General features: G+C 35.5%; 1 protein-coding gene across 5 annotated transcripts; it reads right to left on the bottom strand.

Annotated features, from left to right (window-relative positions):
- Positions 1–2,452: 2,452 nt before the first annotated feature.
- Positions 2,453–30,521, bottom strand: LOC141563335 (interleukin-18-like). Of its 5 annotated transcripts, none has more exons than XM_074304262.1 (6): positions 30,408–30,509; positions 11,937–11,989; positions 11,325–11,455; positions 10,607–10,732; positions 7,728–7,864; positions 2,453–4,893 (listed from the first exon to the last, which is right to left on the bottom strand). In XM_074304262.1, exons 3-6 carry the CDS (start codon positions 11,434–11,436, stop codon positions 4,633–4,635), a joined length of 636 nt encoding a protein of 211 aa, XP_074160363.1. In that variant the 5' UTR covers positions 11,437–11,455; positions 11,937–11,989; positions 30,408–30,509; the 3' UTR covers positions 2,453–4,632. The 5 variants fall into 5 exon arrangements, with proteins under 5 accessions (XP_074160363.1, XP_074160364.1, XP_074160362.1 ...); XM_074304263.1 differs by having other exon boundaries at positions 11,325–11,444; positions 30,408–30,480; XM_074304261.1 differs by lacking the exon at positions 30,408–30,509 and adding an exon at positions 21,742–21,804.
- Between the last annotated feature and the right edge of the window lie 30,427 nt (positions 30,522–60,948).

Here is a 60,948-nt window from a genome sequence, read left to right as displayed (position 1 = left end):
GGAAAAAATTAAGGATTTGAAAAAAGGTTGCACTCTTTATGGGGGTCCATCATCTTATGTTAAGCCATCATTTGGCTTATGAAATCTTAACCCCTGGTGATTGGAAATCCATAGCAAGGACATGTTTAGAACCTGGACAAAACTTGTATGGTTTTCAGAGTATCATGGATTATGTAGGATTCAAGCCAGACGCAATAGGCAAACAGGAGTTAACACACAAGTGACTTTTGACCAACTAGCAGGTGAAGGTCAGTATGGAAAGAATTCAGAACAGATTAATAACCCACAACAGTTTATGAACAAATTGCTACTGGTGCAACAAAAGCTTGGGGTTCCCTCCCCGGACAAAAAGATCAAGGGGAAGCCTTCACAAAAATAGAGGAAGGTCCTAATGAACCTTTTGTGGATTTTGTGGGACATCTGCAAACTGCTGTCATAAGAACCATTGGAGAGAATACAGCTGCAGAAATGGTGATCAGACAACTGACTATGGAAAAATTCCAATAAGGTTTGCAAGAGAATTATACTAGGACTATACAAAGATGCTTCTTTAGAGGAGATCATAAGATTCTGTGCTACAGTAGGCACAAATGCTTATTATACTCAGGCGATGATGAACATGGAAAGTCTTTCTTGGCAAAGGACTTCTAGAGAAACTTGTTGAAGTTGGACATCTGAGAGCCCAATGTAGATGTAGAGATAGAGTGAGAAGACAGGCTGAGGGAAGACCTAAAACCCCATGTCCGAAATGCCACGAGGGCTTCCGCTGGCCACAGAATGTAGATTGACCCAGGGAAATAAGAGGTGAGGCCCAGCTCCAAGATATCAATCAAAAGTTAGGTGGGGCATGGGGCAGCTAGGTGGCGCAGTGGATAGAGCATCAGCCTTGAATTCAGGAGAACCTGAGTTCAAATCTGGTCTCAGACACTTCACACTTCCTAGCTGTGTGACCCTGAGCAAGTCACTTAACCTCAGCCTCAGAAAAAGAAGAAAAAAAAAGATAGGTGAGGCATGATAGTAGTGAACGTTACACCCAGAGAAGTTCAGGACTCTGATATCATCAATCAGGAAAAAAGCAATCAAATAGCAGAAAGGGATTATAATTGAGGAGAATACAGATTTTTTTAAACCAACAGGGCAGTGTCCAGGACAAACAGCTCCAATGTAATTGCCAGATGATGAGGAGAGCTCCAGAAAGTGGTAAATAGAAGGAACTAGATAGGTTAACTGCTTGGGAGAAAGGGTTTGTATTTCTACAGATGGAGAAGGAAACAGATGGGTGGCAATGAGCACCTGGAGAAAGACAGAAAAGGAGAAAAACCTCAAAACAAAGAAGATCTAAGAAACATCTGACACTGAAAGAGCATGGCTGATAATGAGACTGTTAAAGGACTTGAAAACCAGCAGGAATCATTGGATTCTTTGAGATGAAGAATTGTTGATGAAATTATTGCAGGACTTCAAAGCTTGCAGGAATTATTGGATTCCTGGCACATGAACTAATGGACAATAGATTCCTTTTGGACTATTTCTAGGACTTATGGGCATGTATAAATTCCTCATGTTGATTCGTGTTATTTGTTACATCACTTCTAACCTGTGTTATGTTACTATGTGCTTATGTAATTTATGAAATTATGTGTAATACCTCTCATATTGATGGATTTATGTATACTTGTTTCAAGTGAGTCCCTTCAGGAATCTGCTAATCTGATTTGATTTCCCATTTCCTCTGGTGTTTTCATCTCCCTTCCTGAGATGTCAGGGAGGGAGTGATCATCTCCTTTTTTATGATGTTTTCACTCCTTTTTTGAGCAGTCAGGGAAGGCATGATCACCTTCTTTTTGGGGTTCTCACCTGCTTGAGAAGTCAGGGATGTCATGACCACCTATGTTCTAAATTAAAAGAAAGCGGGAGATGTTAGGATTCTTACAAGGTGCTAAGTCAGTGGAATTGATAGAAACAATGATTATGTACTTAGTACTTACTATAATTCCACAAGATTCACACCTTTAAGAGAGCATATATAAGGAGGAAGTCTCAGGGCCAAGACAAGGACAAACCCACTAAAGGACAAACCCACTCTTGGAGGTGGAGACAGATTCATTCCATTTTCCACCTTTGTGCTGGCTGGAGGCTGAAGTACAAACTTTTGGATTCAGAGACATTCGGAGGGAACTAGAGACAGAAGCTGGCAGAGGCAAAGGACTAGAGGCAAGGTCTGGAAGGCCTCCCAAAAACTAACCAGGCCCCAAGTGAAGGAGATAAGATTTTGAAGGAGACAATAAAGGATTTGGACTTTAACTCCTGGCTGCATTTGAGGTGATTACTCTGAATTGAAACTAAAGCTGCTCCCAGAAGCCCCCCCAGTAAACCTGCTCCAAGAGAACATTATATTTTAGAGAAGAATATTACAAACATATGCTGTTACATTATCTTTGTTTTTTAAAAATTTTATTATTTTATTTTTATTTTTTTTAATTAAAGTTTTTTATTTATATTTCAACATTGACCCTTATAAAATCTTGTATTCCAAATTTTCCTTTCCTGTCCTCCATCCCCTCCCTTAGATGGCAGGTAATTCAATACATGTTAAATGTATTAAAACATATGTTAAATCAAATATATGCATACATATTTATACAGTTATCTTGTGGCACAAGAAAAATTGGATCAAAAAGGAAAAAAAACAACCGAAAAAGAAAAAAAAATTCAAGGAAACCACAACAAAAAGAGTGAAAATGTTATGTTGTGAACCACACTCAGTTCCCATGGTCCTCTCTCTCGGTATAGATGGCTCTCTTCATAATTGAACAACTGGAACAGGTCTGAATCATCTCATTGTTGGAAAGAGCCATGCACATCAGAATTGATCATGGTATATATAGTCTTCTTGTTGCCATGTACAATGATCTCCTGGTTCTGCTCACTTCATTTAGCATCAGTTCATGTAAGTCTCTCCAGGTCTTTCTAAAATCATTCTGCTGGTCATTTCTTACAGAATAATAATATTCCATAACAGTCATACATCACAATTTATTCAGCCATTTTCCCTCTGATGGGCATCTGCTTAGTTTCCAGTTTCTTGCCACTACATATAGGGCTGCCACAAACACTTTTGCACATGTGTCGCACTATCTTTGGGATCCCTTTCTCTGTAACTTATCATTTCTTTCCTTCTGACTTGGCGACTGTATTACTTTTCTATCACAGTAACAATTATGAATATAACCTGAGTCCCAAAGCAACCTGGTTATAGGACTTTCTTCTTATTGTGAAAATGAATGCCCTATGCCTAGGTGAAGCAAGAAAGGTTGATGAGAGGGAGAGAGGTGGGGCTCACTTTCTTTGTGTTTGGGAGTCTCTTTCGGTCCCTTCAGTTTCTTTGAATTTTAGGCAACTTTGCATTTTAGCTTCTAGACAGAAAATAGGCAATGCCAATTTTGGGTGATACAGGATTCTGCTGTAGAAACAATACTGGAATGTAATCAGAATTGTGTTCTCATTCTGATATTTATTAGCTCTGTGAGCATGTATAAGTTCCTTAGTCTTACTGTTCCTATTTACATATAATTGAAATTAAATTAGTCATTTCTAGTACTAGTACTTAGTGCCACACATAAAAGTCTAAATATATTTTCCTCTATATTATTACCCTATTTTCCCAGAAGTATTGATTTATGCAATTTCTTTTAACTTCTAATTTTTAAACATTTTTATTTAAAGTGTTAAGTTTTAAATTCTAGTCCTCCATCATTCTCTTCCCCCATTCCTGAGATGCTAAACAATCAGATATGTTATACATGTGCAATTATGTAAAATATATAATTTCTTTTTGATTAAAGACTGTTTAATTAGATTTATTTACTTAATATTTTCTCACAGTTACATTTAAAACAATTTTTTACATTTGTTTTTTAAATTTTTGAGTTCTAGGCTCTCTCTCTTATCCTCACACATAATTAAGAAACAACATGGAAAGTTATGTGAAACATTTCCATAAAAGTCATGTTGTAAAAGAAAGCATCACTCACCCTAATGAAAATTAAAAACCCTCAAGATAAATAGAGAGAGATAGAAGTGGGGGAAAAAAGGGAATGCTTCAATCTCTATTCAGACACAATCAGTTCCTTCTCAGGTATGGATGGAATTTTTCATCATAATCTTGTAGAGTAGTCCTGGATCATTGTATTGCTGAGAATAGCAAAGTCATTTACTTATAACTGATTACTTATTATATAACTGATATACTTATTATAACTATTACTTACAATCTCAGAACATTGCTATTACTTTGTATACAGTACATCCATAGAACAACAATATTCCATCATAAACATATACCGCACTTTCTTAAGCCATGCCCCAATTGATGGGCATCTGCTCAATTTTCAATTTTTTTCCCTTAAAAGAGAGCTGCTATGAATATTTTTTTGTAGTTATAGGTCATTTTTCCTTTTAAAAAATCTCTTTTGGTATTCATGCCTAGTAGTGGTGTTGTTAGGTCAAAGGATAAACATGGATTTATAGTCTTTTGGGCACAGCTCATATCTTTTGATCATTTATCAATTGGAACATGGCTTAAAGACATTTTTAATTGACATTTATTGGTTAAGGACCCCCAGCTTGTCTTTAATCTCTTAAATCTCTTTTATTCTGTGGACAAAATTTCTCACAGTAATGGATTCTGAACGGTGTAGGTCTTTCATTGCTTTCATCTATTTCAAAATACTTCAAAATTAGGAAATCCTTAATAGTTTTGTATTCACATGCTAGATAGTGTTGTGGGTATAATAAAGACCTAAAATACTTTCTGTTCTTATAGCCAATGATAGCCTCTATACAGAATAAGAAATCTGTTTCATCAACAATGTTATCTGGAGCAGCTTCTTCCTAGAGAAAGAGAAAACATCCAAGATGATGTTAAGTGAGTCCATAGAAGGACTTAGTTTCTTACATAGTCATCACAATGGGCCAAAAAGTAACTCTAGAACAACAGTCATTTACTATTTAAGAGTCTGTGAATAGGTTTCAAGAGTCTGTCTACCTGAAAAAAATTGCATCTTTATGTTAATATAATTGGTTTCTTTTGCAATCCTATGTATTTTGGTTTATGCATTTAAATCCATTATTCTGAGAAAGAATCCATAGGATTCATTAGACTGTCAAAGGGGTCCATGGTACTAAAGAGGTTAGAATCCCCCGGGTTTTCTCTAGGGGAAAAAAATCCTTCACATATGTAGGTACTATTATAGTTTTGCATGATTCCATCTGCTTGCAGACTCTCCTGGGCATTCTTGTTCCTGATTGTGTTTCTAGGACTGTTCAACCTTCCCTCTCCCACCTGGATGACACTTATCTGGTCCTAGGCAGACAATAGTCCCTTCATACAAGGATCCTTTATTGGCAGGGCTCAGAGGAACATCCAGATAGCTCCTCAATGCTCCCCAGCCTCCAGCCCAGGTACAATCTTCATGATCTTGCTGCTCCCTGAATGGGAGATTGCCTCAGTCAAACTGAGATTTGTTGAACACCTTAGCTTAAAGGCCAAGTCTCCCACTGCATCCTGTCATCCTGACCCATATCTGGACCCAGGTGGTTCTGGAGGACAAAGTGAGGCAGGTGACCTTGCACGGTCTTCCCTCACTTAACTCCCTTCACTTGCATGTCACAGCATCACCTCCCTGATGTCATGGCCTCTTCGAGAATGAAGAACAAACAACAAGAGACCTAGTTATCTTAGGTTATACAAATCACTGGGAAATTCTGTGGCAACCTCCTATGTCCCAGTGCTTGGAGACAATAATCAACCCATAACCAAAGGGCTTCTTGCCCCATGTGGTAGAATATAAATCTTGGCCCTAATCCTTTGGTTCTGACTTTTATTATAATGTTGGCCAATTTTCTAATTCAGTCTTTGGTTCTTCATCAATAAGATGAGGAAGTTAGGCTGGGGTTGTCTTGATCTTTTATGAGTGTGCTTTTATCTTCACAGACTTTCCCTTATATTCTAGACCAGGGATTGTTACCCTTTATAGTGCCAAGGCAGTCTATTGCTAAAGTCTATGGATCCCTTTTCAGAATATGTTGTCTTTTTAATGCGTAAAATAAAAGGGCTAGAGGAAGAAATATTTTCCTGGACCACCTATACAATAGTTCCTTTCTTCTTCTTGTGAGAGAATAGTGTCTTAGAAACTAAATAGGATCAAAAGAATGGGACAGCTGGTCTACAAGGAACTTATTTTTGGATGATGACTTGATATTGTGTGATAAAACTGAAGGGAAGAGGATAGTTGCTCTGTCATCTATGTGCAAAGGTTTTTATAAGATAAAGAAACTGATTTTTGTGTGGCATTTTGAAATCAAGTACAAGAACCCAGAAATACATACAATCAATCCATACCCTCCCCCCCAGTATAACAGAGGCAATATTTATCCCTGCATTCTTCCAAGAAATCTCCCTTTAGCTGTACTTTTTGAGTGGCATAGCAATACAAGTGACTGGACCAGTCAGGAGACTGGTGGGACCTTAGACAAGTCTCTAAACTGTTACTTTTGAGTTCTTAAATCATGGAGCAGCAGTGTGATGCAGAATGATGAATATGGGTCCAAGTCTTGTCTGTGATATTTCAAAACTGTCTGTCTGAGCCTCTTTTGTAAAAGGGAGATAATTCCTCCTAGGCAGCAAAATGGTACAGTGGATAGAGTTCCAGAAGAGTCAGGAAGATGTGTTTGGATCCAATCCAGACATTTAATAACTCTTATTCTAGACAAGTTATTTAACTTTTACCTTAGTTTCCTTCACTGTAAAATGGGGGTAATAATAGCAATTACTTCCCAGGATTGTAGTGAGGAGCAAATGAGATATCTGTAAAGTGCTTACTATAGTCCCTGGTCCACACTAGGCATTTAATAAACACTTTTTTCCTTCTAGCCTCACAGCTTTGTTGTGACGTTCAAATGAAATAATGTATTTTAAGCCCTTATGAAACCTTATAGTGCTATTATAAAAATCAGCTTTTATTATTATTATGTCATTTGTAAAATGGGGAAATTGTTCAAGGCCATTTTTAAAGTTCCTTTTTTAGTTCTAAAAGTCTGTATCTGTTTTTTTTTATACCCATGGGAAAACCAAATAAGATAACTAACAGGAAATGCCTTTTAACTCCCAGACCTATATAGATATTATATCAGCTGTTATTATTCAAGCTCGACCTTGATATTCATCTCATCGTAATTTCACCTGGATCAAAAGCTTGAGAGGGAGAGGAAGGAGAACCACATAATAGGATTTGCCCACAGCTTTTCAGCACCTGGATCTGGTGCTGCTGTTGCTGCTAATCTAAAAGAGGAGACCCTCCAAAAGCTTCATATGGTGGTTCTCTTGGTGTTCATGTTATTCTTCTGTGGCCATTTAGTTTGCTAATTATCCCTAACTTAGGCTAATGTGTAAATGAGTCCCCAAATAAAAATTAATAGTAAGAAGCAAGATTAATTCCTGAAACTACTACTGCATAATATTATCTCCCTAAAATAGTACAGCAACTTTGAGTACATGTATCCTGTGATGAATGTGATGGCCATTTGTCCAGATGTATGTGGTGCTAAAATGGGTGCTAATATTGCTCTTTGACTTTGCATCTTGCTCCTCCTTTTCTAGAGGAGAATAGGAAATGCTAAGATTTTCCTCAAAATGAAATTAAGAACAAATGAAAGAGCGGGCTTACCTTAAAAGAAAGAATTTTGTCTTTGCAGGACATAGTATAAGTTTTTTCTTCAGTCCTCACAGAGAGGGTTACTAACAAACATCCTTTGGCAGGGTCCTTATAACGCTGCATCGTAAAATGAGTCTGGTATGCATTGACTGAGGATAAACATTCACAAAATTAGAGTTCTATTTGAAATAATTGATTTTAATGTGGCAGACTTTTACATGTTCAGGGTCACACAATAGTGTCTGAGGCTGGATTGGAACTGAAGTCTTTTCTTTTATAAAGTCTAACTACCTCATTTTATTTATTTATTTGTTAAAGCTTTTTATTTTTCAAAACATATGCATGGACAATTCTTCCACATTAACCCTTGCAAAACCTTGTGTTTCAATATCCTTCCCCTTCCCTCACACCCTCTCCTAGATGGCAAGTAGTCCATATATGTTAAACATGGTAGAAATATATGTTAAATCTAATATATGTATACATATTTATACAATTATTGTGCTGCATAAGATAAATCAAAACAAACAAGTAAAAAAAAAAGAGAAGCAAAATAAATTGCAAGCAAACAACAACAAAAAGAATGAAAATGCCATGATGTGAACCAGATTCGAATTGAAGTCTTCTTGGCTTCATATCCAGCAAGACATTAGCTATTCAAAAAGAAGGCTCTAGAAAAGAAAGTTACTCAAAACTACAGTGTTGTAGAACTGGGCTAGAACCTCGATCTGGGAGAGTGAGTCTATCTTCTTGAATTGCAAAGTGAGCTTCTTGAAGCCAGAGATCCTGTCTTATAAGATGGAAAGCAGCAAAATTTTAAAATACATTACTAAATAAAAGGTTTTAAACTCTTAAAAGAGAGCAGTGATATACAGAAAATAATTTACATTCATTTAAAAGTCATGCCAAACTGAATCCACTTAATTTTTTTTTTTTTGTTAGCTAGGTAGTGCAATGGGTAGAACCTCAATCTTAGAGTCAGAAAAACCTAAGTTCATATCCAGCCTTTCCTAGCTATGTGATTCTGGACAAGTCACTCAAAATCAGTCTGCTCATTGGAATCCAATACAGTTCCTCAATTGTAAAATGGGGGTAATAACACAGAGATGATGTGAGGGGCAGATGAGTTCATATTTGTAAAGTGCTTTGCATAGTGCCTGGTGCTTAACAAATTCATGTTTTCCTTCACTTCCCTTGTCGTTTCTTAAATCAGTATACAAAGAAGAATCCTCTAGTATAGAATATCTTGACTTCCTATTTTATTTGACAAGTCTCTTATTATATCATTATGGATAAGATGGATAGGAAGAATTATGACCAGTTGGTTTTGCAATCAGCTAAAATCATGGTAAGTAAAAATCAAAAAGTATTGATTAATGTGGTCAGTTTCAAATTAAAGGGACAAGTTAAATATATTAATTCATGACTTTGATAAAGATGTAAAATGCATGCTATCCAATTAATCAGCAAGCTTTTATATTCTAGGCACAGATTAAAGAATAATCAATGATTTAAAAATGAAAGATTTAGAGATTAAAAAATGAAGGTTCCTGCTTTCATTGAGCTTATATTATAGCATATGTGTGTGCATGTGTACATGAATATATATATGTGTGGGTATCTGTGTATATATATATGTATATGTATATGTGTGTGGTATATACATGCACATGCACACATGTATGTATGTATATGATAGATAGTAGTTATGAAGGACTTATTATGTTCCAGGCACTGTGCTAAGCAGTAGGGACATAAGAATGACAAAAACATGGTCCCTGGCCTCTAGATGTTCCCTTTGTAATAAAAGGAGACACACACACACACACACACACACACACACACACACACACACACAATCTATATGTAATGTGTGCTCTGGCTCACTCTCCCAGATCTAGGCTCCAGCCTGTTTCTTCAATACTGTGAGGAGTTTTGAGTATGTTCTTCAAAGTCTTTTTTCTTGAACACCCAATAGAATTAGGCCACAATACATATCCTGCATAATGATCTGGATATATAAACTCCAGATTCCTAAATAAAGTCCCCAATAATAAATAAAGGGGAAAAATGATAATTATCCTTTACAGTTTTTTTTTACTTAAAAGGTGTTTTCCTTATAGTATTTTAATTTTTGTTAAGACTTTGTGTTCCAAATTTTCTCCTTTCCTCCTTTACTTTTTCCCTCCCCAAGACAGCAAAAATATAACAACACATGTTAAACTTTTTTTTTTTCTTTTTTGCAGTTTGTTATAAATAGTGTTGGATCCTATCTACTTATGTCACTTTTTATGGTTTGGGAAAGAAGTGGTTCTTAACCTTTTGAATCATGGACTTCTGTCTGGTGAAGCTTCTGAACCCTTTCTTAGAATAATGTTTTAAATAAATTAAAAAATGCTTAGAATTACAAAGGAAATTAATTATATTGAAATATAGTTATCAGAGTATACATATATATAGATATAGATATATACACAGATATACAGGGGAAAAATTAAGGCAACTCACAGAGCTGGAAAGGATCTTAGAGGCCATCCAACCTCCTCATTTTACAAATGAGGAAACTAAGACCAAGGTCACAGGAGCAGTAAGTGACACTCTGAGTCTCTGACTCCAAATCCCATGCTTTCCACATTGCCCCATGCTGTCTCTTCAAGGCAATGAAGAGAGCATGAATTCAGAGGGCAGGACATCTGTTTTTCTAATTCCAGTTCCCTCATGAACTATTTGATCTTGGACAATCACTTGTCCTGCATTTATTCTAAGAAAGAGTTTTTTTTTTTTTTTTATCTGTAAGGTGAGAATTTAGACTAAATGACCTTGAAAGTCTTCTCAAGCTCTGGGATTCTCGTATTTCTGCTATGGTGTGGTGGTTTAAACAGAAAACATACCGCAAATTTCAGAGTCAGTCATCTCCTCAAATGCAGCTCTATTATTTTTTATCAGGAGAACTTGATCATTCATATTCCGTAAGATGACACAAAGGGGCTTTTTGATCTTTCTGTATATTGGTTTATCTATTTAAAATAAATGCACAAGTTCAACATATACATATAAATGAAAGTAAAATATGTACTAGTAAACTTCCCTTTGATGGCAGGTTTTCTAGTGTCCTTAATGACCAATTATCTTTTTCCAAAAGAAACTGGGAAAAAGTTGCTTCATTTCTTTTAACTGTTAAGAAAACCATAAATAGGGAGAAAAGTGCATTTTAAGGGATACATTTAATATTTATAGATTCCTCCAACAAGATTAGTAAGCTTATTCTTCTTCAGAATGTTAACTCTGAGAAGGCAGGGACTGGACAAAATCTAGAAGTTTTGTAATAAATGGTCTTTATTTTTATTTTTGTATTTCGAATACTTAGCATAGTGCCTAGAACCTAGACATTTTGTAATGAATTGTAATTAATGCTTGTTTTTTTTGATGGTGATGATCATTATTAGCTTATATATGATGGTAATTTATTGTATATAAAGCTTTTTTTTACTCCCACAACAACCCTATTAAGTTGTAATTGGAGATCTATGACAGTTCTTCTGATGGAATAGATATGGATGGATCTCATAGAATTCTCTTACATTTAAATAAACATGAAGGACTACTTACTTTCTGGCGTCATGTTGAGAGAACTAGGGTCTTCTTCAAGAGTCACTTCTGTGGGATCTTCTTCAAAAGTCACTTCTGTGTCATGGTCTGGGTAGTCAGTTGGAGTTGCCATCTTTACACCTAGTGGAAGGCTAACCAGATTCTCATGATGTTTTTGTATCCCACCCAGTTTTTTTCCTTCCTCATATTTCTCTTACTGTTCCCTCCTTTCTCTTTATCATATTCTCTTCTGCATCAAACTTATTTTTGTATGTGTTTTATCCTCCACACCCCATTATATCTTGAGAACAAGAAATACCTCATTTTCCTTTTTTTTTAAATCCTTAGCACCCAGGACAATTCCTTGAACATAATAGCTAGTTAATATATTAGGAAAAGAAAAAGAACTTATTATTCTTATTGTTAAGTCATTTTGGTTGTGTCCAACTCTTCATGATATGATTTGGGATTTTATTGGCAAAGGTCTGCAGGGGATAGAGTACTGGACCCGGAGTCTGGAAGACCTAAATTTAAATCTAGTCTGGGACTTATTAGCTGAGTGACCCTGGGCAAGTTACTTAATTCTGCTTCCCTCCGTTTCTGTAAAATGAAGTAGAAAAGGAAATGACCAACCTCTTTAGTATCTTTGCCAAGAAAACTCCAAATGCAATCACAGTCAGACACAACTGAAAAATGATCAAACAAAACAAAATCAGATATGAGATTGCTTTTTGTTTTTTCTACCACAGAAAATGCACAAAACACAAGGATCTCACAAATAAAGATATTAAATAAACAAGAATAGGAAGATAAGAAATAGAAAACATTCAAATTGTTCATTAGGTTCCCTAAGAAAGTAAAGATACTTTCCATTGAATAAATATTCCCCTTCATCTTGGACTTGTATCACCTAAAAAACTCCTAGCAGTATCATAGAGGGAGCCAAGGAACAGCTTTCCTTTCCTCTATGTCATGATTTTCACCCTCCAGCTAGCTACAGCATCCTCCTGATAGTGGTCTTTTCCTCTGAGAAATGCTATTGTGAAGGAATTCTCCCTTGAATAGTGATACCTGACCGAAGAATTCTAGGATTTTCCCAAGAGGCCATTCTCAAAGTTGGTGCTATCTTTGAAACCTCCCTTCTCTTCTAGGATTCCAGATTCGGCGGTCACAGTGCACAGGGCATTCAAAATTCCTCTCATACAGAAGGATAAGGTTCAGGAACAGTGCCTCCAAACTTTCCTCTTGGGCTTCGTGAAATCATGTACTTCTATAAATTAACATTGCTCTGAAAGGAAGGCAGAGAGCAATACCCCTTCTCCCTAATTTCCTTCAGTTATGACACACTATGGTCTGGAAGCCCAAGGAAGGTGAAAGGAAGGAAACAAGCTTTTTATTAAATGAATATTATTTGCTAGGCACTTTACAAATATCTCATTTGATCCCAGAGTTGCACTGTGAGATAGATGGTACTATGATCTCCATTATACAGTTGAGGAAACTGAGGCAGGTGGAAATTAAGTGACTTATTCAGGTTCACACTAGTATTTAAGCTATTAAGTGTTTGAGATAGGTTTTGAAATCAGACTTTGCTGACTCCAGAACCAGAAATCTTTCAACGTCACCCAAGGGAGAAATTGGCACAAAGATCTCATAGACCACAGGGAGGATGGTTCTCTGACTGGCATCTGTTCTGCTGGACTTCAGTCAACTGATCTTTAAGAAATAGCCTCAGTAATTGGTGACTAAACTAAGGAGTTCCTTGTGTCCTCTCTCCAAAAGGCTCTAGGGCCTGTGTCTAGATCAATAAAAGTATCTTCTTTTGACAAAAGCTCATGGCTTTATAATGTCATCAGGCTTTTGGATTTTTGGGGGATGCTCCTTAAATTGTTCAGAGGATCTCCTTATGAGCCCCTTATTTCATATATGTAATAAGAATTAAGTGTAATAAACAATAAAGGGAAGGAGAGGGGGAAGGATAAGCTTTTCCTTATCTTGTATATAAATTATCATGGGCTTTTCTCCTTGGAAAAGACTTATAATACATCCATGGGCTTTTTTAAAATAGAGAGATATATGAAGGGGAATGGCTGCTGAAAGATTCTCATTTATCATCCTCCTTAATTTCCAAGACCTTTACTCTGTTTCAGTCATGCTCTGTGATTTATGGCCATGATTTCACCTTAGAAATGTTTCATTTGCATAATCCATATATAGCTCTGAAATTCATTTAACTGTCATCTCCTAGCCTTCCATATATCCCTGTCCTTACTGTGGAGTCAGAGAACCAGGTTTCAAATCCCACTGCTGCTGTTCACTAGATATAGTGACTTTGAGCAAATCATTTAACATCCCAGGGTCTCAGTTTCTCCATTTGTAAAAATGAAGAATTTGTATTAGATGGTTCTTTCCAAATCTAAATTTTTTATCAAAGGCAGTTAGGTGATGAAGCAGATAGAACACTGACTGAACCTGTAATCAGTAAGATCTCAATACAAATACAACCTCAGATATTTTCATTAATTGTGAGACTGCAAGTCACAACCTCTGTCTCAATTTCCTCAACTGTAAAATAGGGATAATAATAATAGTAGTACCTACCTTCTGACATTGTTATCAGGATAAAATGAAAAATTCTTCACACAGTACCTGGCTCATTATAAGTGTTATATAAATTTTTCCTTCCTTCCTTCCTTCCTTTTTTCCTTCCTTCCTTCCTTTCCTTCCTTCCTTCCTTTCCTTCCTTCCTTCCTTTCCTTCCTTCCTTTCCTTCCTTCCTTCCTTCCTTTCCTTCCTTCCTTCCTTTCCTTCCTTTCCTTCCTTCCTTTCCTTCCTTCCTTCCTTCCTTCCTTCCTTCCTTCCTTCCTTCCTTCCTTCCTTCCTTCCTTCCTTCCTTCCTTCCTTCCTTCCTTCCTTCCTTCCTTCCTTCCTTCCTTCCTTCCTTCCTTCCTTTCCTTTCTTCCTTCCTTCCTTCTTCCCTCCCTCCCTTCCTCCATTAATATATACTCCTCCCTTCTCATCATGCTTTTTTTTTTAATTAAGAAGATAGCCCTTCTACTTGTGCCTTTGATTCTCTCTCCCTATATCCTTGAAGAGCTGACATCTTGATCCTATTCTCTGCTTTTCTTTTCTTTTTAAAAATCTATACCTCACACAGGGAATGACTTGGGGGGCTTGAGAAACTTTGATTTCTGCCCTGCCAGCAAGAGTGGTTTTATTGTTGTTTTAAATCTAGGATGTTCTACATCTCGGGGTCCCAGTCTTTGACTTTGAACTTGAAAGAATGCTGGGTAGAAGAATCAAGGAGCCAGACAAGTGAGACAAGAAGCCATTGCAGGTGGGTGCCCACTAGATGACACATCAAAGACTATTGCTACCATATAGTGAGAGGAGTCTGCCAGTAGCTTTCAGACCTGATTGTAATCGGAAATACTCACCTGGATTAATCTCTCTTCTTACTCTCTCCCTCCTCCAACCCTAGTTTGGCCATTCTTCCAGGGGCCAGTGAACCCTTCATCTCTTAGTTAAGCAGCTTGTCCCCTTCTGGCTGTCACTCCATATAGCCAGCCTGTACAAACTTTTTTTTTTCTGTTACTTTTAATTTATATTTTATTTACTGTAAAAACCCCTCTAGCCAATGAGTCTGACCTGTTAGATTATCCTTCACAGTTTGGAAGTTTACAGACATTTTCTAGTAGAGGTTGAGAGGAATGAGATGTTTGGACATAGGAACCGAGCTGGGGACCAGAGCCAGGAAATTTCATAGAGTCAGAGAGAGTCATTTGTGTCAGACTTTGCAAAGTCCCATAAACACGTGCCCCTGGGAAATGTGAACTAGTAGAACCGCAGGAGCAAGCCTTTCTCTCTGTGTGTGTCCATTTCTTTCCCTCTGCTTGAAGGCAGAATGCATAGGAATTTGAAAGGAAAGTTAACACACAGAAGAGTACTGATTTCCCAGGGAGGTTTCACTAAAGGGAAGTAAGAACAAATTTCCCAGAAACAGATAATCAAATCTCCATTCCCTCTCTCAACAAGAAGTGACTGAACACTACTGGCATTGGTAGTTATGTTTCTTTATATCCCATTTTGTTTCTAATGATGGGCAGGAGAGAGTGAGTAAGGTCCTACACCCCTGGCCCTTGTCCAGAACCAATACTCCTTGGAGATTTTTGAGCTTTATTTTTCATCCACTACCCTCTGATGTTCCTGTAGCTAGTTTCCCATCACTTGGGAATTTCTCTACCCAAACCTGTATTAATCATTAGTTACCTAGAAGCAAAATATCCTCATACTCCTCACTCTAACCCTGACCACTTTTTTCTTTTTTTTTTCTTATGGCTTTTTAATTTTTTTTATTTTATAATTATAAAATTTTTTGACAGTATATATGCATGAGTATTTTTTTATAACATTATCCCTTGTAATCATTTTCCCAAATTATTCCCTCCCTCCCTCTATTTCCTCCCCTAGATTACAGGCAATCCCATACATTTTACATGTGTTACAGTATAACCTAGATACAATATATGTGTGTAAAACCAATTTTCTTGTTGCATGTTAAGTATTAGATTCCGAAGGTATAAGTAACCTGGGTAGATAGACAGTAGTGCTAACAATTTACATTCACTTCCCAGTGTTCCTTCTCTGGGTGTAGTTGTTTCTGTCCATCATTGATCAACTGGAAGTGAGTTGGATCTTCTTTATGTTGAAGATTTCCACTTCCATCAGAATATATCTTCATACAGCCATTGAAGTGTACAGCGATCTTCTGGTTCTGCTCATTTCACTCAGCATCAGTTGATGTAAGTCTTTCCAAACGTCTCTGTATTCATCCTGCTGGTCATTTCTTACAGAGAGTAATATTCCATAACCTCCATATACCATAATTTACCCAACCATTCTCCAATTGATGGACATCCATTCATCTTCCAGTTTCTAGCCACTATGAAAAGGGCTGCCACAAACATTTTGGCACATACAGGTCCCTTTCCCCTCTTTAGTATTTCTTTGGGAAATAAGCCCAAGAGCAGCAATGCTGGATCAAAGGGTATGCACAGTTTGATAACTTTTTGGGCATAGTTCCAAATTGCTCTCCAGAATGGCTGGATTCTTTCAGAACTCCACCAACAATGTATCAGTGTCCCAGTTTCCCCACATCCCCTCCAACATTCATCATTATTTGTTCCTGTCATCTTAGCCAATCTGACAGGTGTGTAGTGGTATCTCAGAGTTGTCTTAATTTGCATTTCTCTGATCAGTAGTGATTTGGAACACTTTCATATGAGTGGAAATAGTTTCAATTTCATCATCTAAGAATTGTCTGTTCATATCCTTTGACCATTTATCAATGGGAGAATGGTTTGATTTCTTATAAATTAGGGTCAGTTCTCTATATATTATGGAAATGAGACCTTTATCAGAACCTTTAACTGTAAAAATATTTTCCCAATTTGTTACTTCCCTTCTAATCTTGTTTGCATTAGTTTTGTTTGTACAGAAACTTTTTAGTTTGATGTAATCAAAATCTTCTATTTTGTGATCAATAATGATCTCTAGTTCTCCTCTGGTCATAAAATCCTTCCTCCTCCACATGTCTGAGAGGTAGACTATTCTCTGTTCCTCTAATCTATTTATAGCTTTTTTATTGACAGAACATATGCATGGGTAATTTTTCAACATTGATCCTTGCACTCACTTCTGTTCCAATTTTTCCCTTCCTTCCCTCCATCCCTTCCTGTAGATGGCAGGCAGTCTCATACATGTTAAACATGTTAAAGTATATCTAAAATACAATATATATATATGTATATGTATATACACACACACACACATTATATATATATATATATATATATATATATATATATATATATATATATATGCAATTCTCTTGTTGCACAAGAAAAATCGGATTTTAGAAAGGTAAAAGTAAATTGGGAAGAAAAACAAAAATGCAAGCAGTCCACACTCATTTCCTAGTGTTCTTAGGCTGGGTATAGTTGGTGCTATTCATCACTGATCAATTGAATTTGAATTGGATCCTCTCATTGCTGAAGATATCCACTTCCATCAGAGTTGGTTCTCATATAGTATTGTTGTTAAAGTATATAATGATCTCCTGGTTCTGCTCATTTCACTCAGCATCAGTTCATTTAAGTCTCTCCAAGCCTCTCTGTATTCATCCTACTATTCATTTCTTACAGAGTAATATTATTCCATAACATTCATATACCGCAATTTATTCAGCTATTCTTCAACTGATGGGCATCCATTCAATTTCCAGTTTCTAGCTACTATACAAAGGCTGCTACAAACATTTTGGCACATACAGGTCCAGGTCCCTTTCCCTTCTTTAATATCTTTTTAGCATATAGCCCAGTAGAAACTCTGCTGGATCAAAGAGTATGCACAGTTTGATAACTTTTTGAGCATAGTCCCAAATTCTTCTCCAGAAGGATTGGATCCATTCACAACTCCACCAACAATGTATAAGTGTCCCAGTTTTTCTACATCCCCTGCTACTTAATTGTCATTGTCTTTTCCTATCATTTTAGCCAATCTGATCTCAGAGTTGAATTAATTTGTATTTCTCTGATCAATAATGATTTGGAACATTCTTTCATATGAGTAGAAATAATTTCAATTTTATTATCTGAAAATTGTCTGTTCATATCCTTTAACCACTTATCAATTGGAGATTGGCTTGATTTGTTATAAATTAGAGTCAATTCTCTATATATTTTGGAAATGAGGCCTTTATCAGAATCTTTAACTGTAAAAATGTTTTCCCAGTTTATTGCTTTCCTTCTAATCTTGTTTGCATTAGTTTTGTTTGTACAAAAGCTTTTTAACTTGATATAATTGAAATTTTCTATTTTGTGATCAATAATGATCTCTAGTTCTTCTTTGGTCACAAATTCCTTCCTTTTCCACAAGTCTGAGAAGTAAACTATCCTATATGTTCTTCTAATTTATTTATAATCTCATTCTTTATGCCTAAAACATGAACCCATTTTGATCTTATCTTGGTGTACGAAGTTAAGTGTGAGTCCATGCCTAGTTTCTGCCATATTAATTTCCAATTTTCCCAGCAGTTTTTGTCAAATAGTGAATTCTTATCCCCAAAGTTGGGGTCTTTGGGTTTGCCTGACCACTTTTTCACTGTGCCTTCTAGAAGAGTCATCAGATTTTTCTTTATACTGAACTTTTTTTTTTTATCGCCTCCTATTTGCTAATCTTCACTGAGAGCTGGCTCCTGCCTGATAATACATAAGACACCTGTGGCCCTCCTCTCCATCACTGCCTGTACCTTTATCCCCACACGCTTGAGCTCTGGGGGAGAATTGGAGTACTCCTTGATCCCCATTGTCAATACCAGACTCTCCCTTTACCATTATCCCTCATTAATCTCTCCCAAGTTTTCACAGTAATAAAACTTTTGAAAGACATTTGAATTTCACACCATCAACAATTTCTACTCAGTTTAGACTATGGTCATTGTTGTATATGTTCCTCCATGTTATTCTACCTTCTCTTTCTCCATCCCCCACTCCTCCATACTTCTTTCTGTCTCTTCCCACCTTCCTTCTCTCAATAGCTTTTCTCTCCTTTCCTTCTCTCAATCTCTCCATTCCTTTTTCTGTCTTTGTACACCCCTACCCTGTTTTGGTATAGCCACAGAATGCTTTGTGGTCTTTAGTTGGTCTTTTTTAAACAGTGATTTATAGTAGCAAAAAATACTAGTGGGGCAGTTAGGTGGTGCAGTAGATAGAGCATCAGCCCTGAAGTCAGCAGGACCTGAGTTCAAATCTGATCTCAGACATTTAACACTTTCTGTCTGTGTGACCCTGGGCAAGTCACATAACCCAATTGCCTCAGCAAAAAAAAAAGGCTCAGTTACAGCCTAAGGATACATATGACAAGAACTATGGGCTATTAATAAGCTCTCTAGAGAGGCCACTATAGTGAAATGACATGGTTTCCAGAAGCAAGGTTTACAGAAAAGAAAGAAAACAAGAGAAAGTGACCTCTGGACATATGAAGGAGACTATTAAGTACCTGATAGCTCACAATCTTCCAGGTCGTGAGATTTACTCAGCTTGACAAGGTCACTTAGGATCTGGATAAGAAACTTTAATTGTCAAAGTGGCTACAAATAAAAAAAATGCTACTAGAATCACCAATATTCTCAAGATTTTCAATCAGTTAGGATAGTGGAGCAAGAGGAAGACTTCATAGTGAAATGCTGCCCCAAAGACCATGATCACCATGGGGATGGCTTTCCCAGAAAATATGGGAAGCTGGTTCTACAGTTCAGTCTTAGGGACATGATAATTGGTGATGAGCCACAAAGGGGACCGATCAGTCTGGTCAAAGCTACACGCAGGGCAAGCTTTGGGGTGTCTAGGAGGTTTGTGAGAGTGGCTGGTGCTCATTGGGCTCACAATGACCTTCTTGAAGCATCGTGAAGATGTAGGATCATTTTTAGCTCTGTTTTCAGACTCTGAACTGGAGATGAGGAGCCAAGATCTCAGAAAGAAAGGAGGGCTGTTTTGAAGAGGATCCCTCAGGATACAAAGAGTGTCTGCTTTTCTTTCTGCTATATGTCACTCCGGAGGAACCAGAACATCCTCCCTCTTTTCTCAGAGGGCTCAAATACCTTATTAATCATCCTCTTCTCCCCAACTAACCTCATACTAAAGAATTACAGCATCGATATTGATGCTTCCTCAAACTGTTTTAATCTCATAATCTACCCCTTCCCACATCAGCCGTGTGGGGTTGGACACACACTGATCTCACAACTGTCAACCCCTCTGTTTAAAAACTCTGATATCCCTGATCTCAATTTCGGATCCTTCCATCTTGCTCTTTGCCCCATTCATCAACACATTATTATTATTATTATTTTTTTTTTGGTCCACATTGTTTCTTTACTCCTTAGTACTTTCTTGGACCATTGCTCTGACTTCATTTCCCTTTTTCACTAATATTGGCCCAATAGTTAATTATTTTATCTACATACTGTCCTTTACTCTGAAATGCTGTCTTTTTTTGTGCTATCATTGTTTCTAAATCTCAGTCCTTTTGATTACTCTCACCATTTGCATCCTCTTTTTCTACTTACATCCTATTGAATAGACCTGTAGGAAGTTGTAGGTGTTGATGAGAAACATTATAAATATATATTATCCAGCCATAACTGGTCCCTGGTTCAGCAAAGTAATTCTTTTATTGATCTCTAATTGATTTATTATCTCCCCACCAAAAAAAAAAACTTTTTAAAAGCTTTCTTCTTTTTCTTCAGTTGTCTCAAATGTCCCTGTCCCTTTTTTCTTGGCTAAGAACTCTGCCTCTTTTTTTACGAGAATATTGAAACATTTGATGTGAATTCCTTCTTTTCCCATTCTGTCTCTCATTTTGTTCCTCTTCCTGAACTATCTTATGCATGAATGTTCATCCTCTCCTCCTTTGCCTTCTGGAATCTCTAGTTTTGTTCAAGGGCACTTAAAATTAATTAACTAATCAATCAAAAAGCATTTATTAAGTATTTATTATAATTATGCTAGGCATACGATGCTAAGCATTATGTTAAAATATAAAACCTTTTTATGAGCCTTCTCTCTGCCAATCGTTAGTGTTTTTTCCCCTAGAAAAAACTTAGTATATAGTGTATACATATGTTTCTACAGATTGCTTCAAATGTGTAATTTATTTATAAGCTCCTTGGATCAAGGAATGTTTAATTTTTATCTTTGTGTAGCATACGTTTGTGCTCCCTTACAATTACATCTTTTTTTAAATAACATTTTGTAGTTTTATTTTTATTTTAAATTAAATTTTATTTTATTTTTCAAAGATTAACCTTCTCCCCTCCCATTTTCTCCCCTTCCTCATTGAGAAAACAAGAAAAACAAAATCTCTGTTTTGTTCTGTCTCAAAACAAATCCCACATGGTGGGAGTTAGGGGCACGGCACCCCAGTAATCCAAAAACACCAAGTAAAATTTTTAATCCTCCCTTCTTATCAGAGGAAAAGTCAGAATCTTTCTTTTTCTTTTATAGGTAACTTACAGTACTCTGTTGTAAAATTTGGGTTAAGTATTTGGTCAAATTCTGTGTCATCTGCTGGCCTTTTTATACCAACCCACCATATAGACTGCTATGGGGAAAAATTCCAGTGAGGAAGGGATAACGCCTCATCGTTCCTGTCTCATGAACAAGCTACCCAAGAGCCCCTAGGTGGTGCCATAGTGCACAGAGTGCCAGATCTGGAGTCAGGAACTCATCTTCCTGAGTTCAAATCCACCTTCAGGAAGGAATTGGAAACTGAATGGATGCCCATCAGATGGAGAATGGCCAAATAAGTTATGGTGTATGAATGTTATGGAATATTATTGTTCTATAAGAAATGATCAGAAAGGCCTGGAGAGACTTACATGAGCTGATGCTGAGAGAAGTGAGCAGAACCAGGAGATCATTGCCATGGCAACAACAAGAGTGTACGATGATCAGTTCTGATTTCTTCAGCCGGGAGGTGATTCAGGCCATTTCCAGTGGATTTGTGAGGAGCGAGCCACCTGCTCCCGGAGAGAGGACTGTGGGACTGAGTGTGGACCAGAGCCAGCATTTTCTCTTTTGTTGTGGTTTTGTTTGGCTTTTGCTTTCTTTCTCAGAACGGGTCTGTTCAGTCTGAGATAAACTGCTGCTGCTTGCTGCCGCCATTGGCTACTGAGCTTCCTCCACGTATACAGAGCCTTCCCAAATGAGCACGGTACTTATGCGCAGGTTACCCCGGGGCTAGCAGTGGGTGACAAAGCTGACTGATGGCATCAGGCCCTGGGATGGGCTGGAGACCGTCTCTTGCCCTGGGGCCCAGCCTGCCCCACCTCCATTGTGCTGTAACCTGCCCACCCACAACGTCCCAGACCTCCTCCTCAGCCTCCCTGGGCCAGACTGAGCTGGACAAAGGACGAAGGGTGCTGTCTTGATCGTCCTAGCAGGGGCTGGTGCATTTTCTGGATATGATAGAACAAATTTGTGAGGAAGCGCTCGCCGTGTTCTTTTTCACTCTGCCATCTCCGCTGTACCCCCTCCTGCCCCCTTCAAAGAAGGCTCAGATGTCTGATTGCTTTTTGTGGACAATAAAGATTCTTTAGCTTGGGTGCTGAGCTGGAACTCTGTGTCTTTTAGTATAAAGGGCAATGCTGATTGTTCAGGCCTTTTCCTAGAGGTCTAAGGATGATGCTTACTTACCAAGGAGGCTTTGCCTCTGCCCTCTGCCTGAGAGGCAGGCTAGAGTCTGGGCCAGGCCTGGGTCTTCTCCTCTCAAAGACTGGTTTTCAGTCTCATTTCCATTCTAAAACCATGTACTCTTTCCTTCTATTGGGAGGGAAGCTAAAACTTCAAATCCCATCAGTTTAGGTGGGTCTAAGCCATTCCTCCCCCATTTAGTGAATAAATAATTTGTCTGTCCAGTGCCTACTTTAATGCCTGGTGCTTAATAAGTATTAGTTGGATTTTTGCTGAATGTCTTCTGTGGGGCTACGGGGTACAATTATCTCTTTACTTTATAGATGAGATAACTGAGGTCCAGAGTTACTCAAGTGACTTCACTTTGGAAGTACCAGATGAAGATTTTAAATCAGTCCTTCAATTCTAGAATTCATATTCTTTCTCCTAAACCATATACTCTACCATTCTTTTTAAATTTTGTGAGGCTCATCAGAAAAGGAAAGGAAAAATCTATTCAGAAATGAAGATGATGTAAAAACAAAAGGTGTTCATAAAAAGGTTTCAATGACACTATGAATAATAAATGCAGGCTGGTTGATAAATAATTGTTCATTTTTCAATGCATAAGCTAACAATTGGAAGGAGGGGACATGGCATACGTAATGTGAAACAGACAAATAAAAACAGTGACAATAATGGGATGTGAATCAGGGTTTCAGTGACTCACTATTTTCCATCTCCAAAGTCCTATTCTGATGCTCCATTGTGGTGTGAATATAACACTGGGTTTTTCCAATCTATTCCAGTGGATTGAAAGCTTTGGATTCTACCAAGTTGGCAAAGCTTCAACAGTAAGCAATATATTATGTCTACCTTGTGAAATATATCACTGGAAGAAATACATTGATGAAATCACATATCTGTTAAGGTATCACACTACTGTATTTTCAGCCATCTTCATCTTTAGCCAAATTGTGAGGTGCCATAAAGGTGCCTCATTCAAGAGCATCTATCCCAGTAGCAGGTCTAGAGTAAAATATAGCAGTATCATGGTAATTATAGAATAGGTTAGGATGGGGGCAGCTAGATGGCACAATGGATAATAGTTCTGAATTCAGGAGGACCTGAGTTCAAATCTGATCTCAGATAATATTTCCAGCTGTGTGACCTCCAGTTGGTACTGTTACAACATTTACTTTTCCTATGAAGAACAATGTTCTTGTCAACATATCTATATATACCAACAGACCACCAATATTAAGATCATAATTAGTAATATTTCTGGATCAGAGTTTGATCAATTTGAGGTTGGAGAGGATAATAACAACTGAGGACCTAGCTCTTCCCACAGTATATAACATATAATCGAATCTTGAAAGAAAGATTAAAAGATTTGGAGGTATATATTACAAGCATAGGGAGAATATATCCAAAAGCATAGAGTTTAATTAAATAAACCAAGTCATGTCGATAAGTCAGCAAGAGAGCTAAAAGATCTTTAATCCAGTCATTCAGTTTTTATTGAGTGCTTGTTATATATTAGATACTATATTAAGTGCTAGGGACACATAGGCAAAAAGCAATCTCTAGTTTGGTGTAGTAGAAACAGTATACAAATAAGATCTATTCAGAATGAATTAAGGGTAGTCTCAGAGAGAAAGCATTAATTAAGTATAAGGAGACCTGAAGAGGCGTCTTACAGAAAATGGGACATTAGCTGAGACTTGAAGGAAGCCAGGAAAGCAAGGGCTGAGAGAAAGTTTTTCTCATGGAGACAATCAGTGAAAATGCTCACAGGCAGGAGCTAGAGTTTTATGTTTGAGGAACTTTAAAGAAGCCAATGTTCTGGACCATAGAGTACATGAAGATGACGAGTAAGAATACTGAAAAGGCAAGAAAAAGCCAGGTTATAAAGGGCTTTAAAAGTCAATTGAGGATTTTACCTTGTATATTTGAGATAATAGGGTGTCACAGAAGTCTGTTGAATTAGTGGGATGACAGGCCAGACCTGTGGTTTAGAAAGATCAGCTTGATAGCTGAGTGGATGAATTATTGTGGGTAGAGACTTGCGTCAGAGAGAGTCATCAGCAGGCTACTGGACTGTTGAGTCCAGGATGGTAGCAGTGTTAGAGAGAAGGGGGCAGGATATGAGAGATATTTCAAAGAAAGAAATGACATTACTTGACAAAGGATTAGATATGGAGAGTGGGGGGGTTGATGGGAGTAAGGAGCTGAGTGTTTGGGAGGATAGTGGTACCCTTGACAGTAATGGAGAAATTAGGTAGAGGGAAGGACTTGGGTCACATGTATATTATAACAATGACTCAGTAAATGTTACTCTCATTTATTATCTAGTCAGAGAGAGTGACTCAGTAGGAAATTTGGATTAGAGATGAGAGAAAGGTGGGATTTCTTCCGGCTAGTGGGGACACAAAAAGTAAGTGGAGGGTGGGGATCTTTACCTTACACAGGTGTTGGCTGTTCTCCAGTGTCATAGCTGGTTCTGCTTATAAATAAGTTCTCAGTTATGTACATAATAATCAGTGTCTCTGAAACTTGGGGTGCAAGGAACTTAGGTGTCATCTTAGAAAGGAACTTTGAACACATATCTGAACGAGGGTATTCCGTTTGCAGTTTCCCTGACTGAGATTTGAATCTCAAAACAACCCAAGAGTAAATACTGTTGATTATGTCTATTTGACAGACGAGGAAACAAAACAAGTTAAGTGATTTGCTCAGGGTCATATGCTTTCTGAAATCCTATTTGAACTCAGATCTTCTTACAAAGCTCCATTTATTGTGCCATCTAAGATACCATTTGTACCTTGATTCAACTCATTTCTAAAAATGTTGGTAGAACAGAGATAGTTATCTTAAGGATCGTTAACATTTCTCTCAAAATTTTTACTCTTTTTCTTTCTTTTTTTTTCCTTGAGACAAACAGAACTTGCTCAGGGCCACCCATTTAATAAGTGTCTGAGACCAGATTTGAGCTCTCAGGGCCTCCTGACTCCAGGGCTAAGTCTCTGGGCCATCTAGCTGCCCCATTAATTTTTACTCTTTGAGTCTTGTCATTTGACCAATTCTGAGTGTACTTAATTACAAATAGAGCAGACATTGGAAAGCAACAGTGTAAAATGATGAAATGTTAATTTAGAAAGACTCAACTTATGATTTCTTTTCCTCTTCCATCCTTCCCTTTCTTTCATTTGTGTGAGAAATTAGAGAGTTTGAGAATTCCTAGTCTTAAATGAGAGTTATCTAGAACTGTGGACTAGATAATTAAGTCTTAAACATAAGGGGTTCAAAAGATGAATCAAATACCTGAATGCTCTCCTTATCAGGATATTTATTCTGTTTTGTAAAAAGGCTTCAGACCATGTGGGCAGAGGATCTCCTTCTGGAATGAAACATCTCACAGTTTCAATAACTTTTTCTCTTTATGGAGAGAGAGAGCTTGTGAATGTTTTTTCCTAGCTTTTTATAAAAGTCTTGAAACTCTGGGATGTAGAGCAAAAGAGCTAGTAGAGCTTTCCCTTACTCTGAGGAGTCAGAGGCAACACGACAGTTAAGGATTTCCAGTGAAATGGAGAAGGTCCACAACCATAAGTTTTTCTAATAATCATCACAAGTAAGGTCCTAGTGATCATGAAAACCAAAGAATCCTCTCAGGTAGAGGCAGCAGAATAGCAGCTAGTGGAGAGGACCCTGCTGGCAGAGATCAGAAGGAAAGTGGAGAAGGAGAGAATGAATGAATGAATGAGAGGGAGAAGCATGAAGACATCAGCAGGAGGTGCTTCTTTGTGCATGTTTCCTGATCACATGTGGTCTTTCCATGGGTGCCCTTTCTTGGGTCATATGCTTTCCCTCCAAGTTTACCACTCAAACATGCACCATGGACATGCATGAGTGCCTTTCTATTTGCACCTTCAAGTTGCATTTGCTATTCCTGTTGAGAATATGTGTATTTGTGCAGGAGCATGCACCAGTTTACTGGAAAAATATGTTATTGCTATTTTTTATTTTTTTATTTTTATTTTTTTGGTTAGGCTGTTTCATGAAATATCTTTACTTTGAACCAGTTGTATTTTCCATTGCATACTTATAAAAGTAAACACATCAGTGGGGACCTGTAAGCTCAGAATTTGTATTTATAGACTATCTTAAACCCAGGGGAGCTTTTGGAGGGACCTATATTCCAGAAGAGGTTGTGCTGGGCCCTCCCTCCATTACAAACATGCTCAGGTTTCTATAATCCTAAAAAAGCCATTGCTTAATCCCATCTTACTGTTACTTCTTGTCTACTTTATAAAGTATAAAGTAAGATTAGAACCCAGTTGAGACTGAAATCTGGTTGGACAGGTATAATACCTCAACAAAAAGTAATAGCAAGAACAACAGAAGTCAGAATTTAATTAATCAGGTAAAGAATAGTGTGGAACGAATAAACTTCTTGTAAGGATTCCAAGAGCAAGAGATTACAAAGGTTAGAATAGATATTCTCATTGAGCTTCAGGGAAGAGGGGTCCTTGAGTTAGACCTTGGAGGATGAGTAGGACTTAAAAGGTATAGAAAGTGGGAGAGTTTAAATAGAGTGGATAGCATGGTAAGAGTGAGCAAAGGCTCTGAGTTGAGAATGAATAATGATTGAATGGGAAGGGGATGGGAATGGACATTCTAGACCTCACTGGGATGGAATTTGAAATAAGATGAGACTAAGTTTTGGAAAATTTTTAATGCCAGAGTGGGAAGGGTGGACTTTTGCCAGTAGGTATAAGGCAAAAATGGGTATGAACTTGAGAGGAAGAGAGTTACGAAATCAGAGTCGGTTTGGCAACAGTAGGCAGGATGATTAGAAGATCAACAAACTGTAACAATTCAGGTGGGGTGGTGAGATCAATGTGAATTCAGATGGGTGGTGAGAGAAGAGAGATATTTTAGGAAATGAATGAATTGGACATTGTGACATAGGTATGAGTAAGGGAAAAGAATGGGAAAAAATGACAGAGAAATACAGTAAAAATAAGAAAGAATGTATTAGGCCTAGAATATCATCATATAATTTTCATTAGCTTAAGAATTCATTTAGTTTGTATTGTCAATTGTCTTATTTCTCTCATCCTATAGGCTTGGGAGGGGCAGCAATTTGAGTTTTGAAATTGTCTCTCATACCTTAGTTTGAATTAATTTAGTAAATAGTTTCTTTAGGAAAAGAACAGACAGAATCAACTTTAAAGGATTGATGATGAAGTAAATCTCATATGCAGGAGTTTTGTAAAGCTCAAATGAGATAATGGTTGTAAAATATTTTACTACTATCTTAAAGTGCCAGTAATTACTTTACTATTACAATTAGTCTATAGTAACCTGACTGGGGCCTGGAGGTAATTTCTTCCAATGCATTCTTTTAAAAATTTTAAAAAAATATTTATTTAACATTAAATACAATGTAAGAAAAAACAAAATAGAAAAAGACAGAAAAGGAAAATAAAAATGGAACAAAACATTGTCATGTGCCCAACAGAACATCAAGGAGGATTCAAAATATGTAACAACAAATTTCCCTTTCAAGAAAGTATATGTAATAATACAAGAGATCACATTCATGATTATTGTTCTTTTTTTTACTTCTTTGTAGGTTATACTTTTGTTTTCTGCTGGGGTGCTTTTTACTTTATTTTTTTCCCCTTTTCATCCTCCTTACCTCCCTCAAGCATGGATATATCTATATATAAATTATAAATATATATGTACATATATATTCACATCCTATACATACATATATCTATATATACACATATGAACACCTACATTCATACATATACACATACATATATATATATATATATATATATACGTATATATATATATATATATATATATATATATATATATATATATATATATATATATATATATATATATATATATATATATATATACAGATGCATTTACATATGTGCAAACATACATCTGAAACAATATGGCTGATGTAGAGGGCCAGGAGGTAAGACTCCATTCCAACTTTTGAATCTTACAGAAATTTAGCTCACCAAAACTCCCTTATTGAAATAGCAGAGACTGCTTGTCAATATAATACATTAATAATCTAGCAAATTAAGTAAAATGCAAACACCATTCTGGATTAAAAGCTAAACTTTTGAATTTAGGATAGGAAAGAATGTCCACAAGGAGACAAAAGGTATTTGGAAGAAAGATACCTGAGATAATGATATAATAAACTTTACTCTGATGTGTATCTTAACTATTTACCTCTCTGTCTAAGCAACCAAGATCCAGGACTTAAGGGGTTTAATCACTTACATCACAATAGATTTTGTTAGGCTATAGGAATTTAAAAAGAGTGTACTTTGTATCAAACCTATGAGCATTGGAGGTATATATATGGATAGAGCTTCCATGGAAGGGTGCCCACTTAGACATACATGTGCAATTCAGATAAATGGGGAATTAAATGCTAAAAAGTGAGGATAAAGTGGAAAATAAGGTGAATCACCAACAGGCACTTTATCACTGGAAATAATTTGGCATTAGAAATAGTTTATCACCAGACTGACACAGGGGAAAGATATCAAATATCAAGTAAATATAGAATATAAGATATCTGATATCATATAAGAATATATATAATAAGATAAAATTTATCATATTGGTTATTGTCCAGCTGATATTGATATAGTATACATATTGAATTCATTAGGCAAAATCAACCAGATAGCAGGGACTGAGAATAGTATCTGAAAGTATTAATTAATTAAAAGGAAAAGAACTGGGAGATCTTCCAATTTTTGTATTTTCTATTTTGGTATATTTCTCCAACCCTCAGAGATAGTTCCTTTAAATCCTTAAAGTAAATTCTTTTGTCAGTACCTTGAAGGAAGACAGGAGGTTAGAAACTTGGAAGTCTAAATGCTGGAAGAGGGGAAGAAGTAGCACCTTCTCCCCTCCCCTAAGCTTCCTATTCGGATTTCTCTCATAGACACAGACCCCCCCCCAAAAAAAAAAAAAAAGTCAAATTCTTATACCTAGGGAACTAGTTCAGGAAACACTTTAAAAGAACTAAAAGGAAGAGAAAGGTCTATTCCTTTCAAAATACAAATAGTCTTTCTAGCTCCTGATCTAAATAATCCAATTTAAATTAAAAGATGCTAGCCAGTTTTTTTTTTTTTTTTTTTTTAATCAGCAAAGGGAGGCAATTTAAAACCCCATTGAAACAACCTGCCTTTAAAAAATGCTAATGCTAATTTAAGGGGGCATAAGCTGTGGGAAAATCAAAATACCTTACTTCCACCTTTTAAGGGACTGCTTAAAAATCAGAAAAACTTAACATGAAATATATTTTCTTCCCACTAGAGACCCACTGGAGTCCACTTCCTTCTGATATGTTAAGTCTTATTTTAGGATGCAGTTTATTGACATTGCCAAGGTTCAAGGTTATTTTGAATTTTTAAGAAAATATGTATTCTTTGCTATACCACTCCTCACCATGGTAATTTTTCTTAAATATATAGGGGGAGAAAAATAGCACAGTATTAATAATACCTTACAAAAATAGGAAAAGCACAAAAATAAAAATTAAAAAATATAATATATATAAATAAAAAAATCAGGGTGGTAAAAGTTTTTGGGAACACAGGAAAGGAGGTATTCTGGATGCAATCTATTACTCATTTTAGGCTAATTCTAAAATGGAAATTGGAGGGGATAATTTGATTACTCTAAATGATTATCAGGAATTAGTGAGGGATATTAATTGGATAAAACTATTTGAAATTGGGAACAGATGAGTTGCAAAATTATTTCAAATTTTATAATGATATCCTAATCCAAATTTTAAAAGAAATCTTACCAAGTAAGTTGAGATCAGCTGCAAGCAGTGAGACGAACAATAAATTCTTGATACTTGGTCAGCATGGGACAGTATTTATATCAGTCTCAGAAGGGCTTTTCCATTTGCCTTCAGATTGTAGTGATATTGATTCAAAGAGCTTTAATGATTGGCAAGTTCTATTGAATAGGTACTGATCCAATTGATAATATTTTTAGCTATTAATTTTACAATTTGGGACTAGACATCAATGGATATTTCCATAAATGACTAACAACAGTTAGCCTCTTTGTATGTGTATTCCATCTACCTGGACTATAGAATGTGCCTTAAATCCCCTGAAAAAATGGGTTTGAGAGGCAAGGCTTGAAAAAAGCCCTAAACTGAAGAGGACCCAGCAATACCAAACCTTTTTTGCTTATCTAAAAACCCTTTATAGCACAAAAATAGCAATGAAAACTTCATTCAAGATCTCTGTCTACCTACCCTTGTCTTTGAACACTATTACTAAATATGTTTTTTAATACTTTGCTTGAAAATACACAGTAGGAATTTTATGCAATTATAACTTCACTGTATACCACTCAAGATCTTTTTAATACTTTTCAGATAGCAAATTTGCTGGTTTTTGAAACAGCCCAAATCCTGAATATTCTGCTGGTTCAAAGCAGATTTCTTAACAACAATTTTGTTTGTGTATGAATGTATAAAAGAATGGTTGATGTTTGTGCAAGTGATAATAACTGGATAAGATGTTTTCTATTTTTCAAGTTTATGGCGTTATACAAAGTTGGGGACAATTCTCTTCCATGTCATTTTTGTTTGTGACTATGTTTGTTTCTGTGCAGAATGTCCATGTCATATATGTGTGTAAATTTGTTACCTGAAAAGAGCCATAGGCAACCAGCCAGAAAAAATCTCTGTGCTGTAGTTTGTATGCTGAAAAATTTCCTAAAAAAGGGTCTAATCTTTTCTCTGTGAATTTAAAACTCTGGCCAAAGGTTGAAAAAATGCACTGAAAAAGTGATTAGAAAATAAAATTAAAATAATATCTTAAAGTTAGTTTCTCAGAAATTTCATGAGCAAAATGCCTTAGTAAAAGTATTAAAATTTTGAGAAAATTGATTATCGAATTTGGAAATTAGTGAAAAACAACAATTAGGAAAATAGCAGTTTTTATTAACTTTTCTTTGACTTATCTTAGAGCTATCTCCTGCTCCAGGTGGGAGTAAGTAATTGTTGATGGGATTGTTGTCATCCTTGTCATTATTTCCTAACTTCTCTTATATGTTCAAGTATTGTAGAAAAAGGCTTAATAGCTGTAGACTCAAAAACCTTGCAAAAATTTCCTGCCCAACCAAGCTTGGAGGAATGGAAGAATGTAGATGGGGTGAGGGTCAAACTCCAGGCCACATGAACATCAGCTTCTGTTCAGCAATTGCTTGAAAGATCTGGGTGTTCCTGGTGGCACTTAGCAAGGCAGTGTGGAGTGTGTAAGACACTCAACATCTTTTCTTTTTTTTGGTAAATTCACCATTCTTTATTTCAATTACAGAAATGCACTAGCTATGTAATATATGGCCAATTAATTTATATCTGACCGATTTTCTGACAAAAAACAAATGATACACGAATGTTAAATTGCTTCATATTTGGATAACTATGGGTTTTTAGATGTGACTAATATGCAGTGCTAATATTGAGAGATATAATTATTTGGGTGTGTAAATTACATTAAACAAATTCAACTAGACCTCATTAGGCTTAGGAAGATAGTATATGGAATCTCTTTCTCTTTTCTTTTTCCTTCCCTAACCTGAAGAAGAGATATGCTTAATGAAATATAAATTATTGAGATATGATGATAAAAATGGTTTAAAGAAACTTTAATCAAAGCCCATTATAATATAAATTATAATTTATTTGCATTAAATTTAGGAAAACAGAAAAGCAATTCACAGTTAACTTAAAAACTGTCAAAAAACAGCCTGCTTTTGAGTTATCTAGAATCAGACTTCACAGGGTCCAGACACAAAAAATTATATCTTAACTTTTTTTCTACCTTACCAAGGAAAAACAATTTGTATAAAATTGGAAAATATTCAAAATGGAAATTCACTTTGTCAGGAACATTTCATTGATATTTAGGAAATTTCATGAATTAAAGTCATATAAATCTTAAAAATCTGTTTTAGCTCAACAAAAAATATGTTTTATATGTTTAAGTTTGGTAAACTTTTGATGAAAGTTTTTGGTAAAAGAGATAATTTATCTATCCTTAAGTTATAATTAGTTGAATTTGATATGGGAGATAAAACCTCTTAGGACAGCAACTGACATATTATTTCTGAGTTTTGAATTTGATTGCCTGATCATTAAGACAGTAACCTACCACTTGAGAGAAATTTCATAAGCTACTCAGAGAAATGTGACTGAACAAAGAGGAGTCTAATAGGACAAGAGCTGGGAACTTTTGCTCAAAGTGAGATCTTTCTGACTCAGTTTCCCAATTCTATTTCTTTGTTTCAAACTTAATCATTCCTGAGTCTGATAAAGTAAAACTATTAGAATTGGATATCAATCTAAACTAAGGAAGTTTTATTTTGTCATGTGTGTGTTCTCAGTCTGAGGCCTGAAAAATCAGTCTTGATGGTATTATCATACCTCCCTATTTTCCTTTTATGACAAATTCCTATGATAAGAGCAAATGGTTAACACAAATTCAAGTATATTATATCTTCTTATTTTCAATATGAAAATATGTAGTCAATATATCCTAAACAATTTGATAAATGAGTATTTGGCCTAGTCTTCTATTTGTTATAGATATATAGATATTTGGTGAAATAAATTCTTTATAGGTTTCCAAAATAATGTAAGAACAATTAACATGATTATCCATAAGAATGAACTGCTATTTTATTGTTCATGTGAAACTAAAACTGAAACATCTTTAAAATTGATATATACTGTATGTCCCATGATACAAATATTTCATTACCTGAACATTGCTGCTCAATATACATTGTTCTTTGTACATCTTATAGAAGTCCTTGTGGGCTTGACTTTTTATCTCAGATCATCCTAACCTGTATTTGTTAGAATTGTTTTGTATTCTAGATTTTGGTCAGTTATAGCTGTATTGTAAGGAGTTAAATCAACCTTTGGACAGTCAGCTCCAACTTGTTCCACACCCCCCCCCCTCCATAAAAAGATGGGACCTTGCAATGACTCAAATCTATGTCTATTCTCAGCAGAAAGCATTTTCAGAAGATGAGATCATCCCCCTGGCACCCAGATGACTTTGAGCCCCATTTGTTTAAAAGGGGAAATTGGAACTGATTGGTGAATAGACCCCAAATTATCCTGGGTCTCCTGTTACAATGTATTTGGGACTTAGAATGGTACAATTTTTCACTTTTCAGATATGGGATTCCATGATGTTTTTCAACCCCCTCAGAGACATACTATACAGCATGTTTGAAAATAACCACAGATATTTCTAACTACAGATACTGTTTTAAGGAATGACACTAGAATCCAAATCATGAATATGTTAGAATGATATATTGTAAAATATTACAATTGTATTTTATTCCAATGTTTTACTTATATTCAAATGTTTGTCAAATTCCATACATATGGTTATTATTATGGAACATCCATCCTATATGATGTCTAATAAGATTAATCACAATTGGTACAAGTCAGAAGGTGAACAGGTTTGAGACAAAATCAAAGAAAATTAGAAAATAGTGGTAGTAGAAGAGATTTGTGGGATTACTCACTGATGGAATTCTAGAAGATATATCAACAATTACAACACTTACTGTTTCAGCTACAGCTCTTACAAAAACTGTTCAGACTGCTCAATTTACAGATAAATCAGCAAAAAATATATCATAAGCTTTTTAGAACAAATTAATATAGATTATGAGTTAAAATAATAATTAAACTTAGTGGAAAAATAATTAATATAATTAGGGAATCATGTGAACAATTTGGAATCTCAATTACAACTAAGTTTTTAGCAAAAAACATGGCAAGAAGCAGTGCCCATGGAATTGATCCAGATAGTGTAGCTAACCAAATATTTGAGGGTAAAAAGATAAATCCTGTAAATAATCTTATCTCTATGCTTTTTCATTTTGTTCCTCTCACATGTTTTATTTTACTACTGATTGGCTTAGCCCTTTGTGCTGTCAAGTATGTTCTGCAATCATTCTCAACTATGAGAACCGAATTCCATAGACTTCATTTAATTTAAAAAGGTCTATTTGTAGGGTATGACTCCATTCCAGGTTTTGAGTCTTACAGTAACTTGGCTCATCAAAACTCCCTTATTGGAATATCAGAGACTGCTTGTCGATATAATAAATTAGTAATCTAGCAAATGAAGCAAAATGCAAACATTACTCTTTGGATTAAAAGCTAAACCTTTGAACTTAAGACAGGACAGAATGTCCACAAGGAAACTAAAGATATTTGGGAAAAAGATACCTGAGATAATGGTATAATAAACTTTACTCTAATGTGTATCTTAACTATTTGCATCTCTATCCAAGCAACCAAGATTCCGATCTTAAGGGGTTTAATCATTTACATCATAGTACATTTTGTTAGGCTATAGAAATTTAAAAAGAGTGTACTTTGTATCAAACTTATGAGCATTTGAGGTATATATATTTGTCTCTCTGATCAATAAACTTCAAAGAGTCCATAATTGAGACTCTTTCCGCCTGGCCCTAGCATATTGTCACATCCTTTATCTCACTACAGGAGACGGACTCCGACAAGTTGATATATAATATAGATTTCTTTCTTGACTGAATCTTTGTTTCACTTAGTCTGAGGTCAATTATTAACCCTATTTTAAAATTTCTAATAAATTTTATTCTGATTCTTGTAGTGTTATATTTCTTATGCTCATTAACTCTACAACTTTAAGTTTACTTCTTAACTTGCCTCACTATTACTTAAGCTCTTCTCACCTATGAATCCCTTATTTTCTCCTATCCTTTCCCCCTTTTTATCTCTTTCCCATTATTCTGCACACTTTAGCCCACTGCTATAATTCTACACACCTTTCTATACCCTGCCTAATCCCTTGACCATTAATCTATATACCTTGTTCCACTGCCTTCTCTATCCCATCTTATCTTATTCTTTGTTCTACCTCTGTCCTGGGGTCTTTCTTTGGTTCCTCTTGGATTGTCCCAGGAGGACCCTTATTCTCCCCCACATATTATTTGTTTTTCACTGGTCTATGTTTGCCCAGAGGTATACATTTGTTCTGGTTGTAGAAAAAATCTTGAGAGCTTAAAATTTTTTGACTTACTCCTTCATCTTCCCAGAATCCTCCCTTCTATTATATTCTTGATGAGATCAAGCAATGTTTATAGGACAATTCAGAGGTCTGCTAGTAAGGATTTAACAACTGGGTTTTCCAGTAAAAAACAAAAAACCAAAAACTAAAAATGTGTACACAAATACTATTAACTTTAGTCTGTATCATTAACATTTTGTTAAGTTTAGATAATCAATAAAACAATAAACCAAGTCTCAATCAGATAGAGTATAAATGCTTACTGTGAAAATTTAACAAAAGAGTTATGGGAAATGACAGTGTTGGTCAAAAAGGAGCCTTAATAAAACATTTAAAAAGGAAACAAGAAAGGTCAGTATGAGGGCACAAGGAATTTAGGGTTGAAAGGTCTAAAGAATCACTGAAGGTGAAGAAAGGAATCACAAAAGAAAGCCTGAAGATGTCAAGACTAAAGTTGCCTTTTACAATTTTGTCCTGAATTAGATAATGTTTTGATGTAATATGATTCTGTGTCCCCCTGATCTTTGTGGAGAGTGGGCTACTTGGCCTGGGGAAATTCTTAAAATGATCCTAGGGGACACAAAGTGGTTCCACTCTAGATCTTAAAGATGCCTTCTTCTGTATACCCTTGTTGAGAGACTCCTGTCCCTCTACAATTTTATTTAAGGCCCTGACAACTTTCCCCTTGACTGGGGCCCTGTTCAGGTCAAGGCTTTTAAGAACCTAAAAGCCAAACTGACTTCTGCCCCTGTCCTGGCGCTACCTAATTTAGAAAAGCTTTTTATTCTGTATGTGGATGAAAGGCAGGGCCAGGCTCTGAGGGTCTTAACTCAGGCTCTGGGACCTGACCTCAGACCGGTTGCCTACTTCTCAAAGAAACTGGACTCAGTTTCCCTACCCTCATGCCTTAGAGCAGTGGCTGCTACATCCCTTTTAATTGAATCCCTTTTAAGCCTCAAAACTCATCTTGGGGTAGCTGTTGAAAGTTTTAATCTCCCACCTGATCCAGAGCATTTTCAAAGCCAAAAGGCATCAGTGGCTTGAGGGTGGGAGGCTTGCCAGGTATCAGGTTCTCCTAATAGATACCTTCCAACCTGACTCTTCAGGTGTGTCACACTCTTAATCCTGCCACTCCCTGACTACATTCAAGTCGGGAGACTTCATTCATAATTGTGAGGAGGCTTTAGATTCTGTCTGATCCAGCCAACCTGACTTAAGCGACATTCCCCTTGACAATCCAGCTGGTGAATGGTTTATATACAGGTCGAGCTTTCTTGAAAATGGAGAAAGAAAGAAAGAGATAATTCTGTGGTGACTCTCAATGGCACCCTAGAAGCTAAGCCATTTCCTCCTGGGACTTCTGCCCAGAAAGCTGAACTTATTGCCCTGACCAGACTTTGGAATTGAGGAAGGGAATGAGAGTGAATATCTATACAGACTCCAGGTATGCTTTTCATATTTTCCATGCTTACAGGGTTATATGGAAAGAAAGAGGAGTTTTGAAAGCAAAGAATTCTGTTAAATATGCAGGAGAAATTCTGCAGCTACTACAAACTGTCCACAAACCCAGAGAGGTTTCAGTCATATTTTGTAAAGGACACTTCAGGTCAAGGGGAATAGGTTTGCAGATTCAGTGCTCGAGCTGCTGCCCATTTACCCTTGACCATGGCACATTTAATCCCCCAGCTCCTTGTTTCTTATACCGCTTTCTATAGCTCACAGAACAAGCCGTTACAGAAGGAAGTGGGTACACCCTTTCTCCTTCTGGCTGTTTTTAAACACCTTCAAGCCAACTTTTAATCCCAGAGGAATTCAGTCAGTGGAAACTTACTTTTGTTCTTCACCAAGCTACCTATTTAGGAAGAAATGCTCACCAATCCCTGGTGAAACGCATTTTCATTGGTGACAAGCTGGGAGAAACAATCAGGAAGGTCTGCCAGGCCTGTCCAGTTTGTGCCCAAGTAAATCCTGAAGGAGCTGTTAGACCCCCTTTCCTGAAGCCGATTCAGAGAAGGGGCACGTACCCAGGGGAAGAGTGGCAAATAGCCTTTACACATATGCCCCCTTGCAGAGGTTTCAAGATGCTTTTCACCTTTGTTGACACTTTTATTAACTGGGTAGAAACTTTTCCATGCAGGACCGAGAAAGCTCAGGAGGTATCAAAGTGCTTGCTAACAGGGATGATACCTCCCTTTGGCCTACCTAGCTCCTTACAGAGGGACAATGGCCCGGCCTTCACTTCCTAGGTAACCCAAACTGTATCCAAAGCCATCAAAATCACTTACTGCCTCCACTCTGCCTGGTGTCCTCAGGCCTCTGGGAAGGTGGAGAAAATGAACCGCACCCTTAAGTGACTCCTGACTAAACTGTGCCTGGACACTCGAGAGGACTGGGTGACGAATCTCTCATTAGGGCTTCTTAGAGTTCACATTGCACCTCGGCAGAATATTGAGCTGAGCCCCTTGGAACTCCTGTATGGGAGGCCCCTCCTCATCTCTGACATTCTTTTAGATCCAGAAAAGCATCATGTCACTCAGTTTGCCACACATCTCAGTGTGAATAAGCAAATGAGCATCTCCCTAAACCCACAGATGCTCATGCTCAGACTGCCTCCCCTATAAATCACGGAGACATGGTATATTTGAAATCTTGGAAGCCTCTAGGTGCTGACCCTCTGGGTATAAAATGGAAAGGCCCATATAAGGTCATTCTGACTACTCCAATGTCACTCAAACTGGAAGGGTCCCCAAGCTGGTCTCACATTTCTAGGATTAAAAATACTGCTTCTGTTACTTCTCCCTCAGATATTTCAGAATATTCCTGTGAACCTATAGAGGACCTAAAGCTCCTCTTCTGCAGGACCCATGAAACTACTCTGGAGAAAGAAGGGTAAAATTGTCTGTGTCCTTCTTTCTCTCACTCTAGTCTTTTTCCTTACTTTTTCCCACTCTGAGGATGAGAACTTTGCTCCTAGCATTTTCTCTCCTACTTATCTTAATAGTCATTCTGTGACTGTAGTAGTTACTGCCTGAAATTAACTTCTTAGTCTTTCAGTTAGGGAGCTCTGTGAGTAGTGGGGTCATTCAGGATTATTGGGTGGGCCATTAGCATCCTCAATGCAGCCCACAGATGGGACCTGATGCATTATTTGCATTCCCAAATGTCTCCATCTCCACCCTGAACACCACCCCATTTTTAACCTACCTGTGAGATTTGTTTCCTCCGGGCTCCAAACTATTGACTTCCAATTATTCATTCAGTCTGAAGATCATGGGACAGCTAACTTGGACACTCAACATCTCCTAGATGTTGCTGCTGCCATCTTCAGATTTCACACTTCCCCTCCTGGCCTGAACCCCCAGAGCAAAGGGACAACTCTACAACTCTTGTCAACTTGAATCAGTTCCAGAAGATGAGATCTCTGACCCTTTGCCCCATATGAATTTGGGGGTAACTGCTTGAGGGAGGAATGATGTAATAGGATTCTGTGTCCCCCTGATCTTTGTGGAGGGTAGGCCACATGGCCTGGAGAAATTCTTAAAATGATCCCCACCTGAATCTCAACCCTTTCCCCACCCTCCTACCTGGTTCCCATGGGAAACTTCCACAATAATCCTTACCTTCAATTAATTTGTAGACCTTGGCCCTTGATTCATCTAGTGATCATTCCCCAAGCCCCAAGCCATAGAAAGTTAAATAAAATCAAAACTCTGTTTCCCAATCTTTGCTAACTTCTTAATTAGGAACTAGCCCACTGAGACTGCTCAGCGAAAATAAACCCATTTTTGCCAAACCTTGCTTGGAGACTGAGACTGTGAATTCTTTTGCAAAATCTGTGACTCTGGCCTAGGGACTCCCATTGCTGTTAGGGTATCTCACTTCTCAATAATTTAATTCTGGATATGTTGAATCTGAAGTATCAAGGGTCCATTTATAAAACAATTCAGGAATACGGTATAGACCTGCGTAAATATAATCTGACCCATTCTTGATGCAATTTTATTTCCAAAAACAAATGCCTATTAGTCATGTCCTACCAGATATCAAAATCAACTTGTCCAAAATAGAACTTATTCTCTTTATCTCCAAATTCTTCCTTCTTCCTAATTATTTTTGTTGAGACATTTACAACTTTTAGTTACCCAGGTTAGAAACCTTATAATTATCCCAACTCTTCTTTCTTGTTTAACCTCATCACAGTCAATCAGTTTGCAATTTGACCTCCACAATATATTTTGCATCCATTCTCTTCTCTCCATTCATAAAGCTATCCTTTTCCCTATGTCAAACTCTCATTATCGCCCCTCTAGAGTATTGTAATTGATTGTTCTGATTCCTTATAGTCTTTCCCCTCTTCAATCTGTCTTTCACCATCATTTCTCAGCTCAAGAAGTTCAAGAAGCTCTATCTTGCCTTTATATTAAAATAATGTTCACATCTGATGCAACACTACTTTTCCAGAGCTTTGGCATGCTACTTCCCTTCACTAGTATTATATGTATTTTTTATTTCATTGTGCTTTACTTTATTGAACTTTGGTGATATTGTTTCTGATTTGTTTTCAGTTATTTATTTATTTATTTATTTATTTTTACAAAGTAAAAGTTTGTGGCATCCCTGAATCAAGAGAGTCTATTAGTGCCATTTTTCCAATGACACTTGCTTACATTGTGTTTCTGTGTCACATTTTGGTAATTCCTGCAATATTTCAAACTTTTTCATTATTATTATTATATCTTTATGGTGATTTGTGATCAGGGATCTTTGATGTAACTAATTTTTGTTATTAAATTCTATTAAAATTTTTTTAATTTAAAAAACTTATTTAAAAATTAAATACAAAATAGAAAAAGAAAAAAACCAAACTTGGTCATGTATACAGTAGAAATATAAGAGCAGATTCAAAAAAATGAAAAAATAAATTTCCATTTCAGGAAGCCTCTATAATGAATACTATACATTGTGTTCAGCATGTCCGTTTCTCAATATGTGAGGAAGAAATAAAGATCAGGGCTCTATAGTGTTTTCTTCATATTTGTTATCTGGTATAGCTCTCCAACATTCTGAAAGACTAGAAAAAAATTTTAGTTATTTGTCAGATCAGTACATTGTTTTGGCATAGAGATAATGTGTTTCCTAGTTAAACTTAAAAAGCAATTTTGACCACTCAAACACATGTAAGAGTTTCACATAGGAAATAAAATCTTCCATTTAAAGTTAAGTTTTGGGAAAATCTAGATCAGTAGAAGTTTCTTCCTCAGTTGGATTTACTTGGGTTCCTCTGGGCCATTTTCAGTAATGCCCAAGTCAAATATCAGATCCCAAGAATGGGACAAATAATTATAATAATAATTGAGTCCATTTTTTTTAAAATAAATTTTTTAGTTAATGATAGCCAACATCTATGTAACGGTTACTATGTAACTGTGTAAAACACTTTACAATTATTATTTTATTTGATCCTTGAAACAACCCTGGAAAATAAATGCTATTATTATCTCCATTTTATAGATGAAGAAATTGAGGTAAACAGAATTTGTTATTTGCCCCGGGTCATATTCATATAGCTAGTACTTGAGACTGGATTTGAAATCATATCTTCCTGTCTCACAGGCTCACTGTGCCACTAAAGCTGCTATGTATAGCCTCCCTAGAACTGTAGTGATGGAATCTTATCTTTCTGAAATAATAAGAGGGTACCCACAAATGTATGAAACAGGAGACACCTCTTCTTACCCTGACTTATCTGGGCTGAGCAGAAGCTCCTGCTGTAGAAAAGGAATCCTGGAAGTCTCAGGACCTGTAAGGATGTAATGATGGAGCCATTCTTGAATTGTTCTGTGGAGTCATGAGGACTTGGACTGCTTTGGAAGAGTTTGGTTGGGGATGGTTTAGGCATGGGAATGGAAACACATTTATTTCCAACTCATCTAGACAGCCTTAACATTCCTGGAGAATATTTCAAGCACCTAATGTGCTTAAGTTTCCACCTTAACTGACATATTTTTTTTTTCCCTTGGAGATTAAAGCAAAAGGCATGCTGGCCCATCAGAATCCCCCAGTCAGGAAGAGTTCTGTCACTTACTGTCTTTGCTATCCTCAGAAAGTTTACCTCTTTGGACCTCAGTTTTCTTTTCTGTAAAAAAAGGGGCTAGACTAGATAATCTTAATCTCTGAAGTCCTTCCTCTTGTAAATTCTCTGATTTTATGGTCTCTCTGACCATAATTGTTGATTCATCTATGAAATCAGATTTGGACTAGATTTTTCCACCTTTAGCATTCTATGAATCTAGAACCCTCACTGTTCTCCTAGTGTTTTCAGAACAGAGGAGGAAATCTAGATACACTCAAGAGTTTGGCAGGACAGGGAGTAGGACAAGACTCTTTAAGGAACAGATAAACAAAAGCAAGTTAAAGGGAGCAAGTAGATGACTGAGTTCTCTGTATGGATGCACACTTCATGGACTCTTGCGAGCCTGGTACCCCAAGCTCAGTATCTCTAGCTGTCCCACACATCTTCCCATGGAGGACCATTAAGTTTTGAATGGTTGGCCCTACCTTGTGTCAGATCTTGTATCTTCCTGATTCACAGGCTCACTCCTTCCCAGCTTGGATAGGTAGACCTTCAGCGACTTTTACCATCCTCCAGGCTTCTGCACAAGTAATGTACTAAGTTCTTGGGAGAGCATAAATAAGCCTCGTGATATGGGAGTGACTCTAATTAGATGACTGTACCAATCTTTCCTCCAGAGTCTCTAGCCCAGTCCTTCTACTTGTCAAGGAGAGATAACTAAAGAAAAACCAATACTATGAGAAATAAATATCTCAAAGAATCTCGGGTATTTCTTTTTATAAAAAACTTTTTTTTCTTGTACAAAATTTTTGGACTAACATAGAGTTCCAGTTATGAGAAAACACTAGGACTAGTCTATTATGACAAGTCTAATCTCATTTGAGAAATTAACTTACTTTTTCTTGTGGCAGCCCATTCTATTTTGGTTTGTTTTAACTGTTAGGATATTTTCCTTTATGCTTAATAAAAATATATATCTCCCTAATTTTTCCCTTTAGCGATAAATAGAACAAATTTAATACCTCATTTCCATAATATAAATTATATTCCTCTCCCTCCTTCAGTTTTTGTAGGTAGCTGTGAAGGTGAAGAATTGGGAATGGCATTGAGGTTGTAAATCTGAGAGATTGAAAGGCCATCTAGAATGGGATGGGTTGAGAGGATGTATAAGAAAGGGAAGAGAAGAAGTATTTATTAAGTGCTTGCTATATTTCAGACCCTGTGCTAAGTGCTTTACAAATATTTCATTTGATTAGGGGAGAAATATGAGTTTTGGACAAGATGAGTTGATAATTCCATGGGAAGTGATGAGGTCACCAATTGAGAAAGCATAAGGAGGACAGCAAGGGATCTAGGAGTTAGGAGGTATGAAAAGGAAGATAATCAGGGGAAAGAGACTGAGAAAAAGTCAGACAAGCCTGAGGAGAAATAAGGTAGAGAAATGTGAAAATTCAGAGAGTAGAGAATGTCCAGGAGGAGAGAGTAATAATCATGGTGAAATACTATAAAGAGATTTAAAATGATGAGCACTGAGAAAAAAAAATCTTTCTTAGTTTTGGCAAATGAATGTAATGGGATACTATTTTGTGGTTAGGGATGAAAGGGATGGTTTCAGATAGACTTGAAAAGAATTGTATGAAGTGATAGAAAGCAAAGTGAGGACAACCAGAACAATTTTTACAGTGATAACAATATTGATATTCATTTAATACTTTATTTTTTCCTCAATTACATGTAAAAACAATTTTTAACATTTATTTAAAAATTTTTAGTTACAAATTTCCTCCTTCCCCTCCTGTATCATTGAGAAGGCAAGAAATTCTATATTTATGCATGTGCCATTATGTAAAACATATTTCCATATGAGACAATATTGAAATGATAAGCAACTTTGAAAGACTCTCAGATCAATGACCAACCATGATTCTGCCCACTCCATACAGAATGGTGACTGGCTCAGGTTGCAGAATGAGACATACTTTTAAAAATATTAGTTTTTTACTTTTCAAAATATATGCAAAAATAGTTTTCAACATTTACCCTTGTAATACCTTATGTTCCAAAATTTTCTCCCTCTCTTCTCACCCTTTCCCTTCCCTAGACAGCAAGTAATCTAGTTAAACATGTATAATTCTTCATGCTGTGTAAGAAAAATCAGATCAAAAAGGGAAAAAATGAGAAAGAAAAAAAACCCAAATAAGCAAACATCAACAACAAAAAAGGTGAAAATATGATGTGAAAAGTCCCCATAGTTCTTTATTTAGAAGCAGATGGCTCTCTCCATTGCAAGACTTTTGGTACTGACCTGAATCACTTCATTGTTGAAAAGAGCCATGTCCATCAGAATTGATCATCATATAATCTTGTTGCTGTGTACCTTGTTCTCCTGGTTTTACTCACTTTGCTTAGCATCAGTTCATATAAAACTCTCCAGACCTTTCTGAAATCAGCCTGCTCATTATTTCTTATTGAACAATAATATTCCATAACATTCATATAACATAACTTATTCAGCCATTCCCTAACTAATGGACTTCTACTCATTTTCTAGTTCCTTGATACTACCAAAAAACTGTTCCATGTAGGTTCTTTTCTCTCTTTTTTATTTTTTAAATTAATTTTATAATTATAACATTTTTTGACAGTACATATGCATAGGTAGTTTTTTTTACAACATTGTCCCTTGCACTCCCTTCTGTTCCGAATTTCCCCCTCCTTCCCTCCACCTCCTCCCCTAGATGGCAAGCATTCCCAAACATATTAAATATGTTATAGTATATCCTAGATATAATATATGTGTGCAGAAGCGAATTTCTTGCACAGAAAGAATTGGATTTGAAAGGTAAAAATAACCTGGGAAGAAAAACAAAAAATGCAAACAGTTTACACTCATTTCCCAGTGTTCCTTCTCTGGGTAGCTGATTCTATTCATCATTGATCAATTGGAACTGAATTAGATCTTCTCTGTTGAAGATATCTACTTCCATCAGAATATATCCTCATACAGTATTGTTTTTGAAGTGTATAATGATCTCCTAGTTCTGCTCATTTCACTCAGCATCAGTTGATTTAAGTCTCTTCAAGCCTCTCTGTATCTATCCTGCTGGTCATTTCTTACAGAACAATAATATTCCATAACATTCACATACAATAATTTACCCAACCATTCTCCAATTGATGGGCATCCATTCATTTTCTAGTTTCTAGCCACTACAAAAAGGGCTGCCACAAACATTTTTGCACATACAGGTCCCTTTCCCTTCTTTAGTATTTCCTTGGTATATAAGCCCAGTAGTAGCACTGCTGGATCAAAGGGTATGCACAGTTTGATAACTTTTTGGACATAGTTCCAGATTGCTCTCCGGAATGGTTGGATTCTTTCACAACTCCACCAACAATGCATCAGTGTCCCAGTTTTCCCACATTCCCTCCAACATTCATCATTATTTGTTCCTGTCATCTTAGCCAACCTGACAGGTGTGTAGTGGTATCTCAGAGTTGTCTTAATTTGCATTTCTCTGATCAATAGTGATTTGGAACATTCTTTCATATGAGTAGAAATAGTTTCAATTTCATCATCTGAAAATTATCTGTTCATATCCTTTGACCATTTTTCAACTGGAGAATGGCTTGATTTCTTATAAATTAAAGTCAATTCTCTGTATATTTTGGAGATGAGGCCTTTATCAGAACCTTTAACTATAAAAATGTTTTCCCAATTTGTTACTTTCCTTCTAATCTTGTTTGCATTAGTTTTGTTTGTGCAAAAACTTTTTAATTTGATGTAATCAAATTTTTCTATTTTGTGATCAATAATGATCTCTAGTTCTCCTTTGGTCACAAATTCCTTCCTCCTCCACAAGTCTGAGAGGTAAACTATCCTATGTTCCTCTAATTTATTTATGATCTCGTTCTTTATGCCTAAATCATGGACCCATTTTGATCTTATCTTAGTATGTGGTGTTAAATGTGGGTCCATGCCTAGTTTCTGCCATACTAATTTCCAGTTTTCCCAGCAGTTTTTGTCAAATAATGAATTCTTATCCCAAAAGTTGGGATCTTTGGGTTTGTCAAACACTAGACTGTTATATTTATTCACTATTACTGTCCAGACAGCCTGAATTCTCACTTTGTAATCCTAACATCTCACTATCTTCTCCTGTGAACCTAACCTATTCCACTGATCAGCTAGTCTATTTCTTAGCCAATACCAAATGGTTTTGGTGAGTGCTGCTTTATAATATAGTTTTAGATCAGGTATAGCTAGGCCACCTTCATTTGATTTTTTTTTTTTTCATTAATTTCCTTGAAATTCTCGACTTTTTTTCTTCCATATGAATTTTGTTGTTATTTTTTCTAGGTCATTAAAATAGTTTCTTGGGAGTCTGATTGGTATAGCACTAAATAAATAGATTAGTTTAGGGAGTATTGTCATCTTTATTATATTCTCTCAGCCTATCCAAGAGCACTTAATATTTTTCTAATTATTTAAATCTGACTTTATTTTTGTGGCAAGTGTTTTGTAATTTTGGTCATATAATTCCTGACTTTCCTTTGGTAGATATATTCCCAAATATTTTATACTATCAACAGTTATTTTGAATGGAATTTCTCTTTGTATCTATTGCTGTTGGAGTGTGTTGGTAATGTATAAAAATGCTGAGGATTTACGTGGATTTATTTTCTATACTGCAACTTTGCTAAAGTTCTGAATTATTTCTAATAGCTTTTTAGCAGAGTCTTTGGGGTTCTCTAAGTATACCATCATGTCATCTGCAAAGAGTGATAGTTTGATTTCCTCATTTCCTACTCTAATTCCTTGAATCTCTTTCTCGGCTCTTATTGCCGAGGCTAGCATTTCTAGTACTATATTGAATAGTAATGGTGATAGTGGGCAACCTTGTTTCACTCCTGATCTTACTGGGAAAGGTTCCATTTTATCGCCATTACATATGATGTTTACTGCCGATTTTAAATATATGCTCCTGATTATTCTAAGGAATAGTCCATTTATTCCTATACTCTCAAGCGTTTTTAGTAGGAATGAATGTTGGATTTTATCAAATGCTTTTTATGCACCTATTGAGATGATCATATGGTTTTTGTTAATTTAGTTATTGATATAGTCAATTATGTTAATAGTTTTCCTAATATTGAACCAGCCCTGCATTCCTGGTATAAATCCCACTTAGTCATAGTGTATTATCCTGGGGATGATTTTCTGTAGTCTTTTTGCTAATATTTTATTTAAGATTTTAGCATCAATATTCATGAGGGAAATTGGTCTATAATTTTCTTTCTCTGTTTTCAACCTACCTGGTTTAGGTATCAGTACCATGTCTCTGTCATAAAAGGAATTTGGTAGGACTCCTTTAATCCCTATTTTTTCAAATAGTTTATATAGCACTGGAATTAATTGTTCTTTAAATATTTGGTAGAATTCACATGTAAATCCATCTGGTCCTGGGGATTTTTTCTTAAAGAGTTGGTTAATAGCTTGTTCTATTTCTTTTTCTGAAATGGGACTATTTAGACTATTTACTTCTTCTGTCAATCTGGGCAAGCTATATTTTTGAAGGTATTCTTCCATTTCATTTAAGTTATCGAATTTATTGGCATAAACTTGGGCATAGTAACTCCTAATTATTGTTCTAATTTCCTCTTCATTAGTGGCGAGTTCTCCCTTTTCATTTTTTAAGACTAACAATTTGCTTTTCCTCTTTTTTTTTTTTAAATCAGATTTACTACGGGTTTGCCTATTTTGTTGGTTTTTTCATAGGACCAACTCTTAGTTTTATTAATTAATTCAACAGTTTTTTTTACTTTCAATTTTATTAATCTCTCCTTTTATTTTTAGAATTTCAAGTTTCGTGTTTGTCTGGGGGTTTTTAATTTGTTTCTGGTTTTTAATTTGTTTCTTTTCTAGCAATTTTAGTTGTAAGCCCAATTCGTTGACCCTCTCTTTCTCTATTTTATGCAAGTAGGCCTCTAGAGATATAACATTTCCCTTATTACTGCTTTGGCTGTATCCCACACATTTTGGTATGATGTCTCATTATTGTAATTTTCTTGGGTGAAGTTATTAATTATGTCTATGATTTGCTGTTTCACCCAATCATTCTTTAGTATGAGATTATTTAGTTTCCAATTATTTTTTGGTCTATTTTCCCCTGGCTTTTTATTGAATGTAATTTTCATTATATTGTGCTCTGAAAAGGATGCATTTACTATTTCTGCCTTACTGCATTTGATCTTTTCCCTCTTTTATGATCTTTTTGGGATACAGGCCTAATAGAGACATTGCTAGATCAAAGTGTGCACAGTTTGATAGCTATTTGGGCATAATTCCAAATCCCTCTCCAGAATGGTTGGATCAGTTCATAACTTCATCAACAATACATTAGTGTCCCTGTTTTCCCACATCCCCTCCACTATTTCTCATTATCTTTTCCTGTTATCTTAGCCAATATGAAAGATTGAAGTAATACTTCAGAGTTATCTTAATTTGCATTTATAAGATGTACTTTTGGATATATCTAGTATGGGAATTTGTTTTGCTTGATAATGAATATTTGTTGCAAAGGTTTTATTTTTCTTTTTTTTTTAAATGATGGTTAGGAGGACATATAAGGGAGAGAAAAGCAATGATAAAATTAAGTAAAATTAAATATAATAGCAAAAATAAAATTAATTAAAAATAAAAAGAAGAGGTCATCAGTAACTTTGGAGAAAGAAATTTTAGTTGAATGAAAAAAAATCAGAAGATTTTGCAGAAGATTGAGAAGAGAGGAAAAGAAGGCATAAAATATATATTTTTTCTAGATGAGATGAGTTGAAGTCAGTTAATAGACATTTTTAATCATATAAGGCATTTATTTATTTATTCAAAAGTTGTTTATTGAGTCAATTGCATGTGAAAATTACGTGTATATCTCTAGAATGTAATGTGAGCTCAGAAATTTTGAGATCATATGGAGGCATAGAATAGGAATTATATCTCCTGCTGTTAAGTTCATAAGAGGTATCTAAAAAAAGGAAAAGTTTTTCTAAGTATGAAAACATACTTAAAGACAGAGTAATTTAGGAAGGAGGTGCTGATTTTGCTAAAGTCCTGATGGCATATTTTATCTGTTATATTCCCACCCCCCCCATTTAAGGATAGCTAAATAAAGCTAACTCCTTTCCATCATGTCAACCCAGTTTTCTAAAAAAGAAATATAATGTGAATTGTCAATACGGAGACCAAGGCCATGTTTGTGCTCTTCTTATTCCACTAATTTGACTTGGGCCAACTCAAGTTTTCCAAAGAGCAAAGAAAGAGCAAACCAACAACTTTGGGATATTAATAAGGGAAATATGTATGGTAAATTGAAAATATTGCCTGGTTCTAAAATAAATTTCTAAAAGCTTGGTAATGTTCTTCTCTAAAATATAATGTTCTCTGGGAGCGGGTTTCTTAGGGGGCTTCAGTTTCAGTTCTGAGTAATCACCCCAAATGCAGCCAGGAATTAAAGTCCAGATCCTTTATTTTCTTTCCAAATATTGTCTCTTTCCTTGGGCATGGTTAGCTTTCTTTGAGGCCTATCTCTCTCCTTGGTTCCGAGAGCTCTTGCTGCTAGTCCTTTGCCTCTGCCACCTTCAGCCTTTCCATCCTCCCAATGCCTCCAGCCAACACAAAGGTAGAAATTGGAATGAATCTGTCTCCACCTCTGAGAGTGGGCTTGTGTTCTAATGGGCTTGTCCTTTCAGTGGGCTTATCCTCCTTATATATGCTCTCTTAAAGGTGTGAATCTTATAGAATTATAGTAAGTACTAAGTACATGTAAATTAGAGAATCATTATCTCATCTCATCAATTCCACTTAGTACCTTGTTTCATGTTCTGGTCTATAACTTCTCCTTGTAGGATCAGATCAATCATACTGAACAATACTACATTAGATAAATATTGTCTCTATCAATTCCAGTGACTTAGCATCTTGTAAGAATTCTAACAAAGCTTAAGCTTAACCCTTTAGAGTCAAAGGAAAATCCTTTGAAATTATGAGAGAAAATTGACCTTCATCAAAAAAAGTAAAATAGCAAACAAAATTTTAACTTTTGTTGAGGATTCATTTTTTAATTCAAGTGGTAAGAGAAGGGAACTAGTAGCAAAAAGATCTGGGTTCACATCTTAGCTTTGTTTAACCATGTCACTTTGGGCAATTCACCTCCTCCCGAGTCCATGTCACCCTTCCTTACTGCTTCCCCCTAGTTTCTTGTACTGTGTGTTCCTTATGTAGTAACTAATGAAGAATGGGTTGAACTAGACTTCTTTACATATAAAAATGAGACAGCTAGGACTTGAGAACAATCATAGATTTTAGCACCGAAATGATCATAAGTTAAAGTTGAAAGGAACATAGTCTTCTAATTCAAACCCCTTATTTTCTGGACTAAGCAATTAAAACTCAAGAAGGATAAGTTGTTTTCCTGAAGTTAATCGAAGAGCTTTGTGATTCCTTTCATCTTAAAGACTTCTTTTGAATGAATAATGCTGAAGCAGACTCAAAAGATATATAAAATGTATCTCTGGGATATCTAACTATAAAAAGAATGGGCTTATGATTCCTAAGGCACCTTTTGTTTAAATATATTATTATGAAATGTGGAAATATGTATGAAAGAATTGTATGTATTTAACCTATATTGGATTACTTGCTATCTAGGGAAAGAGAGCCAAGGGAAAAAAGGGAGGAAATTTTGGAGTGTGGAATTTTGTGGGGGTGAATGTTGAAGGCTATCTTTACATGTGTTTTGAGAATAAAAAGCTATTATCAAAATAAACTAATAAAAACGTTATCATCTTTTAAAGGAAGAAATCTTTTTTGAATCAAAACAAACAGAAAAAAAAGAAGAATTTTACATAAATCTCTAGAAAACTTCATGGAATTTTAAAGAATTATGAAGGCAATTCCCTTAAACATATGTGTTGGCACTATAAGTACTTAGCATTCTCCCTTTTTGCTACTGTTTTGGTATCTGTGATTTCATAATTTGAGAGATTCAAATTGGGAAATCCAGTGGAGGATGCCAGTTATGATCACAGTAATTTACTTGAAACATAATCTTAGCGAGTGGGCTTATGGCACTGAAAGGCTGATTAGTTGAATTTTTCACAATTAACAATAGATTAGGATCCCTGTCTTCCTGACTCCAAATTGTTCAATTTGCCAAAATCTTTGGTTTACTTGCCTTCAGCAGTAAAAAAAAAAAAAAAAAAAGGTCCATTCTTTTTCCAAATAGGCAATGTTGTGAATAAGAACCATCAAATTTCAGGAAGATTCAAGGAGATTCAGGAAGACGAAATGAAATTCTCCCTCAAACACTTTCTAATTGAATGGTTCTGGGCATTTAAACTCTCAGCCTCAATTTCCATTTCTATAGAAAGGAGATAATAATAATATCTACCTTACAAAGTTGTGTTCAAATAATATATAAAAAGTGATTTCCAAAGCTTCAAGTGTTATAAATGTTATCTATTATTAATTCCCTGTTAGTTTTAACTCTGCAGTTCTTCTCTAGAAATATGATAATTCTACTTAGTCAAGTTTTGGAGAGACCTTCCCTTGCTCTGGTGACCCTACCTATTACTTCCATTCCCTCTCTGCCTAATATATTTTAGATTTATTCCTGAAAAGAATAGTTAGGTACCTTACAGAAGTCTCCATTTTCAATTGGAATTATGATTTTACACTCTGTAGAAGGGCCCTAGGATAGGGTATGAAGAACATGGATTTTTGATCCACTCTGTTTCTGACTTGGGTCAGTTCACTCCTTCCTAAGCAGTCTTCCCCAATCCTCTTCCTTTCATTCTTTGGGAGTTATAATGGTGTTAGACTTAATGTGGACACTCAATTGGGTTAGTATGCATTATTTTTTTTAATTTCAATATTAGTTTTTAAAATTTTGATTTTTATGTTCTCTTCCTCCATCTCTTCTATCATTCATTGAAAAGATAAACCAATATGTTACTTATCATACATGTAAAATCCTGCAAAATGTATTTCTATTAAAAAGCAAGAAAAATAAAGAAATTGACAAACAAGATGTTTCAATTTCTCTCTGGAAGTGGATAGCATTTTTCATTATGAGTCTTTTAGATTTGTTTTGAATCTTTGTATTGACCAGAGTAGCTAAATTTTTCACAGTTGATCATTGTGACAATATTGTTATTACTATGTAAATGTTCTCCTGGTTCTTCTCATTTCACTTTACATCAGTTCATATAAGTCTTTTCAGGTTTTTCTGAAACCATCCTCCTTGTCATTTCTTATGGCATAATAGTATTCTTTACAATCATATATCACAACTTGTTTAATCATCCCCTGATTGATGGACATTCCTCAATTTCCAATTCTTTACCACTACAAAAGAGAGTTGCTATTAATATTTTTGTACATATAGGTATTTTCCTTTTTTTTTTTTTAACCTCTTTAGGATATAGACCTAGTAGTAGTAGTATTGGTGAAAGGGATGCACAGTTTGAGTGAGAGCTTTTGGGTGTAGTTCCAAATTGTTTTCCAGAATGGTTGAATCAGTTCACAATTCTACCAACAGTGCCTTAGGGTTCCTATTTTCCCACATTCCCTCCACTATTTGTCATTTCCCTCTTTTGCCTTACTAACCACATGACAAATGTGAAATTATCCCTCAGAATTTTTATAATTTGTAGTTCTTTAATTATTAATAATCTAGAACATTTTCTCCATGTAAGTATTGATAACTTGGTTTTTTTCTTTTGAAAACTGCCTGTTTATATCCTTTGATAATTTATCAATTGAGGAATGACTCATTTTTATAAATTTCTCTAAATATTTGTGAAATGAGACCTTTATCAGAGAAACGATGTAAAATTCCCTCTATCTCTGGTTTCTTGATTTCTTCCTAATTTTAGCTGCATTTGGTTTTGTTTGTGGGAAACCTTTTAAATTTTATGTAACCAAAAATATCCATTATATTCTCTGTCTCTTGTTTGATTGTAAACTCATCCCCTTATCTGTACATCTGATAGGTAAATTTTTCTCCCCAATTTGTTTATGGTAATACTCTTAATGTTTAACCCACATTTTGACCTTATCTTGGTACAGACTGTTCTTGCTTTTTGTACATTTGTATTAAACAAATTCATCTTTTCAAAGAATTCTGAAAGAAATTTGTACTCCCCAAACTCCTATCTATATTAATTTTATTGTACAGTAGTGAACCTCTAGAAAAGGAAGTCTTGATTATGAGAGGTACAGAAATTTTACCAGATACATCTCCTTTGCTTTTTGATAGGGTAAATCAGAGAAATGTTCTATAGGTAGTTTATTTAGATTTTACAAAAGTATTTGATAAAATCTCACATACTTATGGATAAGATGGATAAAATTAGATAGATATAAAACTAGTTGAGTGGCTAAATTACAGAATAGCCATTAATAATTTGATATCACCTTGAAAGGATATGTCTAGCAGAATGCCCCAGAGTTTTAGCACTTGGTCTGGGCTGTTTAACATTATCAGTTACCTAGAAAAGGGCATAAATGATATACTCATAAGATTGAAAAATGAGCCAAAGCTGAGAAAGTTAGTTAATGAGTATAATAGGATTTTAAAAAATATTAATGCATTTGAATATTGGGTTAAATGTAGCAAGATGAAAATTAATATAAATAAATGTAAAGTCTTTTACTTGGTTTAAAGAAATTTTTAAAACTTCATAAAACTCCATAAAAGCCATAGTCTCTGCTTTCAGAGACATTTTCTGTCCAGAACTCTTATTTGGTCAGGGTACAAGTATAATATTATTTTCTGCTCTGGACACTGTATTTTTGTAAGAGTACTGATATACTGGAAAGTATCTAGAAAAGGGCAACCAGGTGGTGGAGAGTCTTGAGTTCAAGCCATAAAAGAATCAATTGTGAAAACCAGGGATATTTAGGGAAAGGAACAAACATTTATGTCATACCTTCTATGTGCTAGGCACTGTGCTAAGTACATTACCAATTACCAATTATTGTTGTTTGTCCTTTTTTTCTCGAAGAGGACATGATATCAGAATATAATTTGATTTTTATAACAATCTTCAAAGGTAGGTGCTATAATTATCTCTACTTCATAGACAAGGTATGAGATGAAACTTGCCCAAAGTCACACAGTGGAGGGAGTTGCCTTCCTGAGAAGTCTTTAAACAAACCTGGGAGGTAGCTGTTGTTCAGTCATTTCAGTTATGACTGACTCCATTTAAGGCTTTCTTGGCAAGGATGCTGGAATGGTTTACTATTTTCTTCTCCAGCTCATTTTATTAATGAGAAAACTGAAGCAGATTGAGTTAGGTGACTTGCCCAGAGTCACACGAAGAAGGCCAGATTTGAACTCTTAGACTTCAGGTTCAGTGCTCTACACTGTACCAGCTAACTAAAGATAGATGCTGTTATCATCTCAATTTTACAAAGATCCTAATCTATAAACTGAAGCAAAAAAAGAGGTGACTTGTTCAGGATCACATAGCTAGTAAGTATCCAGGGCCAGATTTGAATCCCTGCTTCCAGGTTCAATACTCTATCCACTGGGCTATCTACTTGCCAATTTGGCCTGGAGAAATTTAGCATTTACTCGATAGCTATTTTCAAAGATTTGAAAAGCTGTTAAATAGACAGATTAAATTTGTTCCATTTACCCCAGGATGCAGGGTAAGTTGAACTTCAAGGAAACAAAATTATGCTTGACTTCAGGAAACATTTCTCAATAGTTCTCATAATTCAAAGGGAAAATGAGCTGCTTCAGGAGGCAGTTCCCTTCCCTTCCTGAGAGGTCTTTCTTTAAGCAAAGGCAGAATGACACTTTATTAGTATCACTGTCATTTGGTATTCCTGTTAGGCATAGTTTGGACTACATGGCTTCTGAGGTTCCCCCAAATTATGACTGTTTAATCCTCTTGCTTCCCTGCTAGTATTGCTGCTGAGTGCTCCTGTAAATACAATTGGTGAATAAAGGTGCGTGTGGGCTCACTTAATTTCTAGATCCTATCTGATACTTCCCTACTCTCCATATCTCATCCCCTTTACTTTCTTCTTCTCCCCATGTTTTGACTTCCTTTGTATCACTAGCACTCTAAAACAATATTTGACACAAAATATCTGACTAATAAATGCTCGTTGATTGGCTAACTGACCTGATTCATTTTCCTGAGATTCTGATTACGGCTTCTTGACTCTATTTCCTTCTTTTCTGCTACCTTTGCTGTTTCTATTCCAACTAAAATTTTAGAATAATTCAAGCTGTTGACTCAGCTGTATCCTTGCTCATATGTTATAGTTTTTCCCTTTGAGTTGTGTTTGTGATAGCAAGTGACTCTGTGCCCACTGAAGATCCAGACCAGAGAAACAGGAATTACTGGACTATCATCAACATCCCCCATCCCACAGAGAAGCCCTGTTATTCTAGCTTGTTCCCCATATGAATGTGTCACTGCTGTTGTCCACTAAATTTGTGCTCTAATTGCACCTCTCCCTTATGTACAGACTTTATTTATATTTGTGGTTTGGGAAAATATTTTGTAAGAAATTGTTAATGGCATTTGAATAAATGTCTTTTCTAAAGATCGGATTGAGTCTGATGTGGGAAGTACATAGGTAATGATTCTCGAGTTCCAGTGTTGTGAATCACCATCCATAGGATTATCTTTAGAACCCAAAGTAGTAACAATCCCTCTGGGGACTCAGTGTGAATCCAAGTCAAGAAACTAGAGGGAAGCCATGATATATATATATAGATATATATATATATAGATATATATAGATATATATATATCTATATATATCTATATATATATATATCTATATATATCAATATCAGTGTCAGATTGGGTTGACATCTATGATGTCACAGGCAGGGAGATGTTAGGTATTGTCTGAAAATGGAACCTGAGGGACCCAGTGACAAATAGGAAGTACAAGCATTTATATAATTTATATAAAAGAAAATGGTGGAATTTTCAGGCAGGAAGAAGGGGAGTGTTCAGAATAATCTGCCACAAGTGAGCCTTGCAAAACTCAGAGGGCTGTCAACTTCAGATGGTAGAGCTGCAATTTGAAACAAAGGTTTTAGGATCATAGATGCAGCTCTGGAAGAGATTATAGAGATCATCTAATTCCACATCCTTATGTTAAAAGATGAGGAAACTGAAGCCCATGCTTCCATGTGACTTACCTTATGTCTTATAAGTAGTGAGCATCAGAGACAAATTTTGAATCAGGTCTTCTGACTTTGGAATCAAGGGTCTTTTTTAATGTACCATGCTGTAAGTTTGCTGCCTTTTAATCAATCAATAAATTAATCAGTATTTGTTAAATACAAATCATATACCTGGACTATATTAGGGGTACATAAAGAAGCAAAAGACAGCCTGTCTTCAACTTACAGCCTATCAAGGAGTTCTTCATCACACTGTCTCCCAAAAAAATCAAGGATAAAGAAAGCAGAAGGAGGATCTCCCCAGGACAGTACCTGATCATTCAAAACCCTTTTCCTTTTTCTAATTGCCTGTTTTTTCTTATCTTTTTCCCCATTCTACTTTCTCCTAAGAACTCCTTTTTACTAGAGTCCTTGTTTCTTTCTTGTACTTACTGGCTATGTTACTTAACCCCTTAAGTATTTTTTTCATTTGTAAAAGGAGGCACTAATTCCTATATCACTTTGAAAACTTCAAATTATTTTATAAATATGAGCTGTTAGTATCTTTCGTCCTCTCCATTTCTCTTTATTGATATGTTGGCAAAAGAGCAGAATATGAAGAGGACAGGAGAGAATATCAGACATATAGCCATTTCTGTTTTTTATTATTATTTTAGATTTCATTACACCAAATGTTTGTTTCTTGAATTTTAATGCTTAATTGATAAAAATTCTTTAAGCCTAGGCTGACTACGCAATGCATTTGATTAAGATTATAATTTTTTAAAAAAAGGATATTGTATGATACTTTTTTTGTCTGAAATTCTTCCAGAGAACTATGGCAAAAAGACAGAGTTCTAGACTTAAAGTCAGGAAAACCTGAATTCAGATCTTACTCCAAATACTTAATAGCATTATGGGCAAATCATTCTCTTTCAGTTTTCTTATCCATAAAGTGGGGATAATACCTATCTCCCAGAATTGCTATATTGTCAAATAAGAATGTATATAACGGGCTTTTTAAACCTTAAAGTACATTTGTAGAGTACTTTAATTATTAAATTGTTAATAATTAATTGTGAATCAATTACTAAATGAGTATTAATTTATTAAATTATTAATTTAAACCCTAATAACAATTCTTTATTTATAATTTATTTATTATATATTATAGACATAATTTATATATAATATTATATATTTTATATAATTATATAAAGTAATATATGATATATTTATTATATATTATAATTTATTATTATTATTCAATAATAATTTAATTATTAATTTGAAAAATGAAATCATTGAGAAAAGTCCAGAATTTGTCAGCAGTTTTGTTTTTAGAGAAAGAACTTCAGAACATGTTTGGAGAGTCTAAGTTTTCTATCACTAACATATGCTTTCATATCAGCTTTGTGTTCTGTTTCAAGTACCCATTCACTTCCTTAATTATGACCTGGTCTATACTGTCTTTTTACCATTGCTTTGGTGAGCTTCTATTGGTTCTCATCAAATACTGTCCGTCTGGTTTGTAGAATTCCTTACAGGAATATTTTTTTCTTAATAAAAATGAGCTTGCCTCTACCCTCTTCTCAATCTAAACTATTTCTTTTATGTAAATCATACATGTCCATAAGTCTTTTTTGATGAGTTCACATCCCATTAAGTGTCTGTGATACCTATAAATTCAATTTTGCATTTTTACATTAAGATCATTTTTTGTTGTTCTTAGCAATTCTTTTTAGATAGCTGACTCCATAAGAATTATTATTCTCTTTTATAAATACTGTTTCTTGTCATCTTCTCTATTAATTATAATCCTTTCTAGATAATGCCTAATAAAGGCTGTAGTATCTGATTTAATTAATGTTAGGACAATTCTCCCTCCCCCCCTTTTATATTAAAGTCTTCTTGATCAGATCAGTAAGTCCTCTGACCAATGTGTTCTTTCCAGTACTTGCAGTGTATCCTTCATCAAGCACCTATCACTCATATCTTAAATTCTGGCCCAGAAAAAATTTTTTTTCTCCTATGCCATTTCGTTAGCCAGTTGCTCATTTCCCAGTTTCTGCTTTTCTCTTCTGAAAGTCTTACCGTTAATCTGCAACAATGATGAAAAAAACAATCGGGGCCTTTCAGGAATTCAATTCCTCCTTACTTGTCCCTCTCATCCCTAATGCTTTATAATCCCAAGAGCTATGTGGTTAACATGAACCATGAAAATATTATCCAGTTTGTACGGGTATTATTTTTTGTTTTGTTTTGTGTTTCCTGAGTTTTGGGATTACTGTCTAGTTTTTAATGATGGCAGTTCTCTTTGCCATCATAAGGGATAAGTAAATATACTGAAAAATATTTATTTCCAAAATCTAATGAAAAGGGGTTAAAGGTCTCTTCTAGATAGCATAGGTGGATTTTAATAGTAGCTTTCTGGAGACAGCACTCCTTTATTGCCAAATGAAGAGAAATCTCTGCTCATTTCTGTTGTCTGTGCATCTTTTCATCTACTCATTCTGCATTAATTAAAAAAATTAGTGATCGTGTGTGTGTGTTTGTGTGTGTGTGTGTGTGTGTGTGTGTGTGTGTGTGTGTGTGTGTTGGGGGAAGAATTTTGTTCATTAAATATTTAACCAAATTTTTGGTAAAAATAAAACAAACACCAGAACAACAACTTCAGGTCCTTTTAATAACAATTACACAAAACAAATAACAAACAAAATTAAGTAAATTTTGAGTTCTTTCATTTCGTATTATTTTACATAGATTTTCCCCCTATTTCTATAGATACTTCATGTTTGTTCTTTTTAATGCTAACATGATGCTCAATTTCATTAATATACTCCAGCCTATTCTGTTATTCCCCAAACTTTGGACATCTAGGTAATTTTTTTTGGCTAGTATTTTAAGCATAATGTACACAATGCACAAGCAGATTGTTTTATATTTTGAATATTTTCCCTTTAATACATTCCTAGTAAAGGATAAGACCAAAAAATATGATCTTACTCTTGACTCATTGTAAACTGACTGTAGCTCTCCAAAAAAATTGCCTTTACATGCCTTGCCACCAATGGTAATTAAGTGTACTTGCTTCTCTATATTTTGCCATTAATGAACTATTTAAATTCTTTTTCTCTCTGTCTCAGTTTCTTTTCTTTCTCCCTTTTCTCTTTCTCTTCTCTGTTAATTTAATATGAAAAGAGAGGGCAAAGCATAATAATTTTCCCAATTTATTGTTTATTTTCTCCCTTTGGTAAATTGTCTTTTAAATCCTTTGACTATTTTTGTCATTGGTGATTGGATGCTACCCTCATAGGCTTATATTATGTATAAAATGTGGAACCAAACATTTATCCATAATATTTATTTTATTTTTATATTAATTTTATTATTTCTTATGGCATGAAAATTTTTAGTTTTGACATAATTGAGCTATAATAGATCTTATCTCTGGTTATTTCTCATGCTTCAATTGTAAAGACTTTATCTTCCCTTCACAAGAAAAAAAAAAGAATATCACTACATTTCTTTCAGACTTCTATAAAACTGTTACTTCAATTTCTTTGGAATTGATTATAGTGTTGGAAGATCAATGACCAGATCAAACTATAACCATTGGAGTGATTTCCTAATTAAACAAAGTGAAGGAGCATTGGATATACATTTACCTATGACCTAAACTCAAAGAATCAGAAGCTGAACAGAGCCAAGTCCATTGGACTGGGTCCTGAAAAGGACAGAAGCCATTTGAGGGTGGGTATAAGAAATGGATACACACACACACACACACACACACACACACACACACACACACATATAGTGGACTTCAGATCAGATAAAGGGGATTCTTGATGCCCTTGGACTGGCATATTCAGGAAAACTAAATAGAGTACAAAATCTTTTTTGGAAAGCATCAGAGCAATTCACATTGAAACGAAAGAGAGCCTCTTCCTGGGAAAGTAATTTTGTCAATGTTTACCATAAGCCTGTACCCTTATATAACTTTACCCTTCCCTTCTAAATAAAATATCAATTTAAATCAGTTAGTTTGGAGTTTGGTTCACAAATGTGAACTAGAGGATGAGATTAGCATAGGAAAATAAAGACTGATCAGGGCTTTAAGCCAGAATAGTGAAAGAGAGGTCAAGTTCTGATTATGAAATTGGCAGGATCTGGAGTGTGTTCTCAAGATTTGTAAGGCTTTAGCTGCACCTTTAATTGTTTTATTTTAACTTTTTTAAACTTAATTTTAATTTCAGGGAGTCCCTCCAAAAAATAGTCCTTTGATGCTTTTGTCATTGCTAGTAGATCAAAAAAGAAGCCTTGTGGGCAAATGTTTTGTAACTGATTTTGGCTCACCGTCCATGGGGAGAGTTCAAGTAAATATTGAAGCATATGATAGAATCTGTTACTTTGGGAGAAGTAAGTGAAAGAAAAATGGGGATTGTTGTCAGGTGTCTTGAGTTTAAATTTCAGCTCTGACACTTATTAGCTGTGTGATCACTCAAAAGTTCCTGAACCTTTCTGAGGCTTTGAATTCCTTAAATTTTTTTATTTTTTTGGTAAAAATAATAAGACTTTGTGCTAACTGACTAACAGAGCTGTTGTGAAGTGAATGCTTTTTTGTAAACCATGAAGTTGTTTGTAACTATTTCTATCTCCACTCTATCTATATTTCCATCTTTTCCCCCAATAATCTCTATTTTCATATATTTTTCTGTTTCTCTAAGCTCTGCTTTGATATCTCAATGTAGCGTACCTCATAATGTATTTTTAAAGGCAGTTGGCATGGCATAAATTCTGGTAGATTCTATCAGACTAGAAAGACTTTAAATAGTCCTGGAGACAATGTGCATCTTATATCTGAAGACTAGCCCAACTAATTATGGAGAAGTTTATTTTAAGGTTAGCCAGAAGACAATGCATTCTTTGGCCATGAATATTCATGAATAGATTAAAATATCC

Source organism: Sminthopsis crassicaudata, chromosome 3 (genome assembly GCF_048593235.1).
Source record: "Sminthopsis crassicaudata isolate SCR6 chromosome 3, ASM4859323v1, whole genome shotgun sequence".
In the NCBI taxonomy this organism is placed as follows: domain Eukaryota; kingdom Metazoa; phylum Chordata; class Mammalia; order Dasyuromorphia; family Dasyuridae; genus Sminthopsis; species Sminthopsis crassicaudata.
The sequence above is the reverse complement of the archived record's forward strand: the minus strand, read 5'-3'. Positions and strand labels throughout refer to the sequence as shown.

What these genes read in the sequence shown, in the direction of transcription:
- LOC141563335 (XM_074304261.1), bottom strand. Translation starts at nt 21,789, where the DNA reads ATGGCAATGATCTCCTGGTTCTGCTCACTTCTCTCAGCATCAGCTCAT. An exon ending in GACTGACTCTGAAATTTGCG is followed by an intron (nt 7,865 to 10,606) that starts GTATGTTTTCTG and finishes GTTTATCCTCAG; the next exon opens with TCAATGCATACCAGACTCAT. An exon ending in ACAAAATTCTTTCTTTTAAG is followed by an intron (nt 4,894 to 7,727) that starts GTAAGCCCGCTC and finishes CTCTTTCTCTAG; the next exon opens with GAAGAAGCTGCTCCAGATAA.